This window comes from Coregonus clupeaformis, chromosome 19 (assembly GCF_020615455.1).
Source record: "Coregonus clupeaformis isolate EN_2021a chromosome 19, ASM2061545v1, whole genome shotgun sequence".
In the NCBI taxonomy this organism is placed as follows: Eukaryota; Metazoa; Chordata; class Actinopteri; order Salmoniformes; family Salmonidae; genus Coregonus; species Coregonus clupeaformis.
The window spans coordinates 47,253,431-47,325,519 of NC_059210.1; the positions used below are offsets into that span (position 1 = coordinate 47,253,431).

The 72,089-nt window shown below is 43.8% G+C and overlaps 1 protein-coding gene across 2 annotated transcripts; it reads right to left on the reverse strand.

The window, feature by feature from the left end:
- Window positions 1–10,930: 10,930 nt before the first annotated feature.
- On the reverse strand, window positions 10,931–57,533 carry LOC121532182 (proline-rich protein 5-like). Of its 2 annotated transcripts, none has more exons than XM_041837951.2 (11): window positions 57,318–57,533; window positions 35,558–35,685; window positions 31,646–31,771; window positions 31,445–31,525; window positions 14,051–14,099; window positions 13,879–13,936; window positions 13,542–13,633; window positions 13,131–13,271; window positions 12,887–13,025; window positions 12,513–12,800; window positions 10,931–12,344 (listed from the first exon to the last, which is right to left on the reverse strand). In XM_041837951.2, the coding sequence occupies exons 2-11, from the start codon at window positions 35,683–35,685 to the stop codon at window positions 12,076–12,078; spliced, it is 1,371 nt and encodes a 456-aa protein (XP_041693885.2). In that variant the 5' UTR covers window positions 57,318–57,533; the 3' UTR covers window positions 10,931–12,075. The 2 variants fall into 2 exon arrangements, with proteins under 2 accessions (XP_041693885.2, XP_045060929.1); XM_045204994.1 differs by lacking the exon at window positions 57,318–57,533 and adding an exon at window positions 32,959–33,059 and having other exon boundaries at window positions 35,558–35,619.
- Between the last annotated feature and the right edge of the window lie 14,556 nt (window positions 57,534–72,089).

Genomic DNA, 72,089 nt, shown 5'->3' on the forward strand with positions numbered 1-72,089 from the left:
CTGCTGACCCTCTCTAGTCTCGCTGAAGATAAATATCTCGGGAGGCTGATTGAGGGGAAGCGTCCCCTCTTATAGGGACACCTGTAATCATATTGGCTGCAGGTGTGTGCATAATTTTGTCTCAGGCTGTTGCTGCCTTAGGGCAGTGAGTAAACCAATAGGAGCAGAGCTCCCCTATGGGGCTCCGCTCCACTCATAGAACTGGAGTTACACTCCGGTAACTATTGTTCTTCAGACGCCACAACCATATTGATGCTCAAAAGTAGAACGGGGCTAATGACTGTTTCGTCAAAATTATACTATAGTGGTTTGGGAATATGATGACATTGCTAAAGTAGGCACATATTTCGTAGGAAACAACTTTTCCATCATCAAATTGTCAAATTTACTTTAGACAGATGGCAATGTTGTCATTAGCTAGCAAAGCTTGTGAAAAATAGCTAGCAATGCTAATGATAGCAAGTTAAAATCTGGAGGTCTCCCCTCAATCTTAGCTTGGTAGCTAACGTTATACTGCATCTAAAGTCAATCTGGTGACAGAAGGTTTCCTCCTACTAATTATTTGCCTTCTTTAGAAATGCCATCGTGTTTTCAAGCCACAGTAATGCACTTTAGACCAAATCTTCATCAGCACCCAATGTGGATGCATTGAGTAGAATGCTCAGTTGGGCATTAGTCCTAAAACTTTATCAATAAAACGTCACAGTAAAGTGCTGAGCGTTCGATTTGCCTGCTGGGGAGGCAAGGAGATCCCCAGCTCAGCTAAAATCATTGACAACTTGGTGCCGTTTTCAAGGGGTTGTTAAATAAATGTTAACTACACTGAACAAAAATACAAACGCAACATGTAAAGCAGGGTTCTTCAATTCCGGTCCTGGAGGGCTGAAACACTTCTGTTTTTTATTTCTACCTGGTAGTTAATTGCACTCACCTGGTGTCCCAGGTCTGAATTAGCCCCTGATTAGAAGGAGAGGATGAAAAACAGAGGTGTTTCGGCCCTCCAGGACCGGAATTGAAGAACCCTGATGTAAAGTGTTGGTACCATGTTTAATGAGCTGAAATGAAAAATCCCCAAAATGTTCCATATGCACAAAAAAGCTTATTTATTTCAAATGTTGTGCACAAATTTGTTTACATCCCTGTTAGTGAGCATTTCTCCTTTGCCAAGATAATCCATCCACCTGACAGGTGTGGCATATCAAGAAGCTGATTAAACAGCATGATCATTACACTTGTGCTGGGGACAATAAAAGGCCACTCTAAAATGTGCAGTTTTGTCACACAACACTATGCCACAGATGTCTCAAGTTTTGAGGGAGCGTGTAATTAGCATGCTGACTGCAGGAATGTCCACCAGAGCTGTTGCCAGAGAATTGCATGTTCATTTCTCTACCATAAGCTGCCTCCAACATTGTTTTAGAGAATTTGGCAGTACGTACAACCAGCCTCACAACCACAGACCACGTGTAACCACGCCAGCCCAGGACCTCCACATCTGGCTTCCTCACCTGCGGGATCGTTTGCACAACCAAAGAATTTCTGCACAAACATTCAGAAACCGTCTCAGGGAAACTCATCTGCGTGCTCACCAGGGTCTTGACCTGACTGCAGTTTGGTGTCGTAACCGACTTAAGTGGGCGAATGCTCAACTTCGATGGCCACTGGCACACTGGGTTTAAGGATTTAAAACATCTGTCTGAAAGGGACTCTTTTCCAAGCTTAAATTGATAAACATTCAAATGCAACACCTTGAGCCAGAAAATGTTGCTGTCCATTTCAAAAGTGCTGAACAAATAGGCATATTGACTATGTAAGTCTTAGCTTGCTCATTAATAGAGTACCACAGTATGAGTCATAATACCCATAAAGCCTAGCGGTCAAACAAGGAAATGTTCCAATCGTTTTTCCACCATTCAATATTCCCATAGGAGATTTTAGAAACACTTAAAATGAGGGCTGTGTTTCGTGTAGGCTTACCCTGGCGTGACATTTTGATAACCGTGTAAATCTCTTTAGGACAAGGTGACTTTTATCAATATATTCGCCTGTTTTTACCCCCCAAAATGAAATGCTAATTCGCTGCTAATGTGGCTATCACAAAGAACTACAAATGCCATGATGATCTGGGCGAAACTGCCGAATCGAGGCAAAGGTAAGAATCTATGGATGAACTGTCTGTTAGCTAAATTGAGTAATGCATAAATTGGCTACATTTCTTTACATTGACAATTCTGTGAACTGTCTTGTGCAAGTTTTAAATTGACACAATACCTGTGAGCAAAGGTGTCAGCTAGAGATGACTTGTAGGAGCTTGCAGGGATTTCTAGTCTTGCATGATGTCTACTTTGATGCTAATTAGCATTTTCAAATCTGAGAGTAAATAGAGCCGAATATATTGATAAAAGTCACCTTGTCCGAGAGAGATTTACATGGTTATCAAAACGTCAAACCAGGGTAAGCCTACAGGAAACACAGCCCTTTAAGTGTTTCTAAAATCCCCTGTGAGAAAAATGAATGGTGGAAAAACGATTGGAACCATTTCCCCATTTGACCGCTAGGTTTTATGGGTATTATGACCCCTCCTCTTAATCAAAATTACGACTTGCCTCTTATCCATTCATCGTTCCCTTATGCCATAGTTTGTACATCTCAATTATTATATTGCTTATATAGGTCTCTCATTAGTATCTTATTAATCATTTTAGGCAACGTTGGAATGATGCATTTCATTGTTTTGCTTACTTTGTGTATTATAATTAGCTCATGTGCTTTTCTTCACGAGGAGGGGACACTATATAATGTTATTGGGTCTGTAACCATGTTTGCCAGTGACAGTCTCTTCCCATTCAAATACTGTATTCTCTTTCAACAAAAAGTTCAGTAATAGACCCATGTAATTCCAGTTGATATTGCCAGGGTTGTTTTGTTTGCGCAATGTGCTGTCTGTGCGTTGGTATATTGTCTATAAAAGTGGATCCTCGTGATTGTATTTTCCTTCCTTTGAGACCACCTAATAAAATACTTCAAATGGTAGGCTAACCGCGTCTCTCTCTCTCGCTGTGTCTCTGTGTCTGTCTCTCTCTCTCTCTCTGTGTGGTGACTTAAAGAAGAGTAAAGTTAAGGCCTCAACATCTTGCTGAATTGATCTGAACTAACATCTATATGAATTTCTATCGGTGTTGTCAGATGAACCGATGTGGATGTGGTGGAGGAGTCAGGCGCAGGACACAGAGGCTTCGTCCAACAGACTTTACTAGTCAAAAGTGCAAAAAATACAATACACGGCCTCGAAACAAACAGAGGCGAGTGAATACGTAATCCATGCGTAAACACTAAACAAACAAACAGAGCGTCAACACGCAGCTCCGAAATACAGGCAGACAACAACACACAATCTAACCAATACAAAACAGGGAACTTATAGGACACGTAATCAGAACACAAACAGACACAGGTGTACAAGACAGACCAAAGCAATCACACCACGAAACATTCAACGGTGGCAGCTAGTACTCCGGGGACGGCGAACGCCGAAGCCTGCCCGAACCAGGAGGAGGAGCAGTCTCGGCCGAAACCGTGACAGTACCCCCCCCTTGACGCGCGGCTCCAGCCGTGCGCCGACCCCGGCCTCGGGGACGGCCAGGAGGACGCGGACCCGGGCGCGTGGGATGCCCACGGTGGAACTCAGTCAGGAGGGATGGATCTAGGATGTCCCTCCTAGGCACCCAGCACCGTTCCTCCGGACCGTACCCCTCCCACTCCACGAGATACTGGAGACCACTCATCCGGCGCCTCGAGTCCAAGATGGTCCGGACCCTGTACGCCGGGGCCCCCTCGATGTCCAAAGGGGGCGTCGGGGTCTCTCCTATCTCATCTTCTTGGAGTGGGCCAGCTACCACCGGCCTGAGAAGAGACACATGGAACGAGGGGTTAATATTATTGTGCTCAATAGGCAGTTGTAACCTGTAACACACCTCGTTCAATCTTCTCAGGACTTTAAAGGGCCCCACAAACCGCCGACCCAGCTTCCGGCAGGGCAGGCGGAGGGGCAGGTTTCGAGTCGAGAGCCAGACTCGATCTCCCGGTGCGTACACCGGTCCCTCACTGCGGTGGAGATCGGCGCTCGCCTTTTGTTGACGGATGGCCCGCTGCAGATGGACATGGGCAGCGTCCCACGTCTCCTCCGAGCGCCGAATCCACTCGTCCACCGCAGGGGCCTCGATCTGGCTCTCGTGCCACGGTGCCAGGACCGGCTGATACCCTAAAACACACTGGAAAGGTGTTAAATTGGTGGAGGAGTGGCGGAGAGAGTTCTGGGCCATCTCTGCCCAGGGGATATACCTAGACCACTCCTCCGGCCGGTCCCGGCAATAGGACCTCAGAAACCTACCCACATCCTGGTTGACTCGTTCAACCTGCCCATTGCTCTCTGGGTGGTACCCCGAGGTAAGGCTCACCGAGACCCCCAAGCGTTCCATGAACGCCCCCCAGACTCTGGAGGTGAACTGGGGACCTCGGTCAGACAATATCCTCGGGGACCCCATAGTGCCGGAACACGTGGGTAAATAGGGCCTCGGCGGTCTGTAGGGCAGTAGGGAGACCCGGCATTGGGAGGAGACGACAGGCCTTGGAGAACCGATCCACAACGACCAAAATGGTGGTATTCCCCTGGGAAGGGGGTAGGTCGGTTACAAAATCCACCGAGAGGTGGGACCATGGTTGTTGTGGAACGGGCAGGGATGTAACTTACCCCTGGGCAAATGTCTAGGCGCCTTACACTGGGCGCACACCGAGCAGGAGGAGACATAAACCCTCACATCCTTAGCTAACGTTGGCCACCAGTATTTCACGCTAAGGCAGTGCACTGTCCGGCCAATACCTGGATGTCCAGAGGAGGGTGATGTATGAGCCCAATAAATAAGACGATCACGAACGTCGAGCGGAACGTACGTCCGCCCCCACAGGACACTCGGGGGAGTAGGGTCGGTACGCAGTGCCCGCTCGATTTCCGCATCGACCTCCCATACCACCGGAGCCACCAGACAAGACTCCGGCAGTATGGAAGTAGGCTCAATGGCCCTCTCCTCTGTGTCATACCACCGGGACAGGGCGTCTGCCTTATCGTTCTGGGACCCTGGGATGTATGTGATCTTAAAAACAAACCAGGTCAGGAACATGTTCCACCTAGCCTGACGAGGGTTCAATCTCCTAGCTGCCCGGATGTACTCCAGGTTACGGTGATCAGTCAGAATGAGGAAAGGGTGTTGAGCCCCCTCAAGCCAATGCCTCCACACCTTTAGGGCCTGGACTACAGCTAACAGCTCCCTGTCCCCAACGTCATAATTGCGCTCCGCCGAGCTGAGCTTCTTGGAGTAGAACGCACAGGGGCGGAGCTTAGGTGGCGTGCCGGACCGTTGTGACAGGACTGCCCCAATACCGGTCTCGGACGCGTCTACCTCTACTTGGAATGGTAAAGAGGGATCCGGATGCGCCAGCACCGGGGCCGAGGTGAACAGGTTCTTTAGTTTGACAAATGCCCTGTCCGCCTCAGCTGACCACTGCAAACGAACCGGACCCCCCTTTAGCAGGGACGTAATGGGAGCTGCAACCTGTCCAAAGCCCCGGATAAACCACCGGTAGTAATTAGCAAAACCCAAGAACTGCTGCACCTCTTTTACAGTGGTTGGAGTTTGCCAATTACGCACGGCCGACACACGGTCTACCTCTATCTCCACACCAGACGCGGACAACCGGTAACCCAAAAGGAGACGGACTCCTGGAAGAACAGGCATTTCTCTGCCTTGACATACAAGTCATGCTCCAACAGTCTTCTCAACACTCGGCGCACCAGGGCTACATGCTCGGCTCGTGTAGAAGAGTACACTAGGATGTCGTCGATGTACACTACCACACCCTGCCCATGCATGTCCCGGAAAATCTCGTCAACAAAGGATTGGAAGACTGAAGGAGCATTCATTAACCCGTATGGCATGACGAGATACTCGTAATGACCCGAGGTGGTGCTAAATGCCGCTTTCCATTCATCCCCCTCCCTAATGCGCACCAGATTGTACGCGCTCCTGAGATCCAACTTTGTGAAGAACTGCGCTCCCGCGTAATGATTCTGTCATAGTCGCAATCAGTGGAAGAGGGTAACTGTACTTAACCGTGATCTGATTGAGACTACGGTAATCAATACACGGGCGCAAACCCCCGTCCTTCTTCTTCACAAAGAAGAAACTCGAGGAAACCGGGGAAGTGGAGGACCGTATGTATCCCTGTGCCAAGGACTCGGCTATGTAAGTCTCCATAGCCGCAGTCTCCTCTTGAGACAGGGGATACACACGGCTCCCGCGGAAGTGCCGCTCCTGTTTGGAGATTTATCGCACAGTCCCCCTGTCTATGAGGTGGTAGCCGTGTTGCCCTCGTTTTGCTGAACACAAGTGCTAAGTCCTAATACTCAGGGGGAATGCGCATTGCGGGCACTTGGTTCGGACTCTCTACCGAGGTCGCCCTAAGGAAACACCTAGACATTTCCCTACACACTGGGCAGACCACTCCATAAGAGCCCTCTGTTGCCACGCAATGGTAGGATCAAGGGCGCTTAACCAGGGAAGCCCCAGCACCACGGGGTACGCAGGAGAGTCAATCAGATAAAACTGAATGATCTCCTCATGACCCCCTGCGTCGTCATCTTAAGTGGTGCTGTGACTTCTCTGATCAGCCCCGACCCCAACGGCCGGCTGTCTAGGGCGTGGACAGGAAAGGGGGCTTCTACCGGCCGAAGGGGAATTCCTAACCTATCACAAAATGCACGATCAATAAAATTCCCAGCTGCGCCTGAATCTACTAGCGCCTTATGCTGGGAATGAGGTGCCACCTGTGGAAATCTCACAGGAATACTCATGTGACCAACAGAGAGCTCTGGGTAAGTGGGCGCCTACTCACCTGAAATGACTCCCCAGTGCGTGACCTGTTGTCCCCTCTCCCAGGAGACCCTCCCCAGCACCTGGCCGCGGTGTGTCCTCCACGGCCACAGTTGGTGCAGGGGATGGCCCCCCCTCGGGTTCTCTCTCCTCCTCTCTCTAGCGCCAGCACCCCGGAGCTCCATGGGAATCGGCTCGGAGGTGCTGGAGGGTGGAATGGACGACCCCCACTCGGGGACGTCCGCGGGTAGCCAGCAGGGTGTCGAGACGGATGGAGATGTCCCCCAACTGGTCGAAGGATAGGTTGGTGTCCCTGCAGGCCAGCTCACGACGAACGTCCTCTCGTAGGCTACACCGGTAATGGTCGATGAGGGCCCTCTCATTCCACCCCGCATCCGCCGCTAGAGTCCGGAACTCCAGGGCGAACTCCTGTGCGCTCCTCTTCCCCTGTCGGAGGTGGAACAGATGCTCCCCCGCCGCCTTTCCCTCAGGTGGGTGATCGAAGACAGCCCTGAAGCGGCGGGAGAACTCCGCGTAGGTGATGGTAGCGGCGTCTATTCCCCTCCATTCGGCGTTGGCCCACTCCAACGCCTTGCCGGATAGACAGGAGATGAGGGCGGAGACGCTCTCGTATCCCGAGGGCGCTGGGTGTAGGGTAGCCAGGTAAAGTTCCACCTGCAGGAGGAACCCCTGACACCCGGCTGCAGAACCGTCATATGCCCTCGGGAGCGAGAGCCGAATGCCCCTGGGTTCCGGTGCTGAGAGAGGAGGACTGGCCGTTGGTGATGGGATGGTGTAAGAAGACGTGGGCACCTCCCCAGTAACCAACCGGCGCAGAGTGTTGGACACCTCGTCCATGGCGGACCCAAGTTGCCGGATCATGGTGTCCTGATAGCTGATCCGTTCCTCCAGCGACTTGGGTGTCGCAGCTGCTCCTGCTGACTCCATAGTTGGTGTGTTGTTCTGTCAGATGAACCGATGTGGATGTGGTGGAGGAGTCAGGCGCAGGACACAGAGGCTTCGTCCAACAGACTTTACTAGTCAAAAGTGCAAAAAATACAATACACGGCCTCGAAACAAACAGAGGCGAGTGAATACGTAATCCATGCGTAAACACTAAACAAACAAACAGAGCGTCAACACGCAGCTCCGAAATACAGGCAGACAACAACACACAATCTAACCAATACAAAACAGGGAACTTATAGGACACGTAATCAGAACACAAACAGACACAGGTGTACAAGACAGACCAAAGCAATCACACCACGAAACATTCAACGGTGGCAGCTAGTACTCCGGGGACGGTGAACGCCGAAGCCTGCCCGAACCAGGAGGAGGAGCAGTCTCGGCCGAAACCGTGACAGGTGTCCATTTTGAAAGTGCTGAACAAATAGGCCTACCTCGTCGCAGCTCGTATGCTCGCACTTGCTTATACTTAGAGCTAAGTGTTAATGATACAAAAACAAACTTTATGAATCCACTGAACATAAACATAATAATATTTGTGTATGGTTCAAAAGTCAAAACTCATGCCCACAAGAAGTCAGTAGAAACCATATTTGTTTAAGCAAGTCAGCTATGGTTTTTAAAAAGGCAGTAAATGAGGCTGAATGAACTGTTTCGCTGCCAGACAAGGCTCCGCTGATAGCCAGGTGTAGCGGTGGTAAGGATTCACTCCATGGTGCATCTCTCTTCTTCTGTGGTCCTGTATGGCTCAGTTGATAGAGCATGGCGCTTGCAACTCCAGAATTGTAGGTTTGATTCCCAGGCCACCCATACGTAAAGGTGCATGCATGACTATAAGTCACTTTGGATAAAAGCGTCTGCTAAATGGCATATTATATTATGAAAGGAAGGCTCCGCTGTCAGGACAGCTTTATGTAGGCCCTAACAGTTTGTGTGCACCGTTTGTCACCGTTATAATGCAATTAATGTGTTGTGTAGTGTAGTGGCTTTGCTGGCATGCATCTATAAAAAATTGGTTGAGTTTGCCCCACCAAGATTTACATGCTAAAATCGCCACTGTAGAGAAGTGTGCTGTTCACTGATGAATCCCGGTTTCAACTGTACCAGGCAGATGGCAGACAGCATGTATGGCGTCCGTGTGGGCGAGCGGTTTGCTAATGTCATGTTTGGGATGCTCTGGATCGACGTGTACGACAGCATGTTCCAGTTCCCGCCAATATCAAGCAACTTCGCACAGCCATTGAAGAGGAGTGGGACAACATTCCACAGGCCACAATCAACAGCCTGATCAACTCTATGCGAAGGAGATGTGTTGCGCTGCATGAGGCAAATGGTGGTCACATCAGATACTGACTGGTTTTCTGATCCACGCCCCTACCTTCTTTTTTAAAAGGTATCTGTGACCAACAGATGCATTTCTGTATTCCCAGTCATGTGAAATCCATAGTTTAGGGCCTAATGAATTTATTTCAATTGACTTATATGAACTGTAACTCAGTTAAATCTTTGAAATTGTTGCATGTTGCATTTATATTTTAGTTCAGTTTGGTTGTAATATAATCACCTTTTCAAGATCATAGTCAGAACTACAAATGTTTGATTATTCCATGCAAAACAATTGCACATATTTAGCTCTATCATCAGAGTTATACAGTAAGTAACTGCATGTTTTTCGTGATCAGTAAACATCAATTGATCATGTAATTTCAGATATGTGAGGGTATAGCCTCACGATATCGCTCAATATTGGCCACCATTAATTGGATATTTGAGTGATATAGTGGTGTAGGTTAATTTCCCATCCTTTTTGGGCTCTGTCTGTCAAGCAGCAGAAGGGCGCATTTGCAGATGTAGACTGTTAGCTGATAATGTTTACTTTGCAAACTACTGGTAGAAACTTTGTACAGTTGGCTAAACATAGTGGTGAGTAGACCTAATGTACTTTTTTCTCCAACCAATGTAGGCCTACCTAGCAAAGTTAGCTAACATGATCTCATTTTCAACATTGTTTTTAAGAGTGTATTTAATCACGATTGCTGCTGACAGACATGATAGGCTACATTGATTGACTGACCAAGTCAAATTAGCTAGCTAACAGATCACCTCAATATGGCTAGTTAACGAGCTAACTTTCAGGGGATAAACTAGATGGCTATATCCAAATATTGTTTGACTTGCTTGACATCTATAGTGGTGATGACAGAAGTCCAACTGACAACTTTACCAGGAGGAAGATTTGACGATGTCAAGCTCTTTTCAAAAGCCTGTTCTCTGATGAAGCAAGCTACATGTTATTTGCTTAGCTAGCTAGCTACAAGCCAAATGGATAGGCCCTCTAGTATCTGAAATTACATGATCAATTGTTTACAGATCATGAAAAGCATGCAGTTACTTGGTGCATAACTCTGATGATAGAGCTAAATGTGGAGTAATCAGAAATATGTAGTTCTGACTATGCCCTTCAAGAGGTGATATTAAAACCAAATAGTTATAACATTTATTTAACAATCCCTAGAAAACGGCACACAGTTGTCAATTGTTTTAGCAGAGCTGGTGGTCTCCTTGCCCCCCAGCAGCCAAATCTAAGGCACTGCACTGTATTGTGACGTTTTATTGATAACGACCTATAACGGGTTATATCCATGATGAGTCCTCTATCTATCTCTATGACAACAGGCACAACTCAGATATAAAGGCGTATTTTTCAAAGTTGCTTAAAACGCCACGTGTGCCCACTTACTGTATATAAGTGCATTAGTAACAATCTAACCATCATGAAACTTCTATTTGATCAAATAAGCCTCACGTAGCAAATTAGCAATTACATTAGTTGTTGACAGTCTTTGACCTCCATACAAAAAACCCTTACTTCGTGGGCTTATTTTCGTGGACAAATTTTGCCCTGAGTGAAACCTCTCGCTTTGCCTCTTCCTCTCTGACTAAATTAAGTCAATGTCTTCCTCTCTGACTAAATTAAGTCAATGGACTAAATAAAATTGTATGTAAAAAGGCAATGGAAATCTTTACTTAGCCATTAGAATTTTTATTAAAATCTGATATCACAAATTAATGATAATTTACAACCTTGGATAAAAACGTCTCATTATAGATTGTCTCTCGCTTCATCTCTTCCTCTCTGACTAAATTAAGTCAATGGACTAAATAACATTTTATTTAACAAAACAATGGAAATCTGTACTTAGCCATTGGAATTTTTATTAAAATCTGATATCACAAATTAATGATAATTTACAATCTTGGATAAAAACTTCTCATTACAGATTGTCAAAAAAAAAGCTAAGTATACAAAAACGGTTGAGGTAAAACATCATAAAAATAGCTTCGGTTAAAAAGCCCTTATTGAAGTCACAAGTTAAGTTAAAAAGCTTACTTCACAATATCTAGCTGTCCTAAAAAACAACAATTTATTTACAGTTGAAGTGCCACACAACACAGTGAATGATACAACATTCAATATCATTAAACCCTCATTTTCTCGCCCTTTGTAAACAGTAAACAAACAATTACATTTCATTATTTAGTTTCTATGAGTAATACATAACATGACTGCTTTAAGACCTTTGAAAAGAGGATGATAGACTGCTCCCAGATGTACTTTAGCCAACTCCTCTGACTATCATTGTCACGCCATACATGTTTGGCATGACAGTGAAAAAACACACAGAGGGGAGAGGGAACATATGCAGGTTCTTAGAATGAGGAGTAAGATGTGACCAAATCACATTCACATACTGTATTTACTCCAAAAGCTTTTCTGGTAACTGCAGTTCTCCCAAGCTTTTGTAGAAAACCCAGACACAATCCAAGGGCCCACATCCAAAGGCCCACAGGTTACGGCATCATAGTGGTGAGAGTCAAGTTTCAAAACATACAAAACAAAACACATCCCAAAAAATGCAGACATTATCAGATTGAATCAAATGCTTAGAGAAGTTCGTTTTTTCTTCTCCAAATAAATGCTGACTAAAAAGAGGCCTCTTGTGGGGAGAAGTATGGAGTGCACTTAGCCACAAAATCCTTATAAGGATGAGGTTGCCTCTAGCCTAGAGACTGATCTAAGTTGAGCATTTCCCTCCAATGTCTAAGATAAGATATTTGGGGAGGGCAAGCTGATCCTACACATGTGTGCCTAAGGTACACCTTCCACCCATGATTCCCTCTACACAGTACTCTGCCTGCTCTCCCGACCATATCCCATTGACTCCGAGCAGCAGGGTGGGAATTCTATGAATATCCCATCTAAATCTGAGTCCAGGGACTCCAGCACCTGTCCAATGATGGTCTCTGGGCTGGAGGATCCGCTGGGGGGAGAGGAGGGGGCACCATTGGCCATGTCTGTGAGGGTCATTGTTGCCTCCGTCCCATTGAGGGGTCCTGGGGAGTGGAGAGGGAGGATTGAGGGGGAGGGGAGAGAAGACTCCATAGATCCTGCCAGAGGGAAGGTTGTGGGTTAGGATCAATCAGTCTGGCAAGAGTATTTTTCTTATTTTTCCTACTATGGCAACTTTTCCACCCTGCGCCTCTGGAAGTTTGCAGTTTGTAGTGTATGCATAGCCTAACCTAGTAAGGAGCTAGTGAGGAGGACTGAGGCCCTACCTGTGGACTGTGGAACCACACAGAGCCTGTTAGCAGAGGTACTGGAGGTGGAGGGGTCAATCCCAGAGGCAATGTCGGTGTAGGCCAGGCCCTGTTCCTCTAAGCAGGAGATGATCTCACAGGCAGAGTGGCGTCGGATGCCCCCGCTGCCCACCGAGCTGGCGTCAGGGTCGTACTCTGCCACGGGCGTCAGGAGGAGAGGGATGTTGTAGCTCTTAGAACGGACCACAGGGTTCTTAGACGGCTGGTCCACAGGCTGCTTAGGCCAGCACCACTGGAAACGATTCTCTGTGGGAGGGACAGAGTGTGTAAGTGAAGGAGAGTAAAGGAGAGAGAAAACGTAGTGGGTGAACAGGGCAGTGTATGTATCTTACCAAGCACACAGGAGCAGTGTGCCACGCTGCCGTCTCCAGAGTAGAGGCCGTGGGTGCCCAGGTAAGGAGAGACCACCCTCTGGACCAGAGACTCCAGACGCAGGTAGTCCTCACTCACACCCCGCGACTCATGGACACCCTACAGGGAGAGAGAGAAGACAGGTCAGAGCATGTGTGGGTGAGGGACATAAAGAGACAGAGAAAAAGAGAGAGAAAGAGAGAGAGAGAGGCGTACTGTACCTACCTGCAGTATAAGCAGCATCTGCGTGACGGAGGGGGGAATGCGGGCGCGGGGCCGAGACAGAGCATCCTCCAGCTTCACACTCAGAACTATGGTGTTCCTGAAATGGAGCAGAGCTAGCTGTCTCACACTGGGCTCCTTACCCTGCAGACAGAAAGGAGAGAAGAAGGGGAGAGATAGAAAGAGGAATGGCGCAAAGGGTGAGGAGAGGGGGAGGTAGGGTTATGAAAATGCAGCTTTAATTCCCTGAGAGAATGTGTTTCTTTATTGTCTGCTAAGAGAGAATCAGAGAGAGAGAGAGAGAGCGAGAGAGAGAGAGAGAACAGGTTAAAGGAGAGTCAGGACATAAAGAGATAGAGACAGAGAGATAGAGAGAGAGAGAGAGATGAGGGAGGAGAGTTAGGGGAGTGATACCTGTACTGGGTGAAAGATGGCCTGTAGCATGTTGAGAACATCACAGAAGAAAAAGTCCCATGTCTCTGCCAGAGAGTCCAGTAACTTCTGACCTGCACACCAAAGGAGGAGCAAACCAACTGCTGTTAGTACTAAAATAATCTCACAAAGCACAGCAGTTTGGGACCTATGGCCTTAGTTGACTTTGGTGTGTTAAGCACAGAACATCACAGACCCTGACAAAGGTAATGTAAGCTTCAGATCAATTATTTTTATTTGGAGGACTGACTGCTCTCTCTAATGGGTCACTGTTAACACATCTACTAAGATTCTGTGAAAAGTGAGACACCACAAATACCTTCGTAGAATCTTATTTTGTCCCGTAGAATGACCATGCCCTTTGTCAGCAACTGGTTCTGAGGGACAGATAGGTTCAATGAAACAAGCTTTGTTAAAAATGTATATTATGGCTCAATCAGAAACAATCTATCCATGATATTATTTCACCATTTAGCAGTAACATCACTTACCTGGAGGTATTCTGTGAAAAACGACCCCAGCTCTGTTTTCAATAGGTGCCTGAATAAACAAAGTCAAGAGAGTTAACACACATGAGCCTAGGCTACATTTGACTAGTGCAATACACTGATAATACAAAATAGGCAAAAAGCTTCAAAACCATCTATGTAAAATTAGATAGTATATTATTGTGTAGGTACAGTTGAAGTCGGAAGTTTACATACACTTAGGTGTCAATAAAACTAGTTTTTCAACCACTCCACACATTTCTTGTTAACAAACTATAGTTTTGGAACTATAGTCAGTTAGAACAAAAGCCAGTTAGGACATCTACTTTGTGCATGAAACAAGTAATCTTTCCAACAATTGTTTACAGACAGATTATTTCACTTATAATTCACCGTATCACAATTCCAGTGGGTCAGAAGTTTACATACATTAAGTTGACTGTGCTTTAAACAGCTTGGAAAATTCCAGAAAAGAATGTCATGGCTTTAGAAGCTTCTGATAGGCTAATTGACATCATTTGAGTCAAATGGAGGTGTACCTGTGGATGTATCTCAAGGCCTACCTTCAAACTCAGTGCCTCTTTGCTTGACATTATGGGAAAATCAAAAGAAATCAGCCAAGACCTCAGAAAAAAAAAATTGACCTCCACAAGTCTGGTTCATCCTTGGGAGCAATTTCCAAACGCCTGAAGGTACCACGTTCATCTGTACAAACAATAGTACGCAAGTATAAACACTATGGGACCACGCAGCTGTCATACCGCTCAGGAAGGAGACGCGTTCTGTCTCCTAGAGATGAACGTACTTTGGTGTGAAAAGTGCAAATCAATCCCAGAACAACAGCAAAGGACCTTGTGAAGATGCTGGAGGAAACAGGTACAAAAGTATCTATATCCACAGTAAAACTAGTCCTATATTGACATAACCTGAAAGACCGCTCAGCAAGGAAGAAGCCACTGCTCCAAAACCACCATTAAAAAGCCAGACTACGGTTTGCAACTGCACATGGTGACAAAGATCGTACTTTTTGGAGAAATGTCCTCTGGTCTGATGAAACAAAACTAGAAATGTTTGGCCATAATGACCATCATTATGTTTGGAGGAAAAAGGGGGGACTTGCAAGCCGAAGAACACCATCCCAACCGTGAAGCACGGGGTGGCAGCATCATGCTGTGGGGGTGCTTTGCTGCAGGAGGAACTGGTGCACTTCACAAAATAGATGGCATCATGAGGAAGGAAAATTATGTGGATATATTGAAGTAACATCTCAAGACATCAGTCAGGAAGTTAAAGCTTGGGTCTTCCAAATGGGCAATGACCCCAAGCATACTTCCAAAGTTGTGGCAAAATGGCTTAAGGACATCAAAGTAAAAGTATTGGAGTGGCCATCACAAAGCCCTGACCTCAATCCTATAGAAAATGTGTGGGCAGAACTGAATAAGCGTGTGCGAGCAAGGAGGCCTACAAACCTGACTCAGTTACACCAGCTCTGTAAGGAGGAATGGGCCAAAATTCACCCAACTTATTGTGGGAAGCTTGTGGAAGGCTACCCGAAACGTTTGACCCAAGTTAAACAATTTAAAGGCAATGCTACCAAATACTAATTGAGTGTATGTTAACTTTTGACCCACTGGGAATGTGATTAAATAAATAAAAGCTGAAATAAATCATTCTCTTTACACTTATTCTGACATTTCACATTATTAAAATAAAGTGGTGATCCTAACTGACCTAAGACAGGGAATTTTTACTAGGATTAAATGTCAGGAAATGTGATAAACTGAGTTTAAATGTATTTGGCTAAGGTGTATGTAAACCTCCATCAACTATATATATAAACTACATGACCAAAAGTATATGGACACCTGCTCGTCGAACATCTCATTTGTATTTGTATTTTTTAAGGATCCCCATTAGCTGCTGCCAAGGCAGGAGCTACTCTTCCTGGGGTCCAGCAAAATAAGGCAGTTATACCATTTTTAAAACATTACAATACATTCACAGATTTTACAACACACTGTGTGCCCTCAGGCCCCTACTCCACCACTCCCATATATCTACAGTACAAAAATCCATGTGTACATGTGTGTATAGTGCGTATGTTATCGTGTGTGTGTATGCATGTGTCTGTGCCTATGTTTGTGTTGCTTCACAGTCCCGCTGTTCCATAAGGTGTATTTTTATCTGTTTTTTTAATCTAATTTGACTGCTTTCTGATTACCTCTCATAAATACAAATAGTAATGATGTCAATCTCTCCTCCACTTTGAGCTAGGAGAGATTGACATGCATATTATTGATGTTAAATATCTGTGTACATCCAAGGGCCAGCCGTGCTGCCCTGTTCTGAGCCAATTGCAATTTTCCTAAGTCCCTTTTTGTGGCACCTGACCACACGACAGAACAGTAGTCCAGGTGCGACAAAACTAGGGCCTGTAGGACCTGCCTTGTTGATAGTGCTGTTAAGAAGGTAGAGCAGCGCTTTATTATGGACATACTTCTCCCCATCTTAGCTACTGTTGTATCAATATGTTTTGACCATGACAGTTTATAATCCAGGGTTACTCCAAGTAGTTTAGTCACCTCAACTTGCTCAATTTCCACATTATTTATTACAAGATTTAGTTGAGGTTTAGGGTTTAGTGAGTGATTTGTCCCAAATACAATGCTTTTAGTTTTATAAATATTTAGGACTAACTTATTCCTTGCCACCCCCTCTGAAACTAACTGCAGCTCTTTGTTAAGTGTTGCAGTCATTTCAGTCGCAGTAGCTGACGTGTATAGTGTTGAGTCATCCACATACATTAGACACACTGGCTTTACCCAAAGCCAGTGGCATGTCGTTAGTAAAGATTGAACAAAGTAGGGGGCCTAGACAGCTGCCCTGGGGAATCCCTGATTCTACCTGGATTATGTTGGAGAGGCTTCCATTAAAGAACACCCTCTGTGTTCTGTTAGACAGGTAACTCTTTATCCACAATATAGCAGGGGTGTAAAGCCATATCACATAAATGTTTTCCAGCAGCAGACTATGATCGATAATGTCAAAAGTCGCACTGAAGTCTAACAAAACAGTCCCCACAATCTTTTTATCATCAATTTCTCTCAGCCAATCATCATTAATTTGTGTAAGTGCTGTGCTTGTTGAATGTCCTTCCCTATAAGCATGCTGAAAGTCTGTGTTTACTGTAAAATAGCATTGTATCTGGTCAAACACAATGTTTTTGAAAAGTTTACTAAGGGTGGTAAACAGGCTGATTGGTCGGCTATTTGAGCCAGTAAAGGGGGCTTTACTATTTTTAGCTAGCGGAATGACTTTTGCTTCCCTCCAGGCCTGAGGGCACACACTTTCTAGTAGGCTTAAATTCAAAATATGGCAAATAGGAGTGGCAATATCGTCCGCTATTATCCTCAGGAATTTTCCATACAAGTTGTCAGACCCCGGTGGCTTGTCATTGTTGATAGACAACAATACTTTTTCACCTCTTCCACACTCACTTTACGGAATTCAAAATTACAATGCTTGTCTTTCATACAGTGGCTTGCAAAAGTATTCACCCCCCTTGGCATTTTTCCTATTTTGTTGCCTTACAACCTTGAATTAAAATTGATTTTTTGGGGGTTTGTATCATTTGATTTACACAACATGCCTACCACTTTGAAGATGCAAAATATGTTTTATTGTGAAACAAACAAGAAATAAGACAAAAAAACAGAAAACTTGAGCGTGCATAACTATTCACCCCCCCAAAGTCAATACTTTGTAGACCCACCTTTTGCAGCAATTACAGCTGCAAGTCTCTTGAGGTATGTCTCTATAAGCTTGGCACATCTAGCCAAAACTGCTCCAGCTCCTTCAAGTTGGATGGGTTCTGCTGGTGTACAGCAACCTTTAAGTCATACCACAGATTCTCAATTGGATTGAGGTCTGGGCTTTGACTAGGCCATTCAGAGACATTTAAATGTTTCCCCTTAAACCACTCAAGTGTTGCTTTAGCAGTATGCTTAGGGTCATTGTCCTGCTGGAAGGTGAACCTCCGTCCCAGTCTCAAATCTCTGGAAGACTGAAACAGGTTTCCCTCTAGAATTTCCCTGTATTTAGCGCCAACCATCATTCCTTCAATTCTGACCAGTTTCCCAGTCCCTGCTGATGAAAAACATCCCAACATGCTTCATGGTGGGGATGGTGTTCTCGGGGTGATGAGAGGTGTTGGGTTTGCGCCAAAAATAGCGTTTTCCTTGTTGGCCATAAAGCTCAATTTTAGACACATCTGACCAGAGTACCTTCTTCCATATGTTTGGGGAGTCTCCACATGCCTTTTGGTGAACACCAAACGTGTTTGCTTATTTTTTTCTTTAAGCAATGGCTTTTTTCAGGACACTCTTCGGTAAAGTGGTCCTATGGACAGATACTCCAATCTCCGCTGTGGAGCTTTGCAGCCCCTTCAGGGTTATCTTTGGTCTCTTTGTTGCCTCTCTGATTAATGCCCTCCTTGCCTGGTCCATGAGTTTTGGTGGCCGGCCCTCCCTTGGCAGGTTTGTTGTGGTTCCATATTCTTTCCATATTTTAATAATTTATTTAATGGTGCTCCTTGGGATGTTCAAAGTTTCTGATATTTTTTTATAACCCAACCCTGATCTGTACTTCTTCACAACTTTGTCCCTGACCTGTTTGGAGAGCTCCTTGGTCTTCATGGTTCCGCTTGCTTGGTGGTGCCCCTTGCTTAGTGGTGTTGCAGACTCTGGGGCCTTCAGAACAGGTGTATATATACTGAGATCATGTGACAGATCATGTGACACTTAGATTGCACACAGGTGGACTTTATTTAACTAATTATGTGACTTCTGAAGGTAATTGGTTGCACCAGATCTTATTTAGGGGCTTCATAGCAAAGGGGGTAAATACATATGCACGCACCACTTTTCCGTAATATATATTTTTTGAATTCTTTGAAACAAGTTATTTTTTTCACTTCACTTCACCAATTTGGACTATTTTGTGTATGTCCATTATATGAAATCCAAATAAAAATGCATTTAAATTACAGGTTGTAATGCAACAAAATAGGAAAAACGCCAAGAGGGATGAATACTTTTGCAAGGCACTGTAATTTGGTCAGATATACTTGGATGTGTAGTGCCTAAGTTTGCTAATCTTGCCAATGAAAAAATCATTAAAGTAGTTGGCAATATTAGTCGGTTTTGTGATTAATGAGCCATCTGATTCAATGAATGATGGAGCTGAGTTTGCTTTTTCCCAAAAAATTTAATTTAAGGTGCTCCAAAGCTTTTTACTGTCATTTATCTTTGTTTCGTAGTGTAGTTTCTTCTTCTTTTTATTCACTTTAGTCACATGATTTCTCAATTTGCAATGCGTTTGCCAATCGGTTGTGCAGCCAGACTTATTTGCCATTCCTTTAGCCTCATCCCTCTCAACCATACAATGTTTAAATTCCTCATCAATCCACAGGGATTTAACAGTATTTACTGTCATTTTCTTAATGGGTGCATGCTTATTAGTAACTGGAATAAACAATTTCATAAGTGTGTCAAGTGCAGCGTCTGTTTGCTCCTCATTACACACCACGGACCAACACATATTCTTTACATCAATAACATAGAAATCACTATAAAACTTATTGTATGACCTCTTATACACTATATTAGGCCCAGCCCTTGGAACTTTGGTTTTCCTAGATATGGCTCCTATATTGTGATCACTACATCCGATGGATTTGGATACTGCTTTAAAGCAAATTTCTGCAGCATTAGTAAAGATGTGATCAATACATGTTGATGATTTAATTAATGTGCTGTTTGTAACTACCCTGGTAGGTTGACTGATAACCTGAACCAAGTTGCAAGCACTGGTTACAGTTTGAAGCTTTTTCTTGAGTGGACAGCATTCTAAAATCATGGGCATTAATATGGAGTTGGTCCCCCCTTTGCTGCTACAACAGCCTCCACTCTTCAGGGAAGGCTTTCCACTAGATGTTGGAACATTCCTGCAGGGACTTCCTTCCATTCAGCCACAAGAGCATTAGTGAGCATTAGGTTGGGCACTGATGTTGGGCAATTAGGCCTGGCTCGCAGTAGGCGTTCCAATTAATCCCAAAGGTGTTTGATGGGGTTTAGGTCAGGGCTCTGTGCAGGCCAGTCAACTTCTTCCACACCAATCTCGACAAACCATTTCTGTATGGACCTTGCTTTGTGCACAGGGGTATTGTTGTGCTGAAACAGGAAAGGGCCTTCCCCAAACTGTTGCCACAAAGTTGGAAGCACATAATCATCTAGAATGTCTTTGTAGGCTGTAGTGTTAAGATTTCCCTTCACTGGAACTAAGGGGCCTGGCCTGAACCACAAAAAACAGCCCCAGACCATTATTCATCCTCCACCAAACGTAACGTTCTCCTGGCATCCGCCAAACCCAGATTCGTCCGTCAGACTGCCAGATGGTGAAGTGTGATTCATCACTCCAGAGAACGTGTTTCCACCGCTCCAGAGTCCAATGGCGGCGAGCTTTACACTACTCCAGCCGACGCTTGGAATTGCGCATGGTGATCTAAGGCTTGTGTGCGGCTGCTCGGCCGTGGAAACCATTTCATGAAGCTCCTGAATAACAGTTATTGTGCTGATATTGCTTCCAGAGGCAGTTTGAAACTCGGTAGTGAGTGTTGCAACCGAGGACAGACAATTTTTATGCGCTACGCGCTTCAGCACTCTGCGGTCCCATTCTGTGAGCTTGTGTGGCCCTCCACTTCGCGGCTGAGCCGTTGTTGCGCCTAGACGTTTCCACTTCACAATAACAGCATTTACAGTTGACCGGGGCAGCTTTAGCAGGGCAGAAATTTTACGAACTGACTTGTTGGAAAGGTGGCATTCTATGACGGTGCCACGTTGAAAGTCACTGAGCTCTTCAGTAAGGCCATTCTACTGCCAATGTTTGTCTATGGAGATTGCATGAAGGGGTGTCCACATACTTTTGTGTATATATAGTGTATTACTTTGTAGTTACATGTATTTACAAGGAATTTAAGTGTCATTCAACTGCATGATATATGGGTATTGTGCAACTCAGCTTTCTCTTTTAAACATACTGTTGATGTTTGTTTCCAGTGGTAAGTATATATTGAAACAGTGTTAGGACTAGACCCTACACAGCAAACTGGACAGTTTTACCTAGTGTTTATTTTTCAGTGTAACATTTCTAGTGTTGATTCAGGAGTTAAATTAACTTTCTAAGAGTGAAATTAACACTCAGTGGGATAAAAAGAACCCCATTGTTGGTGTTAATAAGTGTTGTCTGACAGTGTGATTGTGTCAGTTTTACTCTGTGGAGAGTAAAACATTCCCTTCAAAACCACGCCCATCCTTATCATATTTCTTAGCACGCTCTACAGCAGCTAGATCTTTTGGGATTGTTTTTAATATCTGTGTTTTTACATGTAGATTTATTGATTGATTCACTTTATGCTATACAAAGATAAATTAATAAAAATTCTGAACTAATTCAATCAGTTACTTAGATTTCTTGCACCCATTACTGAAATTGTTGTTCCAGTTTAAATGGTTTAGCTAGTCTCCTTTATCAATGTTCCTAACCATGACAGTCATTCTGAATGCAAGTTGCGGGTGAATAAAAATTCAAATTGTTGGATGTTCTAACTCTGGCTGGATTCCAATAGGAATTACACATCACTTTGCAAGCCAGCATAATGTGACCCAGACCCCTTCCCTTTTTCCACATTTTGTTACTTTACAGCCTTATTCAAAAGTGGATTCATCAATCTACACACAATACCCCATAATGACGAAGCAAAAACAGGTTATTAGAATTTTTTTGCACATTTATTAATAATAAAAAACAGATATCACATTTAGATAAGTATTCAGACCTTTTACTCAGTACTTAATTGAAGCGCCTTTGGCAGCGATTACAGCCTTCTGTCTTATTGGGTATGACGCTACAAACTTGGCACACCTGTATTTGGGGAGTTTCTCCCATTATTCTCTGCAGATCCTCTCAAGCTCTGTCAGGTTGGATGGGGAGCGTTGCTGCACAGCTATTTTCAGGTCTCCCCAGAGATGTTCGATTGGGTTCATGTCTGGGCTCTGGCTGGGCCACTCAAGGACATTTAGAGACTTCTCCCGAATCCACTCCTGCGTTGTCTTGGCTGTGTGCTTAGGGTCATTGTCCTGTTGGAAGGTGAACCTTCGCCTCAGTCTGACATCCTGAGCACTCTGGAGCAGGTTTTCATCAAGGATATCTCTGTACTTTACTCCGTTCATCTTTCCCTCGATCCTGACTAGTCTCCCAGTCAATGCCACTGAAAAACATCCCCACAGCATGATGCTGCCACCACCATGCTTCACCGTAGGGATGGTGCCAGGATTCCTCCAGACGTGACGCTTGGCATTCAGGCCAAAGAGTTCAATCTTGGTTTCATCAGACCAGAGAATCTTGTTTCTCATGGTCCGAGTCCTTCAGGTGCCTTTTGGCAAACTCCAAGCAGGCTGTCATGTGCCTTTTACTGAGGAGTGGCTTCCGTCTGGCCCTGATTGGTGGAGTGCTGCAGAGATGGTTGTCATTCTTGAAGGTTCTCCCATCTCCACAGAGGAACTCTAGAGCTCTGTCAGATTGGCCATCGGGTTCTTAGTCACCTCCCTGACCAAGGCCCTTCTCCCCCGATTGCTCAGTTTGGCCAGGCAGCCAGCTCTAGGAAGAGTCTTGGTGGTTCCAAACTTCTTCCATTAAGAATTATGGAGGCCACTGTGTTCTTGGGGACCTTCAATGCTGCAGACATTTTTTGTACCCTTCCCAAGATCTGTGCCTCAGAGCTCTACGGACAATTCCTTCATGGCTTGGTTTTTGCTCTGACATTAACTGTCAACTGTGGGACCTTATTTAGACAGGTGTGTGTGCCTTTCCAAATCATGTCCATTAAATTTAATTTACCACAGGTGGACTGCAATCAAATTGTAGAAACATCTCAAGGATGTTCAATGGTAACAGGACGCACCTGAGCTCAATTTCGAGTCTCATAGCAAAGGGTCTGAATACTTATGTAAATACATTTTTTGTTTAATATACATTTGCAAACATTTCTAAAAACGTGTTTTCGCTTTGTCATTATGGGGTATTATTGTGTGTAGATTGCTGAGGAAAAAATAAATGTAATCCAAGGCTGTAACATAACAAAATGTGGAAAAAGTCAAGGGGTCTGAATACTTTCCGAATGCACTGTATGTATTGTCATAAACAGTTTAATTTGAATGACATTCGCCTACAGTAGGAACTCACTTTAACCTCACCGCGTTGTGTCAGCGCATTGCTTCTAGGTTCATCCTGGCCATCTTGCACAGGACAGAAATTGAACAAATTCAACAACCATGTCTTTTTCACTAACAAATACAGTCATGGGTGGTATACCTACAATTCACCCGAAAAGGCAAGGCACATTGGGAAATTATATCGGAGGCGTGGCTTAGTGGGGGCATGGCTTTCAATTAGTTATTTTTGGTCACCCGTGAGTAGAAGTGTTGTACCAGTTTAAGTGGTCTATGGTTATGTTTATTAAAGATTGACCATGTCTGCTACCAGTTCTGAAGTCTTTATAAACCCTTACATAAGAGCATGTGGCAATAGGAGGTCCCTTACCAGGAAGAAATGTAATCTACTTTCACCCCTGTGTATATTACCACTCAAGAACAGCGCCGGAAGAAGATGGCTGCCGTTTTACAGCCCTCTAACCAATTGTACTACTATGTGTGTTTTTCCGCGTTATTTGTAATTTATTTTGTACATAATGTTTCTGCCATCGTCTCTTATAACCAAAGAGAGCTTCTGGATATCAGGACAGCGATTACTCACCTCGCGTTGGACGAAGACGTTTTCTTCAACGAGGCGTTCGCGAAGGATATTCTACAGACTCCCGACAAGGCCCAGATCCCCGTCATTCGCGTGAGGAAGAGACGGAGATATCGTGGGCGCAGATCCGGGTGCCTTGTAAGGATCCGACGGCGAACGAGTAAACTGCCTCTCCCATCAATCCTATTAGCCAATGTTCAATCTTTTGAGAATAAAATGGACGATTTAAGATTACGGTTATCCTACCAACGGGACATTAAAAACTGTAATATCTTATGTTTCACGGAGTCGTGGCTGAACGACAACAATGACAACATTCAGCTAGCGGGCTATACGCTACATCGGCAGGACAGAACTGCAGACTCTGGTAAGGCAAAGGGTGGCGGTCTGTGTATATTTGTAAACAACAGCTGGTGCACAAAATCAAATACTAAGGAATTCTCTAGGTTTTGCTCGCCTGAGGTAGAGTATCTTATGATAAGCTGTAGACCACACTATTTACCAAGAGAGTTTTCATCTATATTTTTCATAGCTGTCTATTTACCACCACAAACCAATGCTGGCATTAAGATTGCACTGAATGAGTTGTACAAGGCCATTAATCAACAGGAGAACGCTCATCCAGATGCAGCGCTCCTAGTGGCCGGGGACTTTAATGCAGGGAAACTTAAATCCGTTCTACCTCATTTCTACCAGCATGTTAAATGTGCAACCAGAGGGGAAAAAACTCTAGACCACCTTTACTCCACACACAAAGACGCATACAAAGCTCTCCCTCGCCCTCCATTTGGCAAATCTGACCATAACTCTATCCTCCTGATTCCTGCTTATAAGCAAAAACTGAAGCAGGAAGCACCAGTGATTCGGCTAATAAAAAAGTGGTCAGATGACGCAGATGCTAAGCTACAGGACTGTTTTGCTAGCACAGACTGGAACATGTTCGGGATTCTTCAGACAGCATTGAGGAGTACACCACATCAGTCACTGGCTTCATCAATAAGTGCATCGATGATGTCGTCCCCCACAGTGACCGTACGTACATACCCCAACCAGAAGCCATGGATTACAGGAAACATCCGCACTGAGCTAAAGGGTAGAGCTGCCGCTTTCCAAGGAACGGGACTCTAACCCGGACGCTTATAAGAAATCCCGCTATGACCTCCGACGAACCATCAAACAGGCAAAGAGTCAATACAGGTCTAAGATTGAATCATACTACACTGGCTCTGACGCTCGTCGGATGTGGCAGGGCTTGAAAACTATTACAGACTACAAAGGGAAGCACAGCCGCGAGCTGCCCAGTGACACAAGCCTACCAGACGAGGCTAAACCACTTATATGCTCGCTTCGAGGCAAGCAACACTGAAGCATGCACGAGAGCACCAGCTGTTCCGGACGACTATGTGATCACGCTCTCCGTAGCCGATGTGAGTAAGACTTTTAAGCAGGTCAACATTCACAAGGCCGCAGGGCCAGACGGATTACCAGGACGTGTACTCCGAGCATGTGCTGACCAACTGGCAAGTGTCTTCACTGACATTTTCAACATGTCCCTGACTGAGTCTGTAATACCAACATGTTTCAAGCAGACCACCATAGTCCCCGTGCCCAAGAACTCTAAGATAACCTGCCTAAATGACTACCGACCCGTAGCACTGACGTCTGTAGCCATGAAGTGCTTTGAAAGACTGGTCATGGCTCACATCAACAGCATAATCCCAGAAACCCTAGACCCACTCCAATTTGCATACCGCCCCAACAGATCCACAGATGATGCAATCTCTATCGCACTCCACACTGCCCTTTCCCACCTGGACAAGAGGAACACCTACGTGAGAATGCTATTCATTGACTACAGCTCAGCATTCAACACCATAGTGCCCTCTAAGCTCATCACTAAGCTAAGGATCCTGGGACTAAACACCTCCCTCTGCAACTGGATCCTGGACTTCCTGACGGGCCGCCCCAGGTGGTAAGGGTAGGTAACAACACATCTGCCACACTGATCCTCAACACGGGGGCCCCTCAGGGGTGCGTGCTCAGTCCCCTCCTGTACTCTCTGTTCACCCATGACTGCATGGCCAGGCACGACTCCAACATCATCATTAAGTTTGCCGACGACACAACAGTGGTAGGCCTGATCACCGACAACGATGAGACAGCCTATAGGGAGGAGGTCAGAGACCTGGCCGTGTGGTGCCAGGATAACAACCTCTCCCTCAACGTGACCAAGACAAAGGAGATGATTGTGGACTACAGGAAAAAAAAGAGGACTGAGCACGCCCCCATTCTCATCGACGGGGCTGAAGTGGAACAGGTTGAGAGCTTCAAGTTCCTTGGTGTCCACATCACCAACGAACTATCATGGTCCAAACACACCAAGACAGTCGTGAAGAGGGCACGACAAAGCCTATTCCCCCTCAGGAGACTAAAAAGATTTGGCATGGGTCCTCAGATCCTCAAAAAATTCTACAGCTGCACCATCGAGAGCATCCTGACTGGTTGCATCACCGCCTGGTATGGCAACTGCTTGGCCTCTGACCGCAAGGCACTACAGAGGGTAGTGCGTACGGCCCAGTACATCACTGGGGCAAAGCTCCCTGCCATCCAGGACCTCTATACCAGGCGGTGTCAGAGGAAGGCCCTCAAAATTGTCAAAGACTCCAGCCACCCTAGTCATAGACTGTTCTCTCTGCTACCGCACGGCAAGCGGTACCGGAGTGCCAAGTCTAGGTCCAAAAGACTTCTCAACAGCTTCTACCCCCAAGCCATAAGACTCCTGAACAGCTAATCATGGCTACCCGGACTATTTGCACTGCCCCCCACCCCATCCTTTTACGCTGCTGCTACTCTGTTAAGTATTTATGCATAGTCACTTTAACTCTACCCACATGTACATATTACCTCAACTACCTCAACTAGCCGGTGCCCCCGCACATTGACTATGCAACGGTACCCCCCTGTATATATAGCCTCCCTACTGTCACTTTATTTTACTGTATATATAGCCTCCCTACTGTCACTTTATTTTACTTCTGCTCTTTTTTTCTCAACACTTTTTTGTTGTTGTTTTATTCTTACTTGTTTGTTTAAAATAAATGCACTGTTGGTTAAGGGCTGTAAGTAAGCATTTCACTGTAATGTCTGCACCTGTTGTATTCGGCGCATGTGACCAATAAAATTTGATTTGATTTGATTTGATTTGATTTATTACTGTGTCGTAGGACCGGAGCAGACCAACAACCAGACCAGACATCATCAAGACCCAAAACAACCCCCACCTGAGCAAGATGGCCAGGATGAACCTAGGAGCAATGCGCTGACACAACGCGGTGAGGTTAAAGCTGATCCCCAACGAGGAGGCTGCCGAGGACAGAGCCGCCAATCACAGAGGAGCAGAAATAGCAACAACAACTGCCAGACCAGAAACCATGTCCCGCCTGGAATTCAGCAGGACAGTTCTCCAGAGAGCTATGGGCTTTGTGCCGTCTGACCTGAATTGCCTGGTGAAACCCCCAGGGCCACATGAATCATTTGAAGCCCGTTTCAAGACCCCCCAGTCACTAGAACAGTTTTGGTAAAAATTCAGAAATGGCAAGGATTCAGCCCCGTTTAACAGAATCAGAGCATACCCCCTTTCCAACACAGAATCCAAGTTATACAGTACAGCTTTACAATGAATGCATCCAGGACTATGACACGCAAGTTTGGTTAAGCAGGTTCGCCACCATCAAGTCAGTGGCTAGGAGGGTCCTGGACTGGGGCACGAAAATGGCTGGTCCAGTTAAGACCAGACCCAACCAAAGTGGGCAGAGTCCAACACCTCCCCAGCACCATCACGCTGGGGAACAACAGAGGCTCCGTCCACTACTACGGCAAGCCCAAACTGTACAGGAACTGGTCCATCTGGGCTCCCGAGTGGCGCAGCGGACTAAGGCACTGCATCTCAGTGCTTGAGGCGTCACTACAGACCCCCTGGTTCGATTCCAGGCTGTATCACAACAGGCCGTGATTGGGAGTCCCGTAGGGCGGCGCACAATTGGCCCAGCGTCGTCCGGGTTTGGCCGGTGTAGGCCATCATTGTAAATAAGAATTTGTTCTTAACTGACTTGCCTAGTTAAATAAAGGTAAAATAAAAAATAAAAAACATCTGGCCGCAGTCTGCACAGCCATCATCTGCAAGATCTTTAAAGACAACCATCCCACCTCAGACTGTACCTCCACACACCACTGCAACCTGTGCGGGAAAGGCGGCCACCTACTTCAGAACCTGTCCCAGCTCCTATGCCGGCAGGGCAAGGGCCAACACCATCAACCCTAACCCAAATCCCAACCCCACCAACCCCCTCCACCAGACAACAACGAAGACCCAGAACCAGTCCCAGACCTTTCCACAGGCAAGGCCTAACCCACCATCCAAGATGTCCCAGAAACGGCCCCCACCCGTCACCACCGAAGACGTTCCAGAAACAGCCCCCCTCCCCCCAACAAATCCTTTCCTAGCCACCTCCACCCCCATCAAACCCCTGGTCAAACTGGACAAAAATTACCAAATGGAAAAGACAGACAGACCAGACCCAGCACCCTCAATTCTATCACCAAGTCAGTACAGGGGGCCACCAGGCAATCAGTGGGGAGGCACGCCAAGACCTGTGAACAGCCAAGAACCACCCAACAACACAAAAGACCCGCTAGAGGCCCTCATCCACCTCTGCAACGAAATGATCAAACACAGACCTGGATCAGACCAAAGATCACACATTCACCCGGAGCGAGTAGGCCACAGGAAAGTACCACCATTGACCTCTGTTTCTAGGACTCCCTTGTGTGTCTGCTTGCTCCTCAGGTTGTCCTTCCTCCTCTCTACAGACCCAGATCCTGACCCAGCACCTGCAGCAGCCCCAGTTCCCGGCTCCAGGTTCCTGTTTCTTTCCTCCAGTCCCAGCACCAGACCCAGCACCAACACCTGGTTTCCAGTCCTGGTCCCAGTACCAGCACGACTTCCAGTCCCAGCCCCAACACCAACAACAACCCTGGACACAGCACCAACCAACCACAACTGCCACTTACATCCAGCAACTGCCAGCCCAGCCCAGACCGACCCCATTCCCCTCACCCAACACAAAGACACAGACACATTGACTGACGGACAGATTCTTCTGATTCTTTTTTTTGATTGATTGATTGATCACTTTTGTTTTTGCTTTTGTTTGATTTGATGAACATTTGGTTTGCCTTATTTGAATTTCTTATTGTTTGAATTGTTTATTATTTTTAATTTTTAATTAATGATGGATTGAATTTGAACTTATTGAACATTTTACATAAAAATAAATACAAAAACTCCTTACATAAGAGCATGTGGCAATAAAGACTTGTAAATATTTTTGTAATGTCCTTAACCCAACAGTGAGTGACCTTGTCAAGAGATACGGACCTCTGTGTAATGGTTAAAAATACCTTATGAGGTGTTATTGCATAACACCGTTGGTGTAAACTACACTGCTAAAAAAAATAAAGGGAACACTAAAATAACACATCCTAGATCTGAATGAATGAAATAATCTTATTAAATACTTTTGTCTTTACATAGTTGAATGTGCTGACAACAAAATCACACAAAAATTATCAATGGAAATCAAATGTATCAACCCATGGAGGTCTGGATTTGGAGTCACCCTCAAAATTTAAGTGGAAAACCACACTACAGGCTGATCCAACTTTGATGTAATGTCCTTAAAACAAGTCAAAATGAGGCTCAGTAGTGTGTGTGGCCTCCACGTGCCTATATGACCTCCCTACAATGCCTGGGCATGCTCCTGATGAGGTGGCGGATGGTCTCCTGAGGGATCTCCTCCCAGACCTGGACTAAAGCATCCGCCAACTCCTGGACAGTCTGTGGTGCAATGTGGCATTGGTGGATGGAGCGAGACATGATGTCCCAGATGTGCTCAATTGGATTCAGGTCTGGGGAACGGGCGGGCCAGTCCATAGCATCAATGCCTTCCTCTTGCGGGAACTGCTGACACAGTCCAGCCACATGAGGTCTAGCATTGTCTTGCATTAGGAGGAACCCAGGGCCAACCGCACCAGCATATGGTCTCACAAGGGGTCTGAGGATCTCATCTCGGTACCTAATGGCAGTCAGGCTACCTCTGGCGAGCACATGGAGGGCTGTGCGGCCCCCCAAAGAAATGCCACCCCACACCATGACTGACCCACCGCCAAACCGGCCATGCTGGAGGATGTTGCAGGCAGCAGAATGTTCTCCACGGCGTCTCCAGACTCTGTCATGTCTGTCACATGTGCTCAGTGTGAACCTGCTTTCATCTGTGAAGAGCACAGGGCGTCAGTGGCGAATTTGCCAATCTTGGTGTTCTCTGGCAAATGCCAAACGTCCTGCACGGTGTTGGGCTGTAAGCACAACCACCACCTGTGGATGTCGGGCCTTCATACCACCCTCATGGGGTCTGTTTCTGACCGTTTGAGCAGACACATGCACATTTGTGGCCTGCTGGAGGTCATTTTGCAGGGCTCTGGCAGTGCTCCTCCTGCTCCTCCTTGCACAAAGGCGGAGGTAGCAGTCTTGCTGCTGGGTTGTTGCCCTCCTACGGCCTCCTCCACGTCTCCTGATGTACTGGCCTGTCTCCTGGTAGCGCCTCCATGCTCTGGACACTACGCTGACAGACACAGCAAACCTTCTTGCCACAGCTCGCATTGATGTGCCATCCTGGATGAGCTGCACTACCTGAGCCACTTGTGTGGGTTGTAGACTCCGTCTCATGCTACCACTAGAGTGAAAGCACTGCCAGCATTCAAAAGTGACCAAAACATCAGCCAGGAAGCATAGGAACTGAGAAGTGGTCTGTGGTCACCACCTGCAAAACCAGTCCTTTATTGGGGGTGTCTTGCTAATTGCCTATAATTTCCACCTGTTGTCTATTCCAAGCATGTGACATTTATTGTCAATCAGTGTTGCTTCCTAAGTGGACATTTTGATTTCACAGAAGTGTGATTGACTTGGAGTTACATTGTGTTTAAGTGTTCCCTTTATTTTTTTGAGCAGTGTATATACACTTCCTAGTGTTAAAAAATACTACATGAGGTGTTATTGCATAACACTGAAATTGTTAATTCCCTAACAATGACAAAGTGTCAAAGTGTCAGCACTAAGCACAGTGTTAATTTAACGCTCAAAAGTGTGGACCCGTATAGACACTGGCCCAGTGTTAAATTTAACACTGTCAGTGTTGATTTAACACTGAAGAATTTACTGTGAATGATTGACGCAGCTCTGTGGCCTGTTGGTTTTCTCCTATAGTGTGTGATACGTGTGACTCCAGTTGTTTACTGGGCTGTAATGGAGGCTGATATGACAGAACTGACAGCTCTGATCTGGTCTGGAATGATAATGAGATATCTGGCAAGGCCACATGGCCTCCCACAAACACACACACACAGGCACAGACACACACACACATGGCAGATAAATGCCATACTAGCAAACAGATGTGTGTGTTTGTAACTCACCTAACACCTTCGTTGAGGACATAGAGTTCATTGTCAGCCAGACCTTTCTTCTGGAAGACGGCAATGACAGCATTGTGGATGCTAGTGTACACACACACACACACACACCAACATGTAACGTTCAGATTCCATTTACCCATTAGATGATAGTTAATATTCATAACAAGCACAGACTACATGCATGGTCAGGCTGCAGCATACCTGTTCCAGGTAGCATTGGCCCCGGCCCTCTTCTGTTTCTCTCCTCTCTCCTCCGGTGATCCCTTCTCACTCTTTCCCAGTTCACTGAGACTGGGGGAGCTCATCAACTTCAGCCTGTGTAGAGTTCTCATGACGGAAGAGAGGGAGGGAGAGAGAAAGAAAGAAAGACAGCACACTAAGCATTGAGTTACAGCAAAGACTTGAAACTGAACAAGAAGGAGATAATTCAAATAGGGGAATAGAGAGAGGGGTGGGGGTGTGAAGAGAAGAGTATGAACAAAGAGTATAAAGTGAAAGAGGGAAAGAGAGACTGTATCTGGCCGAGGCAGAGACCACAGCAGAAGACTGAATGAGAGACTGAGGAGAAGAGAGCGAGGGGTGAGGGGAGGAGGAAGAAGGCGGGGCGAGCAGAGCTGTCCTTCGCAAGGGGTGGGCCATGGTCTGACTATTGCTTATTGTCTGAGGTCTCAGGAGAAAAAAAACTATACCATTCCCTTGCGCGCGCGTCTCTCTCTCTCTCTCTCTCTCTCTCTCTCTCTCTCTCTCTCTCTCTCTCTCTCTCTCTCTCTCTCTCTCTCTCTCTCTCTCTCTCTCTCTCTCTCTCTCTCTCTCTCTCTCTCTCTCTCTCTCTCTCTCTCTCTCTCTCTCTCTCTCTCTCTCTCTCTCTCTCTCTCTCTCTCTCTCTCTCTCTCTCTCTCTCTCTCTCTCTCTCTCTCTCTCTCTCTCTCTCTCTCTCTCTCTCTCTCTCTCTCTCTCTCTCTCTCTCTCTCTCTCTCTCTCTCTCTCTCTCCTCTCTCTCTCTCTCTCTCTCTCTCTCTCTCACCACAGGAGGTTAGTGGCACCTTCTTTGGGGAGGACGGGCTTGTGGTAATGGCTGGAGCGGAATGGTATCAAATACATTATTATGAGACGTCCTCCCCTCAGCAGCCTCCACTGATACACACATACATGCGGAAATACAATAAATTCATTCACAGCACAAAATCAATTGCATATGCCTGTGGGACTGCAGAGAAAGGGAACTAATAACATCGTTTTTTGCTGTTTACCTGATAGCGACACCATGAGCTTAACAGGAAGAAGTCTAGCTCTTTGACAACAAAAACAGGAACAGGAAACAGCGACACAATAAGGTACAATGAGAGACGGTTTCCTGCGTGGCATGGGATGTATCGCGGGACAAAAGATGCAGCGAGACAAGCTACGATATAGGAAGTAGCCTCGCTAGGCTTCTAGGCTCTCCTGTTAGAAACATAAGACAGTTTGAGGTAACAACAGATCTTGGATCAGATTACCCAACCCCCAATCCTAACCTTAAGCGGTAGTAGGATGAAACGATCTGTCCCTGTATCAGTGGTTATGGGCATCACGGCCGGGAATGAGACGAGAAAGCAATGCTCTGATGGGAGAAGGACTAAAAAGACAGAAGTGGAAACTACAGCACAGAAAATAGATAAAATGCAGTGATATGATTAGTGAGGGCGGTTAAAGGGTTGAAGTATGGTTGGTTAGGAGGTTAGAGTTGGTCTGATTGGTGAAAAGGATTCAAAATTAGTATTCTGATTGGTGGAGGGGTTAAAGTACAGAGTGAATAAATGCTTGTGTTTCTGGTCAAACCCACACAGTCCAAGTCTGCTGACACCAGACTGAACAATAGACCTCTTCAACACTCCCACAGACACAGGAACACACACAGGCATGGAGTACACATAGGCACTTGGATAGACACAGAAAGAAGCTCATACACACCAGCATGCATACACACACACACACACTCACACACAAACACTACACACACAGGGTATGACCACATTTTCTGTGCTGTTCTGATCTCTGTGTGTGTGTGTCACTATACCTCCCCCACAAAACCCCACACTCTTTGATTACTCCCTTTAACCATCCCTGCAGAACTTTTCAGTATTAACTGATGAAACAACTCAGCAATGTTGCGTAAGGCCAAAAATGTTACACACAATCAATGGGTCAAAGTTCAAATACCCTGTAGCCAATAGGCCAGCTGTGTTGCACACTTACACAATCCTTAGAGGGAGTAGGGACAAGTGGGTATGGATTGGATAACTATAAGCAATATGGTCAAATCTAACCCTTTGACATACAGTGGGGGAAAAAAGTATTTAGTCAGCCACCAATTGTGCAAGTTCTCCCACTTAAAAAGATGAGAGAGGCCTGTAATTTTCATCATAGGTACACGTCAACTATGACAGACAAATTGAGAATTTTTTTCTCCAGAAAATCACATTGTAGGATTTTTAATGAATGTATTTGCAAATTATGGTGGAAAATAAGTATTTGGTCACCAACAAACAAGCAAGATTTCTGGCTCTCACAGACCTGTAACTTCTTCTTTAAGAGGCTCCTCTGTCCTCCACTCGTTACCTGTATTAATCAGTATAAAAGACACCTGTCCACAACCTCAAACAGTCACACACCAAACTCCACTATGGCCAAGACCAAAGAGCTGTCAAAGGACACCAGAAACAAAATTGTAGACCTGCACCAGGCTGGGAAGACTGAATCTGCAATAGGTAAGCAGCTTGGTTTGAAGAAATCAACTGTGGGAGCAATTATTAGGAAATGGAAGACATACAAGACCACTGATAATCTCCCTCGATCTGGGGCTCCACGCAAGAGCTCACCCCGTGGGGTCAAAATGATCACAAGAACGGTGAGCAAAAATCCCAGAACCACACGGGGGGACCTAGTGAATGACCTGCAGAGAGCTGGGACCAAACTAACAAAGCCTACCATCAGTTACACACTACGCCGCCAGGGACTCAAATCCTGCAGTGCCAGATGTGTCCCCCTGCTTAAGCCAGTACATGTCCAGGCCCGTCTGAAGTTTGCTAGAGTGCATTTGGATGATCCAGAAGAGGATTGGGAGAATGTCATATGGTCAGATGAAACCAAAATATAACTTTTTGGTAAAAACTCAACTCGTTGTGTTTGGAGGATAAAGAATGCTGAGTTGCATCCAAAGAACACCATACCTACTGTGAAGCATGGGGGTGGAAACATCATGCTTTGGGGCTGTTTTTCTGCAAAGGGACCAGGACGACTGATCCGTGTAAAGGAAAGAATGAATGGGGCCATCTATCGTGAGATTTTGAGTGAAAACCTCCTTCCATCAGCAAGGGCATTGAAGATGAAACGTGGCTGGGTCTTTCAGCATGACAATGATCCCAAACACACCGCCCGGGCAACGAAGGAGTGGCTTCGTAAGAAGCATTTCAAGGTCCTGGAGTGGCCTAGCCAGTCTCCAGATCTCAACCCCATAGAAAATCTTTGGAGGGAGTTGAAAGTCCGTGTTGCCCAGCGACAGCCCCAAAACATCACTGCTCTAGAGGAGATCTGCATGGAGGAATGGGCCAAAATACCAGCAACAGTGTGTGAAAACCTTGTGAAGACTTACAGAAAACATTTGACCTGTGTCATTGCCAACAAAGGGTATATAACAAAGTATTGAGAAACTTTTGTTATTGACCAAATACTTATTTTCCACCATAATTTGCAAATAAATTCATAATAAATCATACAATGTGATTTTCTGGATTTTTTTTTCTCATTTTGTCTGTCATAGTTGACGTTTACCTATGATGAAAATTACAGGCCTCTCTCATCTTTTTAAGTGGGAGAACTTGCACAATTGGTGGCTGACTAAATACTTTTTTCCCCCACTGTACAAAGCGGAGTTTCTGCCCTATCGCTTCCACCAATCTTTTTTTTCTTCACATTTCCAGTTATTGCATGTTAGGTGTACCATTGAGATGGTAGAGCAACTCTCTGTAGTGCCATCTGCCATCCACTACATAAGGAATGGGGCTTGGGGTTGATTTCAGACTGGCTATAGTTTTATGACCACCCTGAATGTTAATCCTTGGAGTTGATCCTCACCTCCTGATTGGATGATCGCTATTGTCCATATCAGGGCTTGGGGGCGGGGTTGAGAAGGTGCTGAAGTTGAGTGACAGGGGCCGGGGGGAGGGGCGAGAGCCGTGCCGCCGAAGGAGTCCATCCAGCATCTGTCAAAGGAAACATTGAGAAAACAACATAAAAATGAATCAACAAGAAACTTCAAGAAAAGCTTGACTCGCCAGGGTCTTTTTATTCAGGGTGGGGTCAGGGTGCAAAGTGACAAAGCATGCTCAGAAAGAACCGTATTATACAGAACAGGCATTCCTCTTCATCATGCAGAATAGGGAATTGATTGTGTCTGTCGGCTTGATATTTTATATATTATTATTATTATTATTATTATTATTATTATTGTCACAGCAGCTAGCCAACTAAGAAACATTCAACACATGGAAAGAGAGAGAGCAGTCAAAACCAGAGTGAACTCTGAACGGCCTCTGGATACTGTTGATGTAGCAGCCTATCATTTGAGAGCATAACAACAGTGGTATTTTGAAATCAAAAGGGCGAGGAAGGCTTACTCAATGCTCATGCAAACTCATTCAGTCTACACACACACAGATGCACGCAGGCACACACACACAGGCATGCATGCACACACACACACACACACACTCATGCACACACAGGGCCGGTTCCAGGCATAAGTGACATAAGCCTTACAAAATGGGTAGAATTGCAAAATCTGTATAATTGCAGGAAATTAGCAGTAAAATTGCACATTTCTTCTCTCTGCCCAATGGCAAAATGTGTAGAATTGCAGGAAATGATTTTTTTTTCTACAAATGTTCTCTCCACCATCAAAAAAATAATAATTTATGGAAATACTAGTCGATGTAAAAACATTTGACCTCATGCTTATCGGTCTATAGGTTAATTAGCATTATTTAGTGAATTCATTTGGCGTATGTATTTTAATTAGTCATCATTTATCTTGGTTGCTGCTGGAGTAAAACATGTGCTTTTATAAGCCCATTAATTGCGCAACAATTTTAAATGCAATCGCATGTTAAAACAGTTTTGGTGCAAGATGAAAAAGAGCTACGATATTTTATTTCTCAACTGGTAATTTAATGCCCGCTCCGAATCACCTTTTAAGTGCAGGCAACAGACTATCAGCGCGTCAACATGTGAGCTGGAGGCAGTATGCATTTTGAAAACATACTTAATTGTTTGAAACCGGCAAATTTTACTTCATATTATGAGGCATGTCTACTCACCTTGCTTCAAAGTAGCCTATAGGCTAAATCCTATAACTGTGTTTCAAGTTTGGGGAAGCTTACAATTTATCCTACCAGTAACCTATCTGCGTGCCAGTTATGATTTAATATGCGCATTTTCGTGGAACAGTTTCATTTCAATGATAATGTTTTCATTTCTCCAAATCATTGTCACGTGGTTAATCATACAAATCTAAATTAAAATGATAAAAATCAACTAAATTCAACTAATTGGAGAGCACCAGCCTCTGCCATATGGACACATTGATATCCCTTGATCCATTGGCAGCTAAAGAAATGAGCACATGGAGCTGATAGCCTATATGACAATGCAGCAGTAGGCCTATAACTTCAATGGTCAACTAAATTTACATTTACATCATTTAGCAGACGCTCTTATCCAAACTAGGTAAAAATACATAAAGCCGACAAATAAAAACAGTTGAAAATATTATGAAATTTCAGTTTCTTTCAATCGCATTCATTTCTCTTCTCAGCCTCTTTCTTGACTTGAGCTATAGTGAAGTGCAACATTTGTATCAAATCATTCAACTGTGTCAGGCCCGAAGCTTTCGCTAGCACTCTTGCAACATCTTATCAACTAGCCTATTCCAGGCGCTTAGAGTTTCCTGCGCCAGTGAGCTCAGGACAGACAGCTGTTTTTGCCCAAGGGAAAGTGTTCAGGTATTTTATGACGTTTCCACTGGATATACAGTGCCTTCAGAAAGTATTCAGACCCCTTGACTTTTTCCACATGTTTGTTACATTACAGCCTTACTGGGCTCCCGAGAGGCGCAGTGGTCTAAGGCACTGCATCACTACAGACCCCCTGGTTCGATTCCAGGCTGTATCACAACCGGCCGTGATTGGGAGTCCCATAGGGCGGCGCACAATTGGCCCAGCGTCGTCCCGGTTTGGCCGGTGTAGGCCGTCATTGTAAATAATAATTTGATCTTAACTGACTTGCCTAGTAAAATAAAAAAATTATACTTCTATGAAGTAACACATATGGAATCATGTAGTAACCAAAAAAGTGTTAAACAAATCAAAATATATTTTATATTGTTCAAAGTAGACACCCTTTGCCTTGATGACAGTTTTATACACTCTTGGCATTCTCTCAACCAGCTTCATGAGGAATGCTTTTCCAACAGTCTTGAAGGAGTTCCCACATATGCTGAGCCCTTGTTGGCTGCTTTTCCTTCACTCTGCGGTTCAACTCATCCCAAACCATCTCAATTGGGTTGAGGTCGGGTGATTGTGGAGGCCAGGTCATCTAATGCAGCACTCCATCACTTTCCTTGGTCAAATAGCCGTTACACAGCCTGGAGGTGTGTTTTGGGTCATTGTCCTGTTGAAAAACAAATGATAGTCCCACTAAGCGCAAACCAGATGGGATGGTGTATCGCTGCAGAATGCTGTGGTAGCCATGCTGGTTAAGTGTGCCTTGAATTCTAAATAAATCATAGACAGTGTCACCAGCAAAGAAACCCCCACAACATCACACCTCCTCCTCCATGCTTCACGGTCGGAACCACACATGCGGAGATCATCCCTTTGCCTACTCTGCGTCTCACAAAGACACAACTTGATTGGAGTCCACCTGTGGTAAATTCCATTTATTGGACATGATTTGGAAAGGCACACACCTGTCTATATAAGGTCAGGAAGGTGACCAAGAACCCGATGGTCACTCTGACAGAGCTCTTGAATTCCTCTGTGGAGATGGGAGAACCTTCCAGAAGGACAACCATCTATGCAGCACTCCACCAATTAGGCCTTTATGGTAGAGTGGCCGGACGGAAGCCACTCCTCAGTAAAAGGCACATGACAGCCCGCTTGAAGTTTGCAAAAAGGCACCTAAAAACTCTCAGACCATGAGAAACAAGATTCTCTGGTCTGATGAAACCAAGATTGAACTCTTTGGCCTGAATGCCAAGCGTCACATCTGGAGGAAACCTGGCACCATCCCTACGGTGAAGCATGGTGGTGGCAGCATCATGCTGTGGGGATGTTTTTCAGCAGCAGGGACTGGGAAACTAGCCAGGATCGAGGGAAAGATGAACGGAGCAAAGTACAGAGAGATCCTTGATGAAAACCTGCTCCAGAGCGCTCAGGACCTCAGACTGGGGTGAAGGTTCACCTTCCAACAGGACAACGACCCTAAGCACACCGCCAAGACAACGCAGGAATGGCTTCGGGACAAGTCTCTGAATGTCCTTGAGTGGCCCAGCCAGAGCCCGGACTTGAACCTGATCGAACATCTCTGGAGAGACCTTTAAAACAGCTGTGCAGCAACGCTCCTCATCCAACCTGACAGAGCTTGAGAGGATCTGCAGAGAAGAATGGGAGAAACTCCCCAAATACAAGTGTGCCAAGCTTGTAGTGTCATACCCAAGAAGACTCGATGCTGTAATCGCTGCCAAAAGTGCTTCAACACTGAACACTTATGTAAATGTAATATTTCAGTTTTTAATTTGAATAAATTAGCAAAAATTTATAAAAACCAGTTTTTGCATTGTCATTATGGGGTATTGTGTGTAGATTGATGAGGGGAAAAACGATTTGATCCATTTGAGTCAAGGGGTCTGAATACTTTCTGAAGGCACTGTATGGGCTCATCAGATCATGATATTTAGCTCTTTCACATCAAGGCTGGGTGATTATCGAGGGGGAGATAGTTGGAAAGATTTTTCAAATAGCCTACAGTGAGCAACTATAGTTCTAATAGGCTAAATTATCATTCGCAATTTATGTAAAAAAAAAAACTTTCCTACATTTCCGCGCAGCAGGCCAGGTAGGCTACTTCTATGCCTTCTTAGGGACGCGCGCGCTCCCTCAACATTAACAGGACAGAAAAACAGACACATGCCCATTGCTCAAATGGAGCACTAGAAACAAAATAATGAAAGAAATTGACAAAACTTGTCAATTATGGTTATGAAATAAACCAAAACGTGTTTCTCACAAGTGTAGCAGGTTGTGAACTCTGCAAACAACATTTTCACTCCGAGAATGAGAACGGTAAATGGCTGTAATTAATACATGCAGTAACGGTACATTTAATACTGGTGACATACAGTGGGGAGAACAAGTATTTGATACACTGCCGATTTTGCAGGTTTTCCTACTTACAAAGCATGTAGAGGTCTGTACTTTTTTTCATAGATACACTTCAACTGTGAGAGACGGAATCTAAAACAAAAATCCAGAAAATCACATTGTATGATTTTTAAGTAATTAATTTGCATTTTATTGCATGACATAAGTATTTGATACATCAGAAAAGCAGAACTTAATATTTGGTACAGAAACCTTTGTTTGCAATTACAGAGATCATACGTTTCCTGTAGGTCTTGACCAGGTTTGCACACTGCAGCAGGGATTTTGGCCCACTCCTCCATACAGACCTTCTCCAGATCCTTCAGGTTTCGGGGCTGTCGCTGGCCAATACGGACTTTCAGCTCCCTCCAAAGATTTTCTATTGGGTTCAGGTCTGGAGACTGGCTAGGCCACTCCAGGACCTTGAGATGCTTCTTACGGAGCCACTCCTTCGTTGCCCTGGCTGTGTGTTTCGGGTCGTTGTCATGCTGGAAGACCCAGCCACGACCCATCTTCAATGCTCTTACTGAGGGAAGGAGGTTGTTGGCCAAGATCTCGCGATACATGGCCCCATCCATCCTCCCCTCAATACGGTGCAGTCGTCCTGTTCCCTTTGCAGAAAAGCATCCCCAAAGAATGATGTTTCCACCTCCATGCCTCACGGTTGGGATGGTGTTCTTGGGGTTGTACTCATCCTTCTTCTTCCTCCAAACACAGCGAGTGGAGTCTAGACCAAAAAGCTCTATTTTTGTCTCATCAGACCACATGACCTTCTCCCATTCCTTCTCTGGATCATCCAGATGGTCATTGGCAAACTTCAGACGGGCCTGGACATGCGCTGGCTTGAGCAGGGGGACCTTGCGTGTGCTGCAGGATTTTAATCCATGACGGCGTAGTGTGTTACTAATGGTTTTCTTTGAGACTGTGGTCCCAGCTCTCTTCAGGTCATTGACCAGGTCCTGCCCTGTAGTTCTGGGCTGATCCCTCACCGTCCTCATGATCATTGATGCCCCACAAGGTGAGAACTTGCATGGAACCCCAGACCGAGGGTGATTGACCGTCATCTTGAACTTCTTCCATTTTCTAATAATTGCGCCAACAGTTGTTGCCTTCTCACCAAGCTGCTTGCCTATTGTCCTGTAGCCCATCCCACCCTTGTGCAGGTCTACAATTTTATCCCTGATGTCCTTACACAGCTCTCAGGTCTTGGCCATTGTGGAGAGGTTGGAGTCTGTTTGATTGAGTGTGTAGACAGGTGTCTTTTATACAGGTAACGAGTTCAAACAGGTGCAGTTAATACAGGTAATGAGTGGAGAACAGGAGGGCTTCTTAAAGAAAAACTAACAGGTCTGTGAGAGCCGGAATTCTTACTGGTTGGTAGGTGATCAAATACTTATGTCATGCAATAAAATGCAAATTAATTACTTAAAAATCATACAATGTGATTTTCTGGATTTTTGTTTTAGATTCCGTATCTCACAGTTGAAGTGTACCTATGATAGAAATTACAGACCTCTACATGCTTTGTAAGTAGGAAAACCTGCAAAATCGGCAGTGTATCAAATACTTGTTCTCCCCACTGTATGTAATGGGGAATTGCTTTAAAAAAACAATAAATCAAAGGTCAAACAATGCACACAATGAAACAACGAATGCGCAAGAATTGATGGGAGACAGCTGAGCCATTCTGGAAAGAGACTCGCCTATACTGTATCTTCGACACACACCCCTCCCCTTCTTCTTGTCTCAACATTTTAAATTATACTCAAGACACATTATCTTCACAAATATTTTAGATGCTTTTCACTGACAGCCGCAACTCAATAATCAGCTAGGCCTATTGCCACGCGCGCTTCCCAAATAGGCATAGGCCTATGAGCTTGTAATTTCAAACAATCCACAGCTATTAAAAAAAAGAAGCTAATGATCCTCGATTCCTCTGTGGCTTAGTCATGCTTTCTGGTGAAGTATTTTATTTATTTCTGTATAATTTTGGAAAATGTATTTCAATTTACTACCCTAGCATATTGGACCTGCCGCTATGCCATTTCTCTCCTGTTCTATTGGTTCATACTTTCTTTCTTTGTCCAGAAGCCAAAACCAATCCTAGTCATATTAGCAACTCATTCTTGCTCTTGCGTCTTTAGATTCCCCTTCTTTCTAAGTTTCTAACAGAGATTTTCATCTCTGTCACATATGGAACCGCTCTCATTTTGGCAAATGTTTGAAAATTATGTTTTATTGGCTGCTTCATTACAGGAGTTGCATGTTCTGTTAAGATAAATTACCATTATCTAAATGTGATTTCTGTCATTCCGAGCACCCTGGGTGGACGCCCTAATGGGTTTATGCACTCAATGCATATGGGTCTGGTAAAATTTCTCAAATGGCCGGTAAATTAAAATCTTCCCAGACAGGTCGTACGGCGCCACATTTTCCTAATGGAGACCCTGACACACACACACACACCATGACATTCGGGGGTCTCTATTGAGTGTACGCGCTTCATAAAATGTTATGGGCATAATAATAAAGACATCATTTAAATGGTAAAAACTTGAACTACCTTTTAATGTGGTATAAACACAAACAGTCATGATATTTCATGTGATTGTCAAACAAATCACTTCAAAAGTAGGCTATCTGTGCATGTTCATCCACTCCAAAATAATACCAGCATCCAAACTGCATGTATACTCGTGCCATTTGATGAATGGAAATATACATCTTGTTATAAAACACCAAAAAGTGTGCCTAATGACATTCAGTGATTGTTATTGATTAGGTCTACATTAATTGATGCGTCTTGCTGACAAATTTACCTTTTTTGTACTCTGAAAGTCGGGACACCTGAAATGGGGCTGAAACTGTCCCGGGAAAAACGTACTAGACTAGGCTACAATGTGTATTAACATGAACTTCAAATAGGCCTACCGGTAGCCAGTGATGTAGTGGGGAAAAAATTGGTGGGTAAACTCTGATTGCTGGTCGTGGTGAAAAAATTAACGCTCCCTATACTTTCAATGCATTTTTCAGAAAACGGTGGGTATATGGCGTTTACTTGCGTTTACCCTCCACAAGGCCTACACCACTACCGGTGGCCTACCCTCTCAGCCGAGGCAATTTTACACGCATAAACACACGTAGAACAGGTAGCCTACATTCAGTATAATACATGAGTTGAATCAAAACATGTTCGAATGCTTTTAACTAGAAGAGCCAACTATAGGCCTACTGTCATTAACGTACTTGTTGGATGGATTGATTGCGCATTGGTGTCTAGCTGTAGGCTAGTTGTCTGGTGATATTGTCGACCATCATCAGCTGATCCAGGAAAGAAAACAAATATTGATAGAAAATAATAAAGCTAAATAAACGGTCTACTACTTCTGGCCATGGATGGCACGGAGAACAACAGTACCCGCGCAAACCTGAAAAACAAAGTAATGAGAGCTCTAAACAGCTGACTGACAAAAGCAAACAATGATAAATCAACTGATAAATCTAATGCATTGGAATTAATATTATTTTTATCATAGCAAACAAATGGTGAAAATTAGGAAGTACAAAGGAAAATCGATGCATAAAGGAGCTCAGATGAGGATGAAATTCAGCGAATTCGCACCCTGAACGCAAACACACACACACACACACACTCTCTCTAACAATTAAAATACAAGGTTTAGTTTTTAATCTTTTGCATGAAGGAGCGTGTTCTCCAGGCAGCAGCGACAATACAGCTCTCCTACCAAGGCAACATCCAACTCATCCCCGACTATACTGCGGAGGTATCCAAAAAGCGACCGTTATTTAAGAAGGTTAAATCTGACCTCTACAACACTGAAATAAGATTCAAACTACTCTACCCGGCGAGTCTCAAAATCCCCCACAAAGACCGGGACATAACCTTCCAATCTGGCCAAGACGTGGATAGATACTTCAAGGAGGAAATGTACAGCCCTCACTGAATAAGATAAGCTATTTCCATATACACCACAAAGTGCCTACATTTGATTCATTCCTTAACACAATGCCTCAAGCCTACATGGACTATCCGCCTTGCCTGATTAATATTGAAACAGAACTTGATAAAAACTGAACTGATTATGGCAAAGCAACCACGCTGATATTTTGCGTTCATATCTATAGCCTTTCTCCCCATTCTTGCGAACATGAACTTGATATTTCCATAGGAAATTGACAAACATAACCTACCTACAACGACTGATTGGACTAGGCTATAGCCCGACTGCTTTTTCCTCTTCCAAAGTGCTACAGTTTGGTTTAATATTTGTCTTTGGAACTCTTTTGTGTTTAATTTATTTATTTGTCTCTGCTTAATTTCTTTTTAGGCCTACATGTCTTTAGTAGCCTACCTCCCCAATCTTGCAAATATGAACTTGATATTTCCATGGGAAACTGACGAACATAACCTACAAGGACTGATTGGGCTATAGCAGGGTTCCCCAACTGGCGGCTCGCGGGCCAAATCTGGCCCGCCAGCAATATTATTCGGCACCCCAAAGCCCCCAAAAGGGATTCTGAATATAAAAATTTTTATAATAATATTAATAAAAAAATCTCAGACCCGAAATGCAAAAAGTCACAAATGCAATATCTCAAGAAGGAAGTTTTCCAACCTAAATAATGCAAAAGTTAAGTTTGAACTTCATTCATGACGAGAGAGAATGCAGGAGACAGTCAACTAATAAAGCAGGCAGTGGACCATTTGGTGGTGCTGAAACGTAAAACTGCAACCGTAGCACAAAATAGGAGGCCTGGTGCTGAAAATATAGCTAACTTGTTATGCAAGTGGCACACAGCAGCAGATGGAGAAAAACTACACCAGTCGAGTAATTCATTTCAACAATAATCTTCATTTTAATTTGACTTTATAAACAACAAGAGGGTTTAATTGGAGTCTATTTCTTCCGAGCCTAGGCCTATATAAAATAACTTAACTGGCTGAGGTAGGCTATGGCTTAACAGTGTCTTTCACAATAAAAAAATGTGGCCTAATAGAAGTGGGATTTATTTAATTAGGCCTACTTACAATTGCAAATGACCAAAAATGTAGCATCCTACATAAAACAATCATTTCAAGAAAAAAAGTGATGTCTGTAACTGTCTGAATGTCTGTATCGTGAGTCTCGGGATAGCCTGCTCCTGTAATGACAGAACAAACAGAAAATACTGTCAGCATGAGACCTAAATAGCCCTGGATAAGCACTCACAATAATGTTAGTATTTACTAAATACAGTCATATAGGCTATTAAGTTACTTACTTAATGGTTAAAGTTGCATTTATCCCCTCGGTCACAATCTTGTGGATGTAGGGTGAGATGGATGTGATTTTGATGCGCAGGCAGTCCTTGATTGACTTCTGTGAAAGCCGGTTCATGTCAGGAGGAAAAGGAGGACTCGCAGGTGTAAGTCAATCCAAACATTTTTAGCACATAAAATGCAAGTTTCTTTATTGTGCTGTATTCCATTGAGCATGCCACCCAAAACGCACTCAGGGACTCGGCACTCCTGAGTGCATCACTGATTTGAGCGCATCGCCTCATCCAGCGAGGGTATTGTTTTCTTAGCAAGGGAGGTGAATTCTCCACCTGGGCGGACTGTAAGAGGATCATGTACAAGCACAATGATATCTTTAATTGGGCATGCTGTAGTCTTCAAATCTGGGGGAGAAGTTATCCCTCAGCTGCTTGATGAAATCTTCCATCACCTTTGCGACAATGCTCCGTTCTGGTCCCTCTGCCTGTCGTTTCTTCAGTGTGCTGAAGTGCAGTAGCCTTCCAGATGAAAAGTCCAAATCGAACAACTCAAACTTCCTAGTAAAGACCTAAAGTTTTTAAACCATGTCCACAACTGTTTTCCCTCTTCCTTGCAACTGCAGATTTAACCCATTTAAGTGACAGAATATAACCAAAAAAAGCAATACTCGAGAGGAATTCCTATATTTCCAGAATACGAATGTGGTCAGCTTCTGCCCTCATTTTTGGGAGAAAATCCACAACCTGGTCATGCAGCTCAAAGAACCGCTTCAGTGCTTTTCCTTTACTCAGCCAGCGCATGTCGTTGTGAAGCAGGAGATCATCAGTAATTAGACTTCTCCAAGCTCTGATGCTACTGATATTCATTAGTAGCCTACCAAACTTGCTAACTGCCTGGTATTCAGCACTCTATTGTCCCTCTAATCACTCTGACGTCAATGCAAATGTAATCGAACATTTAATCAAACACTTCATGAGAGCCCATGAGCTCATGTTGCGCAACATTTCTATAGGTTATGCAATTGCTTGAGAAAACAAGAGTGATGGCCTCTATTAAAAGCTTTCTATAGGCTAGGCCTACTATATTTATTTCTAAACCTTCCTAATATTAAGCACATTGCTTCTATTTAAAAGAAATTGAGGCATTATCAAGTGCTTATCAAATTGTGAATGAGAGACTGATGAAGTGTGTACAGCCTGCGCAAATCATGTAACTTTTTTCAAATCATCATTAGTCGCATCATGCAGCCTTAGAATGTATTCAAAAATCAAAATATATAGCCCAACATTTGTATCACAACTAAAGTTACATAAATAACTCTAAATTAAGCATATAGGAGTACCTGTTTCTTTGTTAACTGCTCAACACTGAATAGCCGCATGTGCGCACTCCCTCAAATCGTTTGGAGAAAATATCCTTTCTATTTTATTCAGCTATGTTCAATTGTATTCTTCATACTATAAAATAATATAAATGAATGCTACGGAATTCTAAGAAATCTTGTCTGCTAAATGACTAGTGTAGCCCACAGCCATATGGCATAGCCAGATCAGGGCCTAACATAAGGACAACTCAGAGTATGCTATTATGTTATTCTGAAATAGACTACATTTTCTTCATATCATGTTCTTTAGACCTGTCTAAAATAAATTATGGATTTATTGTGATGGTGTAGGCTATATTACGTGGATTTTTAGACTTTTTTAAATGTAGATGTTCCAAAGGTCTGCATCAGTGGCTTGTAGGCTGTGTGTGGAAGACAGGAGATGCTAAATGTGTTTATGTTAATTAACGGTCAATTACCATGAGACCGGCAGTTATTTGCTTGACAATTACCGGCTGACAAAATGTTATGACCGATACAGCCCTAGGCTGGTAGACAGCACACTCTGATGGATGAGACAGTGCAAGCCATTCATTTGGGGGGCGTTTTCCTTCAACCTGCTGACCAGGCCCCTGTGTCTGCCCACCATAGCAGGAGCCCCGTCACAAAGTTGACTTTTTCGAATGACAGGCCATGCTGCCTAAACAATTCTTCCAGCTTTGGGAATATGATGTCCCCGGTGGTGTGTAATTCGAAGGGAATCAGTGCCAGTAGCGCTTCTTTAAATTCATTTCCATCAAAATAACAGACATATAACTGTGCTACATCGGTGTTAGTACTCTCATTAACAATCCTCCAGAACAATCGTATGCACATCATCCGCCAGCGCATGGATGTGGCGGCCGACTGTTGACGCAGACAGGGGCACCTGTTTGACAGATGCAATTATGCTATCCATAGACTTGTCTGTAGCCAATTCCTCCAAAACTGTCACCATGCACTTTTTAAATACCTCCGTGTCTGTGAAGTGCATGTTGTCTTTGGTTAGAACCCAGGACGCTTTTAAGGAGGCACTTGTGACCTTCTGTCTACTTTGTCATCTTTAGCACACAACATTTTCTGGTTTGCAAAGAAATGTATTGAAAGAGAGAAATGAAACTACAACGAGGTCTAATAGATCTAACTTGTAATTTTGGATGCTTTCTAACTTCTGATGCATGGATTTGATCGATGTATTTTCACTGTTATCAAAATAACTCATGGTAAGCGCATACAGCCACTCATCCTACTTGCTTCGGAGCGCGCGTTCACTACATGACAGGAACGAGCACGTAGATATCTTGCACTAAATGTGTATTTTGTATTTATTAATGATTCTCTTCCTGGGGTCCAGCAACATTAAGGCAGTTATATACCATTTAAAATTTTACATGACATTACACCTTATCCAATACATTTAGTGTGTTCCCTCAGGCCACTACTCCACTATCACATATTTACAATACAACATCTATGTGTACGTGTGTGTAAAGTGCGTGTCTTATCATGTGTATGTGTGCCTGTGTGTGTGTCTCTTCACAGTCCCCGCTGTTCCATAAGGTGCATTTTTATCTGTAAAAAAAATAAATATCTGATTCTACTGCTTGCATCAGTGGAATAGAGTTCCATGTAGCCATGGCTCTACAGTTGAAGTCAGAAGTTTACATACACCTTAGTTAAATACATTTAAACTCAATTTTTCACAATTCCTGACATTTAATCCTAGTAAAAATTCCCTGTCTTAGGTCAGTTAGGATCACCACTTTATTTTAAGAATGTGAAATGTCAGAATAATAGTAGAGAGAATGATTTATTTCAGCTTTTATTTCTTTCATCACATTCCCATTGGGTCAGAAGTTTACACACACTCAATTAGTATTTGGTAGCATTGCCTTTAAATTGTTTAACTTGGGTCAAACGTTTCAGGTAGCCTTCCACAAGCTTCCCACAATAAGTTTTTGGCCCATTCCTCCTGACAGAGCTGGTGTAACTGAGTCAGGTTTGTAGGCCTCCTTCCTCGCACAAGCTTTTTCAGTTCTGCCCAGAAATGTTCTATAGTATTGAGGTCAGGGCTTTGTGATGGCCACTCCAATACCTTGACTTTGTTGTCCTTAAGCCATTTTGCCAGAACTTTGGAAGTATGCTTAGGGTCATTGTCCATTTGGAAGACCCATTTGCTACCGAGCTTTAACTTTCTGACTGATGTCTTGAGATGTTGCTTCAATATATCCACATAATTTTCCTTCCTCATGATGCCATCTATTTTGTGAAGTTCAACAGTCCCTCCTGCAGCAAAGCACCCCCACAGCATGATGCTGCCACCCCCGTGCTTCACGGTTGGGATGGTGTTCTTTGGCTTGCAATCCTTCCCCTTTTTCCTCCAAACATAACGATGGTCATTATGGCCAAACATTTCTATTTTTGTTTCATCAGACCAGAGGATATTTCTCCAAAAAGTACAATCTTTGTCCCCATGTGCAGTTGCAAACCGTAGTCTGGCTTTTTTATGGCGGTTTTGGAGAAGTGGCTTCTTCCTTGCTGAGCGGCCTTTCTGGTTATGTCGATATAGGACTCGTTTTAATGTGGATACAGATACTTTTATACCTGTTTCATCCAGCATCTTCACAAGGTCCTTCGCTGTTGTTCTGGGATTAATTTGCACTTTTCGCACCAAAGTACGTTCATCTCTAGGAGACAGAACGCGTCTCCTTCCTGAGCGGTATGACGGCTGCGTGGTCGCATGGTGTTTATACTTGCGTCCTATTGTTTGTACAGATGAACGTGGTACCTTCAGGCATTTGAAAATTGCTCCCAAGGATGAACCTGACTTGTGGAGGTCTACAATTCATTTTCTGAGGTCTTGACTGATTTATTTTGATTTTCCCATGATGTCAAGCAAAGAGGCACCGAGTTTGAAGGTAGTCCTTGAAATACATCCCCAGGTACACCTCCAATTGACTCAAATGATGTCAATTATCCTATCAGAAGCTTCTAAAGCCATGACATTCTTTTCTGGAATTTTCCAAGCTGTTTAAAGCAGTCAACTTAATGTAGGTAAACTTCTGACCCACTGGAATTGTGATACAGTGAATTATAAGTGAAATAATCTGTCTGTAAACAATTGTTGGAAAGATTACTTGTTTCATGCACAAAGTAGATGTCCTAACCGACTTGCCAAATCTATAGTTTGTTAACAAGAAATTTGTGGAGTGGTTGAAAAACGAGTTTTAATGACTCTGTCCTAAGTGTATGTAAACTTGCGACTTCAATTGTATATAGTACTGTGCGCCTCCCATAGTCTGTTCTTGACTTGGGGATTGTGAAGAAACCTTTGGAGGCATGTCTTGTGGGGTATGCATGGGTGTCCGAGCTGTGAGCTAGTCCCTCTTTGTGGCACCTGACCACACGACTGAACAGTAGTCCAGGTGCGTCAAAACTAGAGCCTATAGGACCTGCCTTGTTGATAGTGTTGTTAAAAAGGCAGTGCAGTGCTTTATTATGGACAGACTTCTCCCTATCATAGCTACTGTTGTATCAACATGTTTTGACATTGACAGTTTACAATCCAGGGTTAATCCAAGCAGTTTAGTCTCCTCAACTTGCTCAATTTCCACATTATTTATTACAAGATTTAGTTGAGGTTTAGGGTTTAGTGAATGATTTGTACCAAATACAATGATTTGTTTTTTAAATATTTAGGACTAACTTATTCCTTGCCACCCATTCTGAAACTAACTGCAGCTCTTTGTTAAGTGTTGCAGTGATTTCACTCGCTGTAGTAGCTGATGTGTATAGTGTTGAGTCATCCGCATGCACTGGATTTACTCAAGGCCAGTGGCATGTCATTAGTAAAGATTTAAAAAAGTAAGGGGCCTAGACAGCTGCCCTGGGAAATTCCTGATTCTACCTGGATTATGTTGGAGAGGCCTCCATTAAAGAAAGATCCAAATGATGTCATTTCTTTGGCAAATAGAGCTCTTTGGCCACACACACCATTGGTGAGTTTGGCTTTGAAAAACAGAAGCATATGCAAAAAGGTACCTCATACCTACGGTAAAATATGGTGGTGTATCTTTGATGTTATGGGGCTATTTTACTTCCACTGGTCCTGTGGCCCTTGTTAAGGTCAACGGCATCATGAACTTTACCCAGTACCAGGACATTTTTGCCAAAAACCTGGTTGCCTCGGCCAGGAGGCTGACACTTGGCCACAAGTGGATCTTCCAGCTAGACAATAACCCCAAGCACACATCAAAATTGACCACAAAATCAACATTTTGTAATGGCCACCTCAGTCTCCAGACTTGAAACCCCATTGAAAACAAGTGGTTTGAATTGAAGAGGGCAGTCCATAAGCGCATACTAAGGATATCAAGGATCTGGAATGATTCTGTATGGAGGAATGGTCTAAGATCTCTCCCAATGTGTTTTCCAATCTCATAAAACATTTGATAAAAAGGCTCAGTGTCGTTATCCTCGCAAGGGTAGGGTGCTGGAATACTGAAAACAGGGGTACCAATAATTTTGACCCCTATCATTTTTAGATCGTTTTTTATTACCGCTGCCCCACTCGGGAGGCTCAATTTCTCTTCTTACAAAAAAAGACACAATGTTTCAGTTATCGTCCTTTATCACTTTGAATTCTGACAAAGCATTCGCTAAAGTTTTGGCCTCTCGCCTTGAACCCTACTTGACACACTCATCACTGGCTTAATAAAAACGTGTTTAGCCTCTGATAATGTCCGCCGTCTCCTACATGTCATTGACACAGTTAACAACTCGGGAACTACTAACGCTAATGACATTCAGGGCCCTGGTCTCTCTGGACGCAGAAAAGGCTTTAGATCGCCTCGAGTGGCAGTACTTGTGGATAGTTCGGAAAAAGGTTTCATAGATATGATTCAACTTCTATATGCCAATTCCTCTGTGATGGTGTTGACGGGCAAGAATTGCTCCTCACATTTCGCTCTGTCCCGTGGCACACGGCAAGGCTGTCCGCTCTCTCCTCTGTTATTTGCCTTATACTTGGAACCTGTTGCCCAGACGGTCCGCCAATCCAATATTCACACACCAATCACTGTACATGACACCAAACATTACATATCCCTTTATGCTGACAATATCCTGCTTTTTCTTTAAAATACACAGCAATCTCTACCTCATATTCTTGACATTTTTTCTGAATTCAGCCACATTTCAGGCTATAAAATTAACTGGGGCAAGTTTGCCCTTTTAACTCTAATTAATATGGGAGATTATCCAATGGCACCACCTGGATTAAAAACCTGGCGCCGACGAAGATGGCGGCCTCGCGACTATCTCTTAGGAAACTTTGCAGTATTTTGTTTTTTTTATGTATTCTTTTTTACATTATTAGCTCAGAAAGTGTTTTGTATCATTACATACAGCTGGGGGAAACTTGGATATCAGAGTGACGGTAACTCAGCATTACGACCAGGAATACGACTTTCCCGAAGCAGATCCTTTGTTTGCTCTCCCCAGGGCAACTGAACTGATTCCAGCGGCTGACCCAAAACATCGCCAGCGGAGGAGAGGCACTCGGAGCGGCCTGCTGGTTCGACTTAGGAGGCGCGCACACCACCCACCGCTTCCAAGTATACTACTCGCTAATGTTCAGTCTTTGGTTAACAAGATCGACGAAATCCGGGCAAGGATTTCTTTCCAGAGAGACATCAAGGCCTGTAACATACTTTATTTCACAGAAACATGGCTCTCTTGCGATATTCTGTCGAAATCGGTCCAGCCAGAGGGGTTCTCAGTTCATCGCGCAAACAGGAATAAATATCTCTCCTGGAAGCAGAAGGGCGGAGGTGTGTGTTTCATGATTAACGACTCATGGTGTAATTGTAGTAACATACAGGAACTCAAGTCCTTTTGTTCACCCGACCTAGAATATCTCACAATCAAATGCCGACCGTATTATCTCCCAAGATTATTTTATTTTATTTACATGGCCGTGTATATCCCCCCTCAAGCCGATACCACGACGGCCCTCAAAGCACTTCACTGGACTTTATGCAAACTGGAAGACACATATCCTGAGGCTGCATTTATTGTAGCCGGGGATTTTAACAAAGCAAATTTGAGGACTAGGCTGCCGAAGTTCTATCAACATATCGACTGTTGTACTCGCACTGCCAAAATCCTCGACCATTGCTATTCGAACTTCCGGGATGGTTATAAGGCCCTCCCCCGCCCTCCTTTTGGCACATCTGACCATGACTCTATTTTGCTCCTCCCTTCCAATTGGCAGAAACTCAAACAGGAAATACCCGTGCTAAGGACTATTCAACGCTGGTCTGACCAATCGGAATCCACGCTTCAAGATTGTTTTGATCACGCGGACTGGGATATGTTCCGGGTAGCTTCCGAAAATAATTTAGACGAATACACTGAAACGGTGACTGAGTTTATCAGGAAGGGTATAGGTGATGTTGTGCCCACTGTGACTATTAAAACCTACCCTAACCAGAAACCGTGGATAGATGGCAGTATTCACGCCAATCTGAAAGCGCGAACCACCGCATTCAACCATGGCAAGGTGACTTGGAATATGGCAGAATACAAACAGTGTAGCTACTCACTCCGCAAGGCAATTAAACTGGCAAAACATCAGTATTGAGACAAAGTGGAGTCGCAATTCAACATCTCAGACACGAGACGTATGTGGCAGGGTCTACAGACAATCACGGACTACAACAGGAAAACAAACCACGTCGCCAACACCGACATCTCGCTTCCAGACAAACTAAACACCCGCTTTGAGGATAACACAGTGCCACTGACGAGGCCCACTACCAAGAACTGTGGCCTATCCTTCTCCGTGGCCGACGTGATTAAGACATTTAAGCATGTTAACCCCCGCAAGGCTGCAGGCCCAGACGGCATCCCTAGCCGCGTCCTCAGAGCATGCGCAGACCAGCTGGCTGGTGTGTTTATAGACATATTCAATCTCTCCCTTTCCCAGTCTGCTGTTCCCACATGCTTCAAGATGGCCACCATTGTTCCTGTACCCAAGAAAGCAAAGGTAACTGAACTAAATGACTATCGCCCTGTAGCACTCACCTCTGTCATCATGAAGTGCTTTGAGAGACTAGTCAAGGATCATATCACCTCTACCTTACCTGTCACCCTGGACCCACTTCAATTTGCTTACCGCCCCAATAGATCCACAGACGATGCAATCGCCATCCCACTGCACACTGCCCTATCCCATCTGGACAAGAGGAATACCTATGTAAGAATGCTGTTCATTGACTATAGCTCAGCATTCAACACCATAGTACCCTCCAAGCTCATCATCAAGCTCGAGGCCCTGTGTCTGAACACCGCCCTGTGCAACTGGGTCCTGGCTTTCCTGACGGGCCGCCCCCAGGTGGTGAAGGTAGGAAACATCATCTCCACTTCGCTGATCCTCAACACTAGGGCCCCACAAGGGTGCGTGCTCAGCCCCCTCCTGTACTCCCTGTTCACCCATGACTGCGTGGCCAAGCACGCCTCCAACTCAATCATCAAGTTTGCAGGCGACACAACAGTAGTAGGCTTGATTACCAACAATGACGAGACCACCTACAGGGAGGAGGTGAGGGCTCTGGGAGTGTGGTGCCAGGGAAATAACCTCTCACTCAACGTCAACAAAACAAAGGAGATGATCGTGGACTTCAAGAAACAGCAGAGGGTGCACCCCACTATCCACATCGACGGGACCGCAGTGGAGAAGGTGGAATGCTTCAAGTTCCTTGGCATACACATCACTGACAAACTGAAATGGTCCACCCACGCAGACAGCGTGGTGAAGAAGGCGCAACAGTGCCTCTTCAACCTCAGGAGGCTGAAGAAATTTGTCTTGGCACCTAAGACCCACACAAACTTTTACAGATGCACAATTGAGAGCATCCTGTCGGGCTGTATCACCACCTGGTACGGCAACTGCACCGCCTGCAACCGCAGGGCTCTCCAGAGGGTGGTAAGGTCTGCCGAACGCATTATTTGGGCCAAACTACCCGCCCTCCAAGACACATTCAGCACCCGATGTCACAGGAAGGCCAAAAAGATAATCAAGGACATCAACCACCCGAGCCAATGCCTGTTCACCCCGCTATCATCCAGAAGGCGAGGTCAGTACAGGTGCATCAAAGCTGGGACCGAGAGAATGAAAAACAGCTTCTATCTCAAGGCCATCAGACTGTTAAATAGCCATCACTAGCACATTAGAGGCTGCTGCTGCCTATTGAAATCACTGGCCACTTTAAGAAATGGAACACTAGTCACTTTAATAATGTTTACAGTCACTTTAATAATGTTTATATATCTTGCACTACTGATCTCATATGCATATACTGCATTCTATTCTATAATATTCTACTGTATCTTAGTCCATGCCGCTCTGTCATTGCTTGTCCATTTATGTATATTTTCTTAAATTCCATTCCTTACTAGTTTTGTGTGTATTAGGTATATGTTGTGAAATTGTTAAGATATTACTTGTTAGATATTACTGCACTGTCGGAGCTAGAAGCGCAAACATTTAGCTTCACCCGCTATAACATCTGTTAAACACGTGTATGTGACAAATAAAATGTTAATTTGATTTGGTACCCCTGTAGTAAAACAGTTGATACCAGTTCCTCTCTCTTTCCAACACTCTCCCCTCAATTAACCACCAAGCCTCGTGTGAAACAGACCATTATCATGCTCTGATCCCATATCTCCACATAGTTTCGCGAACAGTACCTTCATGCATATGGTCCGTGAGTGCCCTGACGTATCCCAATTCTGGACACTAGTCTTCAATATGCTTTCCACAATTCTCTCTAAACATATTCCATGTTTACCGCAGATTTTACTCCTCAATGACACCTCCGAATTGGATCTGTCTTTACAGGAAAAGTGATTATCGCTGTCTGGCCTCACAGCAGCCTTAAAAATGGTTGCCTGTCGATGGAAACCTCCCCATTCATTGTCTAAACATGAATGGTTACTGTATTTCATTGATATAGCTCAATTGGAGCTTTCGGTGGAGTGAATGCATGGCGCAAAATGGAGGGAGGGTGGAAGGGTGTGAGGGTATGGGGGGGGTGGTCTGGGTCTGAGGGAGGGAGGTTTAGCATCCTGCTCTTTTATTTATTTAATTTCTTGACTGTGGGCCAGGGGCGGGGGGGGACAGTTAATGTGATTCCTCTTTGCTTTCTTTGTAGCCCTTTGTCAATGTAAATAAAATAAAACAAAACATTTATTAAAAATAACAAATATTTTGCAAGTGTGCCTTCCATTGATAGTAAAGATGTGGTCTCTTCCAATGGTGTAACACTGAGACATAAAAATGGTATCCACAAGTTCATCTGACTGTGGGGAAGTAGATAAAGGGCTTCATTGCCAATATCCCGAAGTATGCCTTTAAGGCAAAAACGAAAGTAGGGTGGTTGGTCGGGGTGGATGGGTAGGCGTATAACGGATTTTAGCTAATTAGCAACTTTGCAACTACATGCAAACATCTAGCAAGCCAAAGGTTGTGTGTTTGAATCTCATCACAGACAACTTTAGTATTTTAGCAACTTTGCAACTACATACTACTTTTGAGCTACTTTGAAACTACTTAGCATGTTAGCTAACCCTTCCCTAACCTTAACCCTTTAACCTAACTAGAGAGGGACATTTGACTGGTACATCGTGGTAGGAACTGAACTGAGAAAATTGAGGGCACCGACTTACATTTTTATTGGGTACCCAGTTTATTATTTTTGATTACTGTATTGGATAAAACTGTATTATTGTGAATGAATGGTCATTGCGGTTGTGATACTCTGTTGTTGTGTATTGATCTAGAACATAAAAAAAGAGAAAGAAAAAACTAATGTTTTCAATAATAGATACACTTCAACTTAAAACCTATATCCCTGCGTCCTTCCAGTATTCTTTCTTCAGTAGATATTGAATGTTTTCCCTTGCCTTACTAGATGACATTGCTTCAGAACCCAGTCTCCTTTCAAACCTAAATAGACTGTATGCACATCTTACATAGTAACTCTAAAGTAGTTCCTAGTGTGTTACAATTTAATAGGAACCTACAACCCCATTTTTGAAAAAATAGTAATTCATTCAACTAACAAAACATATGCCCTATTTCCATTTGTACCATTTACTCAATGACATACTTTAGCCAAATTATTGTAACTGAAGATTACAATATTTGGATGACATCTAAGAAAAATAATAATAGCAGGACAAGAGGATCCACACACACACACACACTCCATTCGGACTGTCTGCCCCGCAAGCCACGCCAGTCTGGGTATTCTGCTTTTGTTCTTGCAGAGCGGCTGAGGTTCCTTCCCTTCCATAATCCACAGATCGATCGCTTTCATTTGCAAACGAAGGCATTTACTTAATTAATTTATGAGAACCCCTTAGGCTACAGAATAATCTCCTTGCTTCATATATATTTGTTATACAATTGTTAATGCGTAGCCTACAGGCTAGCCTACACAAAGGAAATGTATCCCCATAGAACACGACGTCCATGTCACAGGGAGGGACGTAGCCTACATTACAGTGCGTACGTGGAGTAGGGAACTTGAACATGTGCGCTACAGGATATGCAAACAAACAAACCCATGTAAACAATGCGAATGTAGGCTCTTACCTTGCCCAATCAACAGACAAGCATACCTTTAAAAAATCGACCATAAATAGCCTACCCATACAGTAAAGTTCACTGACTGTACACACACACATCCATCGCACGCTACTCACCGTTCTCTCTCCTGATCGTGTTGCTTATAATAGAATGAGGTGGATATAGCATTGATCAACTGTATAGCCTATCAGCAATAAAAACCATAGTCTATATCATTGTTGATTTTCCAGCCTGGACTGACCAAACAGGCATTTTGGTGCAGTCGTGCGATGCGCTAGCGACCTATGCCGCGGGAGTCATTCCAGGAGCATGCATGCTCGCCCCCGTGCTGTTTTGACGAGATGCCGTGCATGTTTTGCGTCTGTGAGCGTGTACGCGCGTATTGGTGTCTGGTGTTGTAGGGTGGACGAGATAAACGTTCTCATTCAAGCACGGCAAGTTGTAGAAAAGGAAAGAAAGATCAGCATGCACAATTTCAATTAGGACTATATTTAAAGGTCCAATCTACATTTAAGTAATTTAGCAGCCGCTCTTATCCAGAGCGACTTACAGTTAGTGAGTGCATACATTTTCATACTGGCCCCCCGTGGGAATCGAACCCACAACCCTGGCGTTGCAAGCGCCATCCTCTACCAACTGAGCAAAGTTGTATTTTTTTGTGATCCAATTGACATTTTAGTCATTTAGCAGAAGCTCTTATCCAGAGCGACTTACAATTAGTGAGTGCTTACATTTTTCATACTGGCCCCCCATGGGAATCGAACCCACAACCCTTGCGTTGCAAGCACCATGCTCTACCAACTGAGCTACAGGAGGGCTGTACTTCCTACCTACCTAACTAACAATCTCAATAACACATCATTTCTGGGTAACAATAAAGTGCCTTACTGTGATTGTTTTCAATTAAAATGATCAGAATTAAACAAAAATAACTTAGCAAAATACAATTTCTCAAGCAAGAATTTTGCTAGGACTGTCTGGGAGTGGTCTGGGAGTGGTCTGAGAGAGGGGCCTAATTGGAGGAGCCTAATGGGAGGGACGAGTCTGGCATTGATCAAGAAGGTCCACGTCCGGGAGGAGAGGGGGAGGAAGCCTGCCTTCAAATGGATCGGCCCGGCAGACTTCCACACCAGCCATGAGGACTCGGAGGCTGTGGAGGCCATTGCTCTTCCATGCGGCAGGAAACAGAAGCTGGCACGCCACGCCTCCTTCAGCGTGGTGCCCACCTCCGTGGCCAGCCAACGCCGCGTCAACTCGGCCCCCAGCAGCCCACACAGAGAAGTCACAGGTCTGCTTCCCCAGCCAGTGGACTATTCCAGAAAGTGTGTGAGCAGCAGCACCGTGTGCCGGCTGAGGTTTGGAACCACTGTTACAGCGGCGGACTTCGGAGCCCCACCCACAGTAACGGCAGCTCCCTGCTCTGCTCCCCGGGCCTAGCCCCCCTGGCCGTGCCCATCCACCCAGAGGGACCGTACGTGGGACCCCTGTCCCCACACCCCCCAGAATTCACCCCCCATCCCCACCACATGGCCTTTCTACCCAGCCTGTCCCAGGCCTCGGTGGTCATGCTGTACGGAGGTCCGGCGGCTCAGGAGGGGCTTGACCGCTTGACCACGGAAGTTCAAAGGTCGTCAGGGTCCGGAGAGAGCATCCTGGGGAAGAGGAAGAGGGATGAAGGAGCGGAGGAGGAGAAGAGGGTGAAAAAAGACACGAGGGAGTCGCCTGAGCTATCTGAAGAGGTGAGTTTGTGGGGGACAGGTGAAATCCACAGATGTACTGTGGATCTCTGATAGATTCACCATAAGCATTACAAGCTTCAGGTAGTCGTTGGCCATATGTACACACTGTACCTAGGATCAGATTACTCCTCCCAACTGCAATTTTGACCTTAGGTCACTGTAGATCAGTGTCTAGTGACCACTTCATCCTACTCCTGCTAGACCAATCACAATAATGTATGATCCTGATTTAAAGGGGAAGTTCAGTGTTTTACTATTTAATGTTAGAGGGTTCCTCACCCTGAAAGTAGTGAAAAACTAAACGTCCCCTTTAATTAGAAGCGTGGTGATTTGACAACCAACAAGACAGGTCAGGGACAGCGATGCTTCTTACTGTAACGTCTCAGGCGTAGATTCAGTCAGATCAAATTTTATTTGTCACATACACGTGTTTAGCAGATGTTATTGCGGGTGTAGCGAAATGCTTGTGCTTCCAGCTCCGACAGTGCAGTAATATCTAACATTAACCAGTGATAGCTGACACCCGCATGGCGGATGTTTTGGCGGTGTCAGAGGTGTAACTGCGTTGGAGCTGTCAGATCGGTGAGCAGCTGCTCTTGATCATTGTCATGAAGCCACACCCGTCCCACTCGCGTTAAAGTTCAGAACGAGAAAGTGTAGGCTATATTGAAATAATGATGCTCAGATTGCCAATAGCAATGTCCGCTTTAGGTATAATGACGTGAGCTGCTTGTGGATTTGACAGCTCTAACGCAGTTCCACCTCTGACACAGCCAAAACAACCTCTGTGGATGTCGGCTAAAGCAGATCTGATTGAACAGAGCCCTCAGTCTTAATAACACTGGTTGGTTTCTGTGGTGTCTAAGGAATTTATGACTTTGCTAACGTTTGCAAATGGTATCTTAGAGGATGTTGATTCAGCTTAGGGAAGCATCTGGGGAGCAGTTTTATAGGGGCACTCTAGAACAGAGGAAGTCTGTTGTGGGGAGTCATGGGATTGGTCTGTAGGGGAAACCACCCATATCATGTTAAAGATTATAAATACTTGGTTGGGACAAAGGAGGACAGAACAACATATTATTTTGAGTCCGTTGTTCTCCAGATGCCTGCAGATGTCTGTAAACTTACGCTGAAATCCTTTGAAATAATAAACCTTTATAATCAAAGTACAGTGTAAGCGGACTCCTTGTTCTCACAGCAAAATTAGCATCATTATTCAGATACCACAGAATGGCGACGAGGAACATTTGGGGCGTTATGCGTCTCTCCAGTGTTCCATTCATGAGCTGCGAAGTGACTCCCGCTCAAGACGCCGGCTCATAAGGTGAGATTTCTCACAATTTTGTGCGCTGGTCGGTTCGCTTGCTTATGTGGGTGTGTGCGCTGGAGAAATGTACCGTTTAAAAGACTTGTGTGCAATTTTGCTGTTATTTGCTGTGGGATAGGAGTCTGTTCTAAATTTCTAAATTTGTTTGCGCTGGTAACAACGCAAACAGTGGGGAGTGTCTATAACTATTGAAGAATTGAATGAAGGAATAAGGCCAAGGAAAATGTATACAAATTAGGACATTGCGAATCTATGTTAAGCCCTCTAACGAGGCGATCATTAGGATGGGCCGAAAAATCCTAAAAGCACATTAGGTGAATTTAGGTAAGTCCCGGGGACTTGGGGTTGTGGTATATATATTCGGTTTCAGTTGACGAACTATATGTTTGATGTGACCGCTCATTGGATGTCCGCGAACTCGTGGTAGCATAAATTTAGGAACAATGAAAAAACGGCGCAATGGAGGTAGAATACTGCCTTAGGGGTCCGTAGGAACGGAAAAAGCCTCTTAAACTGTGTATGTGTGTGTGTGTGTGGGAGAGAGAAAAATGGTGGAGTGGAGACGTCTCTATTGTGTCTGATCTGTGTGTCGACTCATGTTGGGATGGGATTTGTGTTGGAGATCTTGTGAGTCTCCGTGGGTGAGAACGTTGGTGGTTGTTAACTATATGTGAGCCCCCTGGAAGGACGTTAAGGTTAAAAATGTTATGACTCTCTATAAAAAGAGAACGTTTACTAACTATTACAATATCATGAGCCTACAGGGAGGAGTTTTTAACAGTGTATAGAGATGTTTTGTAATGGATAAGAAAATAACTATAAATCTGCAGATTAGGATAAGTGAAGTTAAGAAACTTCAAAGTAGGATTTGTGTTCCATGTTTTGTGTTGGTTTGTGAGCTCTGTTAAGTGTTACTGTTTGCCTCATGAAGAACGGAGGTAAAGTTGGTCTGTCTACTTTCTGTTGTTTAACTGGGAGAGAGCTCCATCCACTCTGAAATCGCATTGGTGAATGAACTACGCATGCGTGGGATTTTATGAGTTTAGAGTTACGTAGAGCAAATATGCCACTCCCCTGCCTGCACTGAGCTGCTGGGAGAAGCAGACTCAGAGCAGACAGAGAAGAAAGGAGAGATTTAGACACTAATAGTGTATTCTGTTTGTTAAATCGGCTGTTGTTTAACAATGAAACTATTTGCTTAAGACCTATCGAATTGATAAACTAGAGATATGTTGACGGATTAAAAATATATAAAATAAAATGATATTGAGCTATCTATAAATATTCCTGAGTTAAGTTGTTTGCTTATTTCTTAGCGCGAATGTGAACAGAGGAATATTGAATGGTTGAAACAACTCAGTGAGTGCATAAAATACTAAATTCTTGTCTGTCCTTTGTTCTTCTGTCATATGAGAGACGAGAAGGAGGAGAGAGAGAGAGAGAGGAGGTGCTGACAAGTACATTTACATTTACATTTACATTTTAGTCATTTAGCAGACGCTCTTATCCAGAGCGACTTACAGTTAGTGAATACATATTTTTTTATACTGGCCCCATCACGCGACAGGGTGTGCTGCAACGGAACTACTTTCCTTTACTTTTCCTGATCGGATGTGGTAAGATTGCCACTAATTAATAAATTCGTTTTAAAAAAACAAAAAAAACAAAAAAAAAACATTATACATATATTGATTGATTAATTAATTAGTTAATTAATTAATTGTTTAATAAAAAAATCAAATAAAAAGGGAGGGAACCATAAGCTGTATAGTCTAAAATAATTTTTAAAAAATCACAATTAAGGAATATAAAAGAGTTGTTACAATGGGGAAAAAGGACCTCAAAACTATGAAAGTAATTACTCCTGTTGATGTAGTACAAAATAGTAATCCTCTAGTTAATGGTATTGCAAGGTTATCTGGAAAATGGAATAAACGTTGGCCTGACATTGAACAACCATGGCCAGTGGAAGGGACTCTTAACCCTGACGTCATCAACATAATGAAAGTGCTTCTGTCAATTTATAAGGCAGATCAAAAGAAGGGGATAAAAAAGGGAACAACGTAAAGAAAAGAGACAAAGAGAGCTGGGTGTTCTTAAGCTGTTTGAAAATGAAGGACAAAAACTGACGAAAGATACCAACGATAAAATAAACAAAGGTATAGAGAAAATTGTAAAAGAAGTGAAGGTGACAGAAAAACTAATGACAGAAGTCAGTACACCTTTCTCACATACGGATTCAGCAAAAATACCCCCACCTTATGAGAAAGAAGTAGAGTTTAAGGACGTCTATCCTCAGCTTCCAGTGATCATTCAGGAGGGTGATTATTGCATCAGAGATGAAGATGAACGAATAATAGAGAGAGGACAAGCAGAAATGACCATAAAGATGAATCCAAACTCCAAAAGTAAGAAGAAAACGAGACGTCTGGAAACTAAGGGTGGAGTGAGGTTCAGGAGGATGGAACTTGAAGATGATGATGATGATGATCAGAGTGATTCAGAAGAGATCATGGGTGGATATGACCCTGTGATCAGACGGAGGTTGGCCAGAGCGGAAAGAAGGGGTGATGGATGTTTGAAGAAGAAGAATACAAGATATTCTAGTTCTGATGAAAGCGAAGATGAAGACAGCGATAAAGATTTGGAGATTAAAGGTGCTTCATATTCAAGAGGATTTTATCCTACAATGACTAGCACAGAAGAAATAGAAAGAGATATAGACCGATGCGTATCATGCCTGGATAAAGCGAATAATTTAGAAGAAGTAAGAGAACTGGAACAACAACTCAAGAAGCTGAAGATACAGAAGAAAAAACTGCTGAGAAAAGGATCCCAAGAATTGGAGAAAAAGTATACATTGAGGCCAAGGAAAGAGGGCACCAGTAAGAAAATGATGCCAGTGATCATTCGAGGACAAAACCTAGAATATAAGCCTTTGCAAAATACCGATATGTCAGATATACTTGAGAAGCTGCCTACTCTTCAAGATGGAGCATATCCTTGGATTTCAAAATTGGAAGAAATTACGGTGGGAACACAGTCAGCAATAGGAGACATTAAGATACTTTTGGCTAATCTCCTTGGGATTCCAGATATGGAAGAAATATTTCAGAGAGCTGGACTCAATAGATATGTGGGGACTGCAGTGAATGACCCTGAATTGTTGGCTGCAAGTAGAAATCGGCTGTGGAGAGCACTGAAAGATACGTTTCCAACAAATGTGCATCCTGACAACATTCTGATTGACCCACTAGGACAACAAGAAAATCCGAGAGCCTATGTGTCAAGAGTTCATCAAGTGTGGAGAAATATTACCGGAAATGATCCAGATGTGAGTCAAATTGAGCAGTCAATTTTGAGAGCTAAACTGCAGATGGGACTGCCCTCACCAGTAAGGAGCAAACTGGCAGAGGTGGTTGGACTTGGAAGCATGACAAAAGGCGTCTATACAGATCATATAGCCCATCAAGTGGATCTGTACAGGAAAAAGGAACACAACCAGAAAGAACAGGACCAAGAAACTCTCAGAAAACTCAATCAAATACAACTGGTGGAGAATAAGAAGGAGAAGAAACAAGCTTTGGTTATGCAGAATCAGTGTGCACCAAATCAACAATCACTGCCACAGCTTCAACCGGACCAGTTCCAACCGCAATTGTACCAGCCACCAATAGCGGTACCAGTTGTTTCATATCCATAGCCAGTTTCTGGACAGACACAGAATTGGAGAGGAAGAGGACGAAAAGGCTTAGAAAGAGGAAGAGGAGGAAGATTTAGGCCATACTTCCAGCAATCTTCAGAAGTGTGTTATAATTGAGGACAGGTTGGTGACTTTGCTGTGAGTGCAATGGGCCAGGAGGAAACATCAGAGGGAATTTCAGAGGAAGATACAGGGGTCAGTGAAGATCATCTGGAGGACAGGTGAACCCTTATAGGGGAAAGGAGCAAGGATTCTAGGGGTGCCCAGAAGATCCGAAAGGGGGGTGTCAGCTGGTAGCATCAGGACCGGAAAAAGATCCAACAATTGAGGTGAAAATAAACAACCAACCATTGGAAGTGATGGCGGATAGTGGAGCTGCTTTTATCTGTGTTCAGCCTGAAGAGGTTACACATCTCACTATGTCAAATCAACTAATTAGGATAGGGATTCGAGGGAGTAAAACAGCTGATTCCTCTTACGGAACCAATTGAGCTCTGCTATAAAAATCAGAAAATTACAATACCCATTCTGGTATCAGAACATACACCTATTGCATTGTTGGGAAGAGATGCATTGTGTAAGTTGAACTGTACAATAAGATGTACACCAGACGGCTGTCTGGTAGAAGTGCCAAAGGAAAAGGTTTACCAATTGTTGATGATGACAGAGATGGATTCGTCTTCAGTATTCTGGATTGGAAATCTCAGTGAAGATTCTTTAAAGAAGGCTAAGATTAGGAGAAAGATCACAAAGGAGTATGGTTTTTGGGAACCATATTTGCTTGAACAGATTGACTATATCATAGGAAGGTGCACAATCTGTCTGAAAAATAATGTTCGCAGGGGTGTGACCGTTCTTCCTGGTTACATTCCTACACCGAGAGGTCCTATGCGTGAGTTGGTTATCGACTTTGTTGATATGATAAAACCAGTTGATGGTTGGTGGTTGGTGGTGGTTGTAGATAGATTTTCACGATGGCCGGAGGCCTGTCCAACCAAGCGAAAAGATGCTCAATCGGTTGCCAAGTTCTTGTGTAAAGAAGTCATAAGCAGGTGGGGACTTCCCAATCACATATCCTAAAATTAGTGGGAAAGGAATTTGTGGATAAATCAGTGAAATTGATGTTGCAAAAATTGGGAATTAAGCAACGTCTTGGAGCAGTTTATCACCCACAAAGTCAAGGGATTTGTGAAAAAATTAACGGTGTCTTGAAAAATCGCATTGTCAAAATTTGTCAGCATACGGGTCTAAACTGGATAGCGGCGCTTCCTTTAGCATTAATGGTGTGTCGCTCAAGTGAGTTGCGTGATCTACGTATGACACCCCATGAATTGGTAACAGGAAGAAGGATGCCTACGCCTTGTTTGCGAACAAGCGGAAAGGGTCCAAGCTTGGCTCTTTTGGAAGATGAAATGAGAGCGTATGTTACATATATGGCCAATTTTCATAAAAAGTTGTCCACATATGTTTCTGACAGGCAAAGAAAAGAAGAGGTGCAGGAGGAGCTTGATGAGAAAAAAAGGAGTACAGTGCAACCTGGGGACAAGGTGTTCGTGAAGGTATTTAGAAGGAAGTGGTATAACGAACGTCGTGAAGGACCATTTGAAGTTGTTCGTAGTACTGGAACAGCTGTCCAGGTTAAAGGGTCTCCAACGTGGTATCATTTGTCACATTGTGTTAAAGCGCCTGGAGAAGAGGTACCACGCGCAGAGAGAGAGGATGTTGAAGGCTCAAGAGAGCAGGATGGAGATAGGGGAGAACAGGAAGAAGGAGAGATGCATGACAATATCCAGAGTGAAAACCCAGAAGGAGAGATTGTCAATGTTGTGGATAACGTTGATGATAATGTTTACACTTCTGATGATGCCAGAGATGACTCTGCAATGGATGGAAAGGAAAGGAGATTTGGGGAAATTGATTTTCAATACGTCCCAGAAACAACAGGGAATATTTCAGTGGAATGTGAAGCAGTGGAGATCACCAAGGGCAACTCTGTTACAGGAGAAGCTGGTGATTCGGTTAGACAAAGTAGGCCCAGACCAGTTAGGAGAAAAGTCAGACCAAAACGTTACGAAAACTAGGGTTGAAGTAACTCTAGGACAGTCAGCTCAGCTCCCATGTAAGTGCACGAGAGAGAACAGTGGTGAAGGGAAATTTAGAGTTCAGTGGGAAGATAGATATGGCAGGAGTTTAGATCTGTTATGAGCAGTTGCATTGAGAAAGTATGCGTTGCTGAATGATAAGAGAAGAATGAAGATTGAGGGTGATTGCAGTATCTATATTTACAATTCCCAGCAGGAAGATCAAGGTGATTATAAATGTATTTTTTATAATCAACAGTTTGAAAGTGAGGGATTAGAGTTGGGACTGAGAGTTAATGTAGTGACAGATGGAAATACAAGTAAAGAGTTCAAAGCTTTAGGGAGAATGGATGAATCAACAACAATGACATCAACACTTCAGCCTATTATAACAACAGTGAGAAGCAATTCAACTCTTTCAACATTGACAGTTATTAAAGCTATAAATATATCACATTTGATTTCAAGGGAGCCAATCGCTCCAGCACCAATTTTTGAGGAAAAGACTGTCATTAGGGTTAGGATGGGTGGTACAGCTCATCTTCCTTGTAGATGTGAGAGATGGAGTGGGGGTGGTGATGTTCCTCCCACATGGAGAGATAATTATGGAGAAGAAGTGTTGTTATCAGGACCAGAAGTAGAAGCTGTGCCCCCTAGTCAAAGGAAGTATATTTTGTACAACAATATGAAGTGGAAGAGGGTTATGAGTGATTGCTCACTTATTTTGCGTAATGTTACATGGAAAGATCAGGGAGAATATATGTGTACTTATTTATTGCAAGAATTAAAATTTGTTCCGGTTAAGAATTATTGGTTAAAAGGCTATGTAACTCGTAAGGTGACGCTTATGATGGAAGATTTGAAGTCTGTTGAAGCTTCCACAGTCACCAAAGGAGTTCAGGAGAAGTATATTACAGTAGCCACTCCAACAGTAAATAATACACAGAGGATATCTGTAACTTTCCCACTGGAAATAGTTAAGAGTGTTAATACATCAACTAAAGCAACTATTTTAATAGCAACTTTGAAAGAGATTAATGGTACGACGGCAATAACAAATTTAGGAAATATGACACAGACACCAACAACAACTTTTCTGAAACTAAAGGATGTAGCAAGAGTGACTCAGGAGTTTATGATACGGATGGAGAGTGCTGTCAATGGTAGTAAGGATAGTGTTGAAATAGGAGAGCAGATGGTAGTAGAGAATGATGTAGATTCATCTGAAATAGTTCAGAATACTATCATGGAGGTACAGGATGAGTTCTTTGATTTTAATGGAAGACAAGAAGATATATCTGATCAATACCGCTCGTTAGGGAAGAGAGAAACTAAATGGAAGGCATATGGATTTTATTCTTCTATTTTGCAAATTAAAGATGGATGGGCAGGTAGGAATCTTTGGTTCCAGCAGTTAACTCATTCTGTAAGATCAGTGAGGAATCTTGAGGGTCCATGTCTGTTGAGAATTCCAGCACCAGGCACATGGGGTTGAATCTTAGAGAAGGTAGCTCAACCTCTATCAAGTATGTGTCAATCTTATGCTTTATTATGGCTGTTGTATCAGCAACAATCATTAAGAGATAAAATAATGTCGTTGTGGAAGCATTTGTTTAGGCCTAGGGTTAAGTGTTCTTGGTTAAGTGAATTACCCTATGTGAATTTGTTAGATGGGAAGGAAAATCAGTTAACAGCGATTCCTGAAGCATTGGAGGTGAAACCAGTGAGGGCTAAAAGCTGTTTTTGTTCTAATAAAACATGGAAAGGGTATGTTTATGGGAATATCAGATTGTGATGATTATATGATGACTTTGGGTAAGCATGAACATAAGGTTAGTAATGAGAAATATAATGTAACTTTTTATGTTCCAGTTAGTAAGAAGAGCAGGACTTTGATGGTGAAAGATCAGCTTTTGCCTGATAATGTGACTATTGGGAATTTTAGAGATATTTGGTGGGTTTGTGGTGATAAAGCGTATATATTCTTACCCTATGGATGGACAGGATGTTGTTACATGTCGACGTTGAAGCTTCCATATGAGGTTTTTACCATTAAAAGAGGGGAAGCACCGGACACAGATAAATCTGAGTCTAGGTTTGGAAATAGGGTGAAAAGGGACATGGTGAAATGTCATAGTCTGGAAGCCTATCATTGGAGGATAAGTCTAGGAGAGAAGTGGGGACTGGGACTTTTTCCATGGTATGGTGTAACATTTTTGGCAGAACACATTGATAATATTACCTATACTTTGCAGGGTTTTGCAAATGAAACGATAAGAGGGTTTAACCTTCTGTCGAATACTCAAAGAAGTCACAGACTGATGCTGTTGAAACATGACATGGCTCTTGACTATATTTTAGCAAAACAAGGTGGCTTATGTTTGGCTATGAATTTGACGGGGGATGATTGTTATACTTTGATCCCAGATAGTTCCGATAATATCACTAGTGTTATAGATGCATTGAAGAATATAAGGGATGCGTTTGGTAGATCTGAAGGAGCTGGATGGTCAGCGAAGGCTTGGTTGCAAGATCAGTTAGGCCCAGTGGGAGCAGTGATAGTTCAGATTTTAGTAGCAGCTCTGATAGCGCTGTGTGTGATGTTTTGCTTTTGTACTTTGTTATTGACTTTTGCGAAAGCTATGATATTGAGATGGGTTAGAGTTGTGATGCCTGGAGAAAACACTCAGATGCCGTTAACTGTTACTGATCTAGATGAAGATGAACAAGTGGGACTGGATGGAGTATTGATGGATAGATATCCATTTTGAGTATCCGATCATTTTTCACATGGTTTTAAATATTTGTGTGATTTTAGTATTTTGTGATGAATCAAAGGGGGGAAATGGAATGTGATTCATTTTATATATCATTTTATATATCATTTTTAGTTGATATTGATGTTTTAATTTGAATGTGTTGTTTTGCAAAAGATACTGTTTGGTATTTTCTTTTCTTCCAGAAGCATATGGGGGAATGTGTAGAAGGGACAATATGAAGGGACAATATGAATGGACTGGAGGAAGTGGAACAAGGAAGGTGTGGAAATGTTCAGATTCCATCATCGACGTTGCATTGGAAGTCGACACTGCTGAGGAGATGAAGTGTAGTGGACTACATTCCAGTGTCTGCAATGATATATAGACATACAGTGGGGGAAAAAAGTATTTAGTCAGCCACCAATTGTGCAAGTTCTCCCACTTAAAAAGATGAGAGAGGCCTGTAATTTTCATCATAGATGCACGTCAACTATGACAGACAAAATGAGGGAAAAAAATCCAGAAAATCACATTGTAGGATTTTTAATGAATTTATTTGCAAATTATGGTGGAAAATAAGTATTTGGTCAATAACAAAAGTTTCTCAATACTTTGTTATATACCCTTTGTTGGCAATGACACAGGTCAAACGTTTTCTGTAAGTCTTCACAAGGTTTTCACACACTGTTGCTGGTATTTTGGCCCATTCCTCCATGCAGATCTCCTCTAGAGCAGTGATGTTTTGGGGCTGTCGCTGGGAAACACGGACTTTCAACTCCCTCCAAAGATTTTCTATGGGGTTGAGATTTGGAGACTGGCTAGGCCACTCCAGGACCTTGAAATGCTTCTTACGAAGCCACTCCTTCGTTGCCCGGGCGGTGTGTTTGGGATCATTGTCATGCTGAAAGACCCAGCCACGTTTCATCTTCAATGCCCTTGCTGATGGAAGGAGGTTTTCACTCAAAATCTCACGATACATGGCCCCATTCATTCTTTCCTTTACACGGATCAGTCGTCCTGGTCCCTTTGCAGAAAAACAGCCCCAAAGCATGATGTTTCCACCCCCATGCTTCACAGTAGGTATGGTGTTCTTTGGATGCAGCTCAGCATTCTTTGTCCTCCAAACACGACGAGTTGAGTTTTTACCAAAAAAGTTCTATTTTGGTTTCATCTGACCATATGACATTCTCCCAATCCTCTTCTGGATCATCCAAATGCACTCTAGCAAACTTCAGACAGGCCTGGACATGTACTGGCTTAAGCAGGGGGACACTGCAGGATTTGAGTCCCTGGCGGCGTAGTGTGTTACTGATGGTAGGCTTTGTTACTTTGGTCCCAGTTCTCTGCAGGTCATTCACTAGGTCCCCCCGTGTGGTTCTGGGATTTTTGCTCACCGTTCTTGTGATCATTTTGACCCCCACGGGGTGAGATCTTGAGTGGAGCCCCAGATCGAGGGAGATTATCAGTGGTCTTGTATGTCTTCCATTTCCTAATAATTGCTCCCACAGTTGATTTCTTCGAACCAAGCTGCTTACCTATTGCAGATTCAGTCTTCCCAGCCTGGTGCAGGTCTACAATTTTGTTTCTGGTGTCCTTTGACAGCTCTTTGGTCTTGGCCATAGTGGAGTTTGGAGTGTGACTGTTTGAGGTTGTGGACAGGTGTCTTTTATACTGATAACAAGTTCAAACAGGTGCCATTAATACAGGTAACGAGTGGAGGACAGAGGAGCCTCTTAAAGAAGAAGTTACAGGTCTGTGAGAGCCAGAAATCTTGCTTGTTTGTAGGTGACCAAATACTTATTTTCCACCATAATTTGCAAATAAATTCATAAAAAATCCTACAATGTGATTTTCTGGATTTCTTTTCCTCAATTTGTCTGTCATAGTTGACGTGTACCTATGATGAAAATTACAGGCCTCTCTCATCTTTTTAAGTGGGAGAACTTGCACAATTGGTGGCTGACTAAATACTTTTTTTCCCCACTGTATTTGCATGTGTAATACATAATTTGTGTCATATTCTTTCTGTATTAATTTTTGAAGAAAGATATTTGCTGTTATTGGGTACATGTGGGGATCTCAGATGTTTTTGTTTATTTCGTGGATGCTTAGGGATATTGACCAGCCTGAATGTGGACATTTTTGATTGTATTTTGTTTGCTGAGGCTTTCATGTGTATTCAAATTGCATCATAGTTTAAAATGCATTGATAAAGATTTATGAATTGATCTGGAGTACTTAGGTGGTTGCCTGGGGCAGAGGGGCTGTGAGAGAATTTTACTGTCTTGATTGATTGATGGATATTTGGAAAGAAACTGCCAGACAGGTTTTTCGCTCTCACACTCCATAAAGATTTGTTCATATTTCATAGAAATGTATTTACACTCCATAGAAAAATATGTTTTTGGTTTATTGTTAAAGATACTCAATAAGAGAAATTGTTATTTGTCATAATCCTATTCTTTTCGAGACTAATTAAGTCTCGAAGGGGGGAAATATGTGGTGTCTAAGGAATTTATGACTTTGCTAACGTTTGCAAATGGTATCTTAGAGGATGTTGATTCAGCTTAGGGAAGCATCTGGGGAGCAGTTTTATAGGGGCACTCTAGAACAGAGGAAGTCTGTTGTGGGGAGTCATGGGATTGGTCTGTAGGGGAAACCACCCATATCATGTTAAAGATTATAAATACTTGGTTGGGACAAAGGAGGACAGAACAACATATTATTTTGAGTCCGTTGTTCTCCAGATGCCTGCAGATGTCTGTAAACTTACGCTGAAATCCTTTGAAATAATAAACCTTTATAATCAAAGTACAGTGTAAGCGGACTCCTTGTTCTCACAGCAAAATTAGCATCATTATTTAGATACCACAGTTTCCAAGGTGACCAGTACACTCTTTATGCATTGTCAATAATGAGCTTCCCAATGATGCCCTTTTGTTATATATAAGAGTGACTCACACACTGATACTACTGCTGGGAATTCTCACACACACACACAACTGCCTGTCTGTCTGGACACTCCAATTAGACCGACTCTAAAGATCACAGTTGCACAGTTACAGTGCATAACTTTGTCCTCTGTTGCGTTCATTCAACATGTGTACTGGAAGTATCTGGGTTGCTTCCTATATGGCACCCGATTTACTATATAGTGCAATACTTTTGACCAGGGTCCATAGGGTGGTGCACTGTGTAAATAGGGTGCCATTTGGGACTCAAGCCTGATCTCGTAGGGGGGAGTCAGACCAGTGTAATCCCCAAATGGAATGTTTTCTC

Coding starts and splice junctions, on each gene's coding strand:
- LOC121532182 (XM_041837951.2), bottom strand. CDS start 35,685: ATGCTGGATGGACTCCTTCGGCGGCACGGCTCTCGCCCCTCCCCCCGG. Junction 31,772..35,557: donor AGCGATCATCCAATCAGGAG/GTGAGGATCAAC, acceptor TTCCGTCATGAG/AACTCTACACAGGCTGAAGT. Junction 12,801..12,886: donor ACACTGCTCCTGTGTGCTTG/GTAAGATACATA, acceptor TCCCTCCCACAG/AGAATCGTTTCCAGTGGTGC.